This window comes from Trachypithecus francoisi, unplaced genomic scaffold, assembly GCF_009764315.1.
Source record: "Trachypithecus francoisi isolate TF-2019V2 unplaced genomic scaffold, Tfra_2.0 Lachesis_group17, whole genome shotgun sequence".
Lineage (NCBI taxonomy): Eukaryota > Metazoa > Chordata > Mammalia > Primates > Cercopithecidae > Trachypithecus > Trachypithecus francoisi.
Window position 1 is genome coordinate 9,278,801 of NW_022681462.1, and position 72,089 is coordinate 9,350,889.

At 35.6% G+C, this 72,089-nt stretch overlaps 1 long non-coding RNA gene across 1 annotated transcript; it reads left to right on the plus strand.

Annotated features, from left to right (window-relative positions):
- The first annotated feature begins 25,209 nt into the window (after positions 1 to 25,209).
- LOC117062923 lies at positions 25,210 to 52,551 on the plus strand. The gene is made up of 4 exons (XR_004428628.1): positions 25,210 to 25,222; positions 32,008 to 32,023; positions 50,683 to 50,692; positions 52,428 to 52,551. It is a non-coding gene; the product is annotated as an uncharacterized LOC117062923 (long non-coding RNA).
- The last annotated feature ends 19,538 nt before the right edge of the window (positions 52,552 to 72,089 follow it).

Sequence of the window (72,089 nt, forward strand, 5' to 3'; positions counted from 1 at the left end):
TGTTGCTGAACATCTGAGTGTTCACATTTACTTCCCCCTCCCCTCTTAGGGTAGTTTGTGAGAGTGCCCAGTGCCCCAGGTGGTCTGAGGCTGGGCACTCCCTCCTGAGCCCAGCTGATGTTTTCTCGCTTAGCTTGAGAGGACCATACATGGGCCCATGGCAGCTGTGACAGATCCTGGACAGCTATCACAGGCCAGGTTTTCTTGGCCATGGTGTTAGGCATCTGTGTGCTCACCTATGAGGTGAGCAGTGCAATGTCATTGTTCTGCAAAGAGGAATAAGAGCAGTGCAATGTCATTGTTGCTTACAGGTGTTTTTTTTTTTAGCTCCTACAGGCTACCACGAAACCCTTTTCCTAGAAGTACAATTAGTATCTCTTTCCTGCATACTTCATTGTTAAAACTCAGGAGTGTGGAATAGGCCTTTTAAACCATAAGTTAGCCTCAAGATCAACACGCTTTTCTTTAGAATTTGGATCATGACTAGGGACTTCCTCTGTATGTCTTTGGCATGATATTTAACCTCTTTGAGCCACAGTGTCCTCAGTCATAAAACGAGCACAACAGAACCTTCCTAAGACTTTTTTTTTTTTTTCAAATCACAAGTATCAGCTGCTTAAAAATCAAGGGATCCATGAAGTAAACGAGCCATCTCATCTGTGTAGATCTAAAGAATCATAGATTGTTTGGATGCAGAAGGTTTAATCTCAAGACTGTAGGACAGACAGAGTCACTTTGATATCCAGTGGCTCCTTGAATAGCCTTTGTCCTGTTTCTTAGCTCATCTAGATAACCCAAGACTTATACCATTTTTTGTTCTGTGGAAGCTACACAATTAGAATAAAATACGGCTCTTGTCCTCAAAAAGGTTTTAGTTCAGTTGAAGAGAGAGCAGTATAGTTTCTCTTCCATTCTGCTTAGCTGTAGTAAAAAGAGACTCATGTCTGGCAAAGAATGGCCCATTTCTTATAAGATGAGGCCTGGAGATCACTGCTAGCAACTGTCTCTCCTGATAGAATGTTTTGAATAATGGAAGAAAACTAAATTTACCAGTAAAACAAATCCCAAGCTAAGTTGTGAGCCCCCAGGGTATCTATTATAAAAGCTCATTTCTTAGGGCTAAGCTCTCTTGGACTGGCTCAACAGAAGAGTCTCATCATAAAGTCAGGCATCGTTCCTTTTCCAGAAACTAACTCTTTTAAATCTTCCAATTTTTCCCTTTGTGTTTTTCTATGTAAAATCCTGATCTACAAGGCTATGTTGATAAACATTGTTTAAAAATTTCCAATTTTCTTTCCTCGAAAAATTAAGGTAAATAATTTATGAGCCCAGTATCGAGTGTTTCTTTCTATCTTTTGATTCTTTCCTCCTCCAAATAGGAAGACAGGAAACACTTGGATCAAAGGCAGTATCCAGCCCATTGTCCATGCTGGTCTTCCTTTAAAAGAAGGGACTCCAGAATCATACTTAATAGAAACCAATGGCAAATGGTCACGGTGTACGAACTACAGAGTCTTAATTGCTGGGTTATCTGATCTGGGGAGCTCATGCCTAGATTCATAGAAATTTGGAGCATTTATGGAGTTATCAAGATAGTTTAGCAGCTCAGGGAATGAACAAGAGTGGAGGGGGTGGGGTGAATGCATTTTTTCCTTTGGCTGGCTCCATAGCATTTTCTTATCAGAAGATTTAGTGATGTAAAGTTTCAATGGCTCTCTCTTCCTACCACACCATCATTTCCCTTTTCCTTTTTTCTTTCTTTGCAGGTAGCTCCTATCTGTAACGTCAGCAATAATCACTGTGGTATTGTTGCTTAGGCAGTTTTGAAGAGTCAGAAGCTATAATTGAAGAGTTCATTACCAAGATCGGTTGGTTCCCTGATTACAGTGGCAAGGTGAAATATTTATCCTCCCCAAAAAGCTCCTGCACAACTGTTCTCCAAGTCACCCACTTCTCACTCTTTTTTCATTTGAACCCGGATGAGCTTGTCAGCAAAATTAAAGGTATGTCATTCACATCGTGCCTGCATTGCAAAGGACTATAAACCTGCCAACCTCTTTGATGAAATAAAAGGATTTTATTTATGATTCATGTAGGAATATGAGGTTATTTTTATTCCGTCAGTACACTAATAATCAGACGAGGGCTCGGGAAATGAGGAGCCCACTGACAGGGAAGGTTCTGATAAAGGGGAACCCTCTAGGGTGTTTGCCCCTCTTTGTAATATCCTTTCTAGTGTGAGGTTATGAGCGTGGCAGAGTGTGAGCCAGCTATAAGGCTTGGCTGCAGGAACAAAGACAGATGCAATCCAGCAGGACTTGGGATGCCATCCGTTGAAGGGGAAATAAAAAAAGCAGTCCCTTCGACGAAAAAGTTTTTGCTCCGGCCTCAGGTTAGCAATTTGGAGCCTCCCCAGTTTCCTGTGATGTCTCCAGTTCAAAAGACAGCCGATCCTCCAGTCTGCACTCCTACTGGGCATTCTAGCCTAAGTTAAAATAATAATAATAATATGAAAAGATAAGTAAAAGAAAAAGAGAGAAAGAAAAGCCAATTGGCCAGGTTCCTTCCACAATCATTAACCACTTGTTCTTGTCACCCGATGTCCTTGGTTAAGGTGATCTGACTTAAAGGCAAACAAATGTGGCTGAGTATATTTCAAAGGACACCCTTGTCTTGTTATTTCAAATACTCCCATAATTTGGGGCCCCTTTCATCTTTGTTCCTACTCTAGGAAGTGCTTGAAAGTTATTTTAATTCAAGTTGGGGGTAAATTCTCATTCTTACCCATTACTCCCATTGAGATGACCTCAAGCAATTCTGAATAAAAAGTTATCATGGCATGAACTGGGCAGCATTAAGGCCTGTGATTTTTTCAGCAGTGACATCTTGGCAGAGAAACACAAAGACATACAATCTATTGAGAATAAAGTGCAAGAAAGTTCACTGGAGGAAGGAAAATAATACTAATCCTTTATTCAGTAAGCAGTAAGTCAAATGAGGTGCTTTTTTTTTTTAAGGTTTAGTAAGTGAAAAGTACATTTAAAAGGCACTGTCAGCTCAGATGGGGCAGGAGTAGTTATCTGATGGGGTCCTGCCAAGAGATTTGTTTTTATGACAAAGTGTCAATGAATGTTATCCGCATGTATTTATGTATATGCATCCACATATCTGTCTAGAAAAGACACACTGGCAGGAGGACCTGTCTGAAAATCGGGAGTCCTGGCTAGTTTTTCAGAATCAGGGGTTCACTGTTTGCCTTCCTCATTCCATCCAGAAGGGTGCTTTTTTCAACGATGTTATTGCATCTTTGACTGAAACATGCGTTAAATGACACCAGAACATTCTTACAGAATGACCTAATCCCTGGAGGTGTTATCTCCAGAAGTAAAACCTCTGGCTTCACTCCAGAGTAACCAAGGCCTGAGCCATAGATCCTGTGAGAAGGCGCGCACAATGCTTCACCCCAGAATCTGTCTACTTGGGCGCTGACTGGTTCAACTTCACCTGTCACCCTGTACTACCAGAACAAAGTAAGACAAAAAATGTCTTGCTTGGGAACTATATGGTCAAAATAATTCATCCCTTTAGAAAGCCAAAAAGTAATCTTAAAAAAAAAAAGTTTTCAATGCATAGTCTGATAAAGTAACCACTTAGTTTCAGAGAAATGGCATGTTTAGAAGTGCACTTTGCTGGAAGCCTTAAATCTGCATTCTAGTCTGTATTCCACAGCTAAACTTTGATATGGCTTTAGCAAGTGACCTTACATCTGCATGCCTCTGTTTCATCATATCCAAAACATGACTCTCTCAGCCCGTTTCTCAACTGTGTGAGCAGTAAAGGATATATTGGGTGTAAATGTTTGGGAAGAGATAAACCTTGATACAGAATCAAGCTATTTTAACTGTGAAATTCTACATTTGGAAATGGGCTTTGTAGTAGTGTGTACCAACCAGTATCTTAGAGCTGTATTCTAGAAATGGTTTCTACTCTAAGACAGGATCTGTCATTTTCTCTTGCCACTTGGTGGATGGAAAAAGCTGGGGAATGATGGGGCCTAGGGAGGCAATTGTTGGGTTATGCTTGGCACCCACTACAGACTTCCATCAGATAAATCAAGGGCCCAGTGGTCACTGTCAGAACAGGGTGGGATAAATCTTGAGTCCATAAACATCATGGAATGATCTAGTTCATGGGATCCAGAGATCCCAAGGTTTTATTTATGTTTTTGTTATTGAAAGAGCACAAAAATGAGAAGTCCTTTATCTAGTTAGCAGTAGGGAATTGACAATATTATGGAGGAACTATTTGAGAAATTATAGCATCTCTCTAGTCCCATATCATGATCTTTAAATGCAGCCTCTTTCACCATGACAGAGAAAACCCTGAGAGGTAAGGGAGGTGGCCTTATGCCTTTATTTCCCACAGCCACGAAGCTCACCACTCATGCCTACCCTAGTGCCAGAAGGTAGAGCAGGTAACTACTGCATGGCCCTAGATTTCATTCTCATGGAGCAGCGAGGTTCATTATATTCTCTTTATCAGCAGTGAGGTTTACAGCTGAAGCCATAAGAGACATCTGTGTGAAACATGAGCCGAGAGAGAGGCACTGCGTCTCACCATTAATAAGCCCTCTTCTGGGATCCGGCATTAGTGAGATTCAGCGGATCATGGAGCACAGGGGTATCATTTTTACATGATTACTCCAAATTCTTAAACCAGAGGCTTAAGAGAGAGGCTTCTCACAAAGGCAGCCGTGGGAATTGTTGACTGATTGGTACAACACTTGCAGTGGGTTAAACCACTTCAGGTAGCTCCACCTGTGGGGCTTACAGTCAGGTATTTAGCAATCTGTTTTCCAAGGAAGGGGAGAGGGGACTGAGGAAAGGGAGTGATGTCAGGCGATAACAGGTGAGCCTGACTCATTGCTAGCCATGGTGCACTCCTTGTTAGCAGGATCTGCAGCCCCACCGTTCCCTCCTTCCACCCCTGCTGGATTTGCCTGGCTTCTCACCAGTTTGGTAACTGGGATTATCTGCTTTTTGAACACTAATGCTATTACTTGTCTTTGAAAAGGACTGCACCCTCTCCCTGTAAACTCACCCTCTCTCTTCTTTGCAGAAGTGGGAAGCCTGGTTGGAATGACTGGTTCAGACAACTGGGAACCTGCCCTCTCAGCCCAAACATGCTTCCGTTTTCTGAAATAACAATCATTTTCAGGAAAAAAAAATACAGATGCTATTTCCTGTCTCCCTTTGATCCAAAATTCCAGCAACTCCTGTAGTCTCTAGAAGGTCTCTTTGAAGGTAATGTACCTAAATGTGTCTGGATCAAACTCTACTGGGCTTCCCTGTTCATGCATCAAGTAAAGTTTGATTTTATCAGCTCAGAACAGGGTTACCTGCCTCCATTCAGAACAAGCTAACACTCAAACAAAGAAGTTTTCGCAGGAGAAATTTGATGCTACTTTCTGCTTTGCCTCCGAAGGTGGTAAAAACCCAGAAAATGGTCTCAGCACAACTTTAGTGTTTGAACTCTAAAGATGCATTATTATCTGATTAAGTAGGAGCATTTTTTGAAGCCCACAACTTGCCCTTAATGATATTGGGTTGTGTACTATTCTCTTATTGTTTCAGAGGTTGGCCTCACCTCCTCAGCAATGAATGAGAGGCTATGCCATTGAAGAGCAGGGACTATGCTTACATACTACTCTTGAACAAACAGGGCTCCAAGCAGAGCTCTGGGCTGACTTCCATACAAATTGGCTGACTTCAATGGAAATGCAATCTGCATTTTTCAGGCTCCTTTTCCCAAAGTCATTGACACTTATTTGAAATGGTGTTCAGTGTTTAAATCTGTATGAGATCTAGATACCATATTGTTATGGGCTGAATTGTGTCCCTCCAAAATTCGTGGGTTGAAGCCCTAACCCCCACTGTGACTGCATTTGGAGACAGAGCCTTTAAAGAGGCAGTTAACGTTAAATGAGGTCATAGGGTAGGGCTCCAGTTCAGAAGAACTGGTACATGAAAAGGAAGAGACAACAGAGCGCTCGCTCTCTCTCTCTCTCTCTCTCTCTCTCTCTCTCTCTCTCTCTCTCTCCATACACATAGAAGAAAGGCCATTTCCCGGCCAAAGACAGAGGCCTCACCAGGAACCAATTCTGCTGGCACCTTGATCTTGGAATTCCAGAAGACAGAAACGGGAGAAAATAAATTTCTGTTGTTTAAGCCACCCAGTCTGTGGTATTTCGTTATACCAGCTGAAGCCGATGAATGCATACACTCCATTTTACAAAAGCTTGAGAGAGGTGAGTTCGTGGCAGAGCCAGGGTTGAAATACACATGTGTGCTCTCACAGCTCATGCTCATTTCACTCTACCACGTTATAGTTGTGAGGTGCAGAAAACACTGGCAGAGAATGGAAGGGAACCGGAGTATACAAATAAAATATTAATATTAAATCACTATGAGTTCCTTACATTATCTTCTCCTTTCACTTGTCAATTTATCTGAGATGCAACAGCCTTTGGAAACCTACAGATCTGTAGATAGTGAGAAAGAATGGGAAGGGAAGGCTGATGGCTTCCTCCAGAAGTGACATATATTAGGAAGTCCCAAAAATCCACTACAACAGGAAGTTTTCCATGGAGCTAGTGTCAGGGAGCACCCTCCTCAAGAGATGTTTTGCTTCGTTTCATTTCTCCCAGACCATGCATATGTATGTAACTGAGATAGCTGTTTAGAACTTTTCTCTCACAGAAAATGAGATAACTATTCGGACAACAGGCTGACAATATGAAAAATGAAGTTATTCTTCCACATACAAAAAATTTCAGATGAATCTAAGATCTAAATGTAAAAATAAACTACAAAATACTGGAAGAAAATTTGAGTGAATATTTATACAATTTTGAAGCAGGAAAAGTCTTTTCACACATGACATTGAAGATGGAAATTCTAAAAGAAATATTGATACATTTTTGCCTTATAAAAGTCAATCATACTTGTACAACAATAAAAGCAAACCAGTTAAAAATATTATCAACAATTATTTAAAATGTCTGGGAATATTTGCAAATATGTAGCCAATACAGTGTTAATATATTTAATATATTTGCACATATGCAGTGAACAAAGTGTTAACATAAAATGTTAACAAACTGTTAAGTGTTAGTGTAAAGAGTTCTTCCTACTTACTAAAAAGACAAATGTTTCAAAAATATAGTGGACAAAGCATATGAAAAAGCAGCTCATAACATAAGAATCTTAGGTGGCAAACATACAGTAAGAAAGAAAAGAGTCATTCTCTCTCTGAGTCAAATAACTGCACATTAAAACAATAAAAACAATTTTTCTATCAAAGCATATGGGAATAGTTTTTTTTTTTTAAATTATAATATCCAGATTGGCAAGGGGTGTTTCCTCATTTTTATTAAGTGCTGCTGAGAGAGTAAATCAGGAAACGTTTCTTGGGGACATTTGGCAATTTATCAAAACCTTAAAATCTATTATCCTTTCACTTAACAATTCTGCTACTAGGAATTTGTCCTTAGGAAATGATTGAACAAGTAGGCATATGTACAGAAATGTTCATCACAGGTTTGTTTATAAGATAGAACTATTGGGAGAAAATCTAAATATTAAATGCTAGGGCACTGACTGAATACATCTGTTTAATGGAATAACCATTAAAAGTCATGATGAAGATATTATGGATTGGCCAGTATGCAAAGACATTTATGATTTATTAAGTGAACTAAACAACCTATAAAGTATAGACATATACACCAATATGTTATATTATGTGTGTGTGTATAAATGTTTTAAGAATATACACAAAAAAGGCCGGGCGCGGTGGCTCAAGCCTGTAATCCCAGCACTTTGGGAGGCCGAGACAGGCGGATCACGAGGTCAGGAGATCGAGACCATCCTGGCTAACACGGTGAAACCCTGTCTCTACTAAAAAAAAAAAAAAAAAAAATACAAAAAACTAGCCGGGCGAGGTGGTGGGCGCCTATAGTCCCAGCTACTCGGGAGGCTGAGGCAGGAGAATGGCGGGAACCCGGAGGCGGAGCTTGCAGTGAGCTGAGATCCGGCCACTGCACTCCAGCCCGGGCGACAGAGCGAGACTCCGTCTCAAAAAAAAAAAAAAAAAAAACACAAAAAATTAACAGTTCAGCATGACTTATTTCTCTGGATATGAGTTTGATTTAATTTTCATTTTTATTCATCTGTGTTTTCTAATTTTCCAACAATAATCTAATTTTCTTTCAAAGCAGCAATAGTAAAGAGGGTGGGATAAATGAACAGAAGACCTAATTGGAGAAACAATTTTTGGAAATGAAACCTTTTATTCTGCTGCCTTCTCTCGATGTTCCTTAAAGGGTGGTCTGAGCATCGTCTGTATCAGAACCATTCAGAGGCTTTCTTAGAAGTGCGGATTCCAGAGCCCAAATGTGAGGCATAAAATGGATTCCTGGGACAGTGCCCAGGAATCTACCAATCTAACAAGCCAAGCCCCAGGTGCTTTCTATGTATTGGGAGGACTAAGAACTATTGGCTGCAGAAATTACCTGGAACCCTTACATTTCAGTGTTACTGAATGACGGTCAGTCATATTGAGTGATAATTCTGTGCTAAGTAGCTTCTGGTAGCTTCCTTATCAATGCAGTAACTATTGGGTGTCCATTAAGGTGTTAAGTGATGCAGCTCAAGGCATTTTTGATCCAAGGAGAAAAGCCACTTCAGTATGCACTCTTTCCTTTCTCTCCCCAGAGCATCCCCTTTCATGATTTGTGGGCCACAGAAATTATCCCGGTCTCTAAGTCTTTTTGCATGTGAATGCCCCAGGGCACTGTCAATGGACAACAAAGTAGACATTATTCTTAGAAAATGAGCTCCAAGAGTTGGAGAGAAAGAGCCCACTCAGGAACTTGCCAAGGAGGCAACATCGGAGTAGAGTGAATAGAGAGGCGTTCAAAAACTTAAGCTCTCACAAGGCTGAGGTTGAGTTGGAGTGGATTGAGGAAAAGAGGAGAAAGCGTTCTTTTTTAAGCTAGCCAGTTTTCCAGGAGTGTGAGATGCCAAAACTAAGTTTTCCATAAGTTTCAGCACAAGCTTTGCATCTGTCAGCCCTCCAGACTCTGATGATAAAATGATACCCAAAAGTGTGGTTGCTCCCAAATACCACAGTGAGGACGTCAGTCCCTGTCTGGCATTTAATTGCTTTCCTAAATTACCAGCAGGTGGTGCAAGAGTTTCCAAGTCGGTGAACTTCCCCTTCACGTGGCTTCTGCTCTGGGAAGTCTGGCAGGAGCCCACCCCTCCTTCTTGAGTTCCTCTCATAATCCTTACATGGCTCCTCTGTGCTCCAACAATCACAAGGGATTGGGAAGCGCCTTTAAAACGCATTTTGTACCTTTTAAAATGTGTTAAATATAAATGTAGAATCAGAGAAACATGCATTAATTATAGAACTGTGTTAAGGAAAAGAAAAAAAAAAAAATCCCATTACTAGCAAACCCAGCAGAAACACAAGCCTTCCCCTGTTGGCAAAAGAGGAATGGGGAAAATTAGCAGAAACCTTTAGGATGTAATGCCCTTTACCTCCTACTAAGAAGACTATGAATATGGATTTGGGAAAAGGGGTTGTTGGTGGGGAAGGGATTAAATTAGCTTAACTGGAAAAATCGAAAGGAATGAGAGGATATAAAATTGGCCACATCCTGAATGGCATTGGTAGCTTCACTGGTTATATAAGAAGTGAGGAAGAATCTCTAACTGGGAATTCCCAGAATGTTGTTTTGGAATATTTCAGGCCAAGAAGGAGTGGGGAAAGTCTGTTTTAAGAAAACACCAGGCAGTCAGAAGGAAGTTCATCAGGGTTTCCAGACCTAGCTAAGGAAGAGCTGAAAGAAAAGGGGACTAAGGCTTGAGTTTACTTGAAGTGGAATGGAAAACTACATCTCTAGCTCAGAGTGAAACTCTGACAAGGTCTCCAGCCAGGGACTCTATGGGGTTCTAGATTTCAGGCATCTATAGCAAAGTGGTAGCAAATTTGGGACTGTGAGTGTTCACACGTCACATGCAAGAATTCAGATGGAGAGACATACTGCATCATCAAATAGACACGGTATTAATTGCAGTTGTGAGTATTTGTGTATCTCTGATTAAAGCTTGGAAATGACACTACAGTCTTGCACAGATAGAACTCCAAAGGAAAAAGAAGGAAAATGATAGGCTTTGATTCATGAGGCAGAATTTAGTGCAGGCTGAATGGATCTGCTTTTTCTAAAGATCATCCCCTTTTCTAGGGAACTTTTTCACAGACTCTTTTCAGGCCTGCCTTACTGTCTCTAAAATTGCTAACTACTCTAGAGAACCAACCTATAAACACCATGACCAAGACCTTGATCTATTCTGTGACTTTGGGCAACCTATTTAAACACTATGGGCCATTATGTTAAGGCCACAAATGTAGAGCCCCCAACTCACAGTGAAAAGTTTGATGTTACTCTGGAAACGATAATGAAAATATATATACCATATACAAATATGGGGTGGGGAGGAAGGGAGGACATGAAATCAATTCTATTGCACTCAACTACATTTGCTGAAATCATATACATAAATGTGCTCTAAAATGCAGCTGAAACATAGATTGCTGCTTGAGATTAGGGCTTGTTATGACAATTTAGGATACAGTGATTGTCACTAAAAGATGACTGCTGGCACATAATGAAGTAAAATGTGCTGGTTGATAGGTAGGTGCAGGTGACGTATGACAGCTAATGAAACAATATAATATGTAATTGAAAAATGTACTACCTTGGTTACTGTGAATTTTATTGCCATCTATAATAAAGGGACGAAGATTGCACATCAACAATTAATGTTCCAACATGTGTCAATTCCTGCATAAATATAGCAAGAGAGGTAGGAGCCCAGTAAAGTGTTGAAAAACATATGCTAAGACAAGTATTAGGCAAAAGCAGAGTAAAAGGCCACATTCTCTACAAAATGGCTCAATTGTCCTATCCCCTCCCTCCATTTTAGAGCATCTCTCTAGTATCATGTGACATTTTTACCATATTTCTTGGAGAAAGTGGTATTTCTCCTCCTCATAGGGCTGAATATTGAGAATAGTTCTCTTCCATAACACACATCAGCATCTAAGAAATTTTATGCTTTTCTTATTTCATTTTCTGTCTCTTCCTACTCTAATGTAAACTATGAGAGGCAAAGATCTTTACCTTTTGTTTTTTTCCTGCTACTGTGTCTCTAGCGCTGAAAAGAGTGAGGGATACATAGTAGTTACTCAATAAATAATTTCACATCTTCCTATACCTCTCAGGATCCTTAGACTTGCCCTCTTCCTAGAGATAAGCCTAGAAATTTTTGTTATAAAGATAATAATTCTCCAACAAAGCTACTGTTGTAAATTCCTTTTCCTTTTTCTCCTGCCAGAAACCCCAAATAAGTCTGCTCTTGGCCAACATCCTCATCCACACCACCTAAAGCTATGTTTTATCCATTGCCCCTCACTCAAAGACTTTTTCAAATTTTACTTCCAAGTTCAAGGGGTCTTTTTATAGCCGCTGCCCTATGCAACTTATCTGCCACAGTTAGCCTGTTGAGGACTCTCTTCCTCTTGAAGTTTCCTCTCTCTTTTGTTTTCTATGACACTGCATAATCTTGTTTCTGTTCCTGTTTCTTCAAAGGATCTATATCTGTCTGCATAAGATACCTATCATGTAACAAATGACACCAAAATTTAACAGATTAAAACAACAATGTTTATTATCTCATAGTGTCTGTGGCTCAGCAATTGAGGCATGATTTTGCTGGTCCTCTGCGACATGATCTCTACACTCTATAAACAGATTCAAAACCAACACTCTACAAGACTGCAATCAAGATGCTAAAGGATATACAGTAACAGATAGATAGGAAAAATAAGTTCTAGTGTCCTATATCAATGTAGGATGACGATGGTTAACAATGTAGAGTTTCAAAAAGCTAGAGCTTGGATATTGGGCTGGGCACGGTGCCTCATGCCTGTAATCCCAGAACTTTGGGAGACTGAGACAGGCAGATTACTTTAAGTCAGGAGTTCAAGACCAGCCTGGCCAACATGGTGAAAACCCATCTCTACTAAAAATACAAAAATTAGCTGGATGTGATGGCACATGCCTGTAATCCCAGCTACTCAGAAGGCTGAGGTAGGAGAATCACTTGAACCCGGGAGACAAAGGTTGCAGTTAGCCAAGATCACGCCATTGTACTCCAGTCTCTGGGAGAGAGTGAGACTCTGTCTCAAACAAACAAACCAAACAAAACAAAAAAAAAAAAAAAAAAAAAAAGAGGAGGATATTGAACTTTTCCAACACACAAAAAAAGATAAATATTTGAGATAATGGATACACTAATTACCCTGATCTGATCTGATCATATAGAATATATGTATAGAGACATCACTAGGTATACTATGAATATATACAATTATTATTGGTCAATTAAAAATTTTAAAAAAATCTTAACTCAAAGTTTTAAAAAGGATATTGGCCCAGGATCTATGGCATTATCTGAAGGCTTAATTAGGGAAGGATCTGCTTCCAAGCTTACTCATGTGGTTGTTGGGATAATTGAATTCTACAGGACCTGTTGGACAGCTGTCTCAGTTCCTCTCTGGCTGCTGGCTGGAGGCTGCCCTCTTTTCTTTGCCAAGTGTCCCTCTCCATCATGACAATAATGTGAGAAGAGGCAGGGAGAGTGAATACCAGAAAAATGGAAGACACAATCTCTTATGACCTATTCTTGGAAGTGAGATTTTCTCATTTTTGCTGTTTCTATCAACTAGAAACAAGCCACTACTATGTCCTGTCTGCATGCAAAGGGAGGAGATGACAGGAAGGTGTGAAAACCAGGAGACAGGAATTCTTGAGGGCCTTTTAGGACATTGAGTACCACAGTCACGTTCATTGACTTCTTTCCGTGCTTCTACTCCATCAAATGGACAGTCTTCAAGGTTCTGTCCTCACTTCCCTTTATTCTAAAAATACTTCCCTGTTTCTGGCAAATACTCATTAATACCATAAATACCTATGCCATAAAGTTTTATCACTTTTGTGTAACGATTTATATTCCTCCTGTTCAACTCAGATGTCCCATAGTCACCTAAAACTCAGTTTATATAAAGTCACATGTATTAATTGCTTTGACCTTTACTTTTCTTCATGATTATTACAATTATTTTAATCACCTACCTGAAAATCAGTTTTGGTATGTGAATGTATCGTAGTCTTAAAAAAAAACACAACATTTTATTGAGTTTATTGAGATTCCATTGACATGTAAAAAGCTACCTACAATATATATAATTCAGTGTATCAAATACAATGTGTACAATTTGATATGTTTGGGAATAAATGTATATCTGTGAAACCATCATCACCATCAAGTCCATAAACATATCTGGCTGGGATTCTTCACAGCCCTTTTACATTTTTCTGCCTTCATATTATATATCAAATACATCCCCAAACCCTATTGGTTCTTCCTGTCTTACGTTTCTCACATTTGTTACTTATTCTTCATCTTCACCCTCGTTGAGGCTACAATGACTTTACCTCCAGGATCTCATAATAACCATGTGGTGCTTTCCAAATTTCTACCAACAAAATATGCTCTGCACAGCCATCCTAAAACATTGCTCTCATGGTGCTACTGTATTCCTTGAAGCTTTATATTTTAAAACAAATGTAGCTTTTGAAACTTTTTGAAACAATTTTAGACTTACAGAAAACTTGCAAGAATTTTACAAAAAATATCCTATATAACCTTCACCTAGACTTCCTAAACATTAACATGTTGTCAATTTCTTTTATCATTCTATCTATATATATCCACATTTCCTCCCGAATTTTAAATGCTCTTTAATTTAATTCCAAATAAAAGGAAACTTTCCATCTTGGCTTTCAAGGCCTTATGTATCTGGTCCCAGACTTAATACCAAGAAGTACGCTATGCCTAACTGATCTGGTTTCTGTCTCCTTAACAGTCCTTGAACATTCCCATTTTTATTACGCTTTGTGCCACTTGCTTTGCAGGAAATGTCTTACTTATACATATTTCTACCTAGCAAAATCTTTCTCATCTTTTAACATCTGATTCAAAAGGTCACTTATTTATGAAACTCGGAGGCCAGAAGTGATATCTTCCATCTCTGAACTTCTGTAACATTTTATTTTTTAACATACCTTCTTTTCTTGTGATTATTTGTACAAATGTAAAGTATTTTGTAAGCTTGATTTATTTATAGCCCTTATTATATACAGCATCATTATGCTGACATACCCTGGATTTTTCATTCACTTAGACCTGGTTAAAAGAGAAAGATTTTTAAAAGGTTGTTTTCTTGGATTTAAAATATATAATCAACTTACAATGAGGTTATATGAAATCAACCTAAGGGTAACAGATAGCCTCTATGAGTGGACCATACTTTGAAGATACTAGCATATATAAAGGAAAATATGTCACTCAGAATGGAAGCTGTTCTTGTTAGACATAACAGTGTGTGAGAGAGTCTGAAACAATTATTGGCAGTATCTAAACAAGCACTGTCCTGGGTGTGTGGGTGGACCTATGTTCTCAGCAGGGGAGGATACTGTAACAGCTTACTACACACTGTGCACTTGGCTAAGGGCTTTTTAATCCCAGCCTGATTGACTTATCACCCACCACATTAAAAACAACAACAACAACAACAAAAAATATACAATTATTCCCCATCTTAGAAAGTTGTAGCCATTTGCTAAGAATTCTCTTAGGCATGAACATGAACTGGTTTAATTTTCCCAAACACAACTCTGAAAGGTAGCAAGTATTTTCATGATGTATCAATCAGATTCTAAACCTTGCTGGTTAATTTTACTTATTAAAATCGTCCAGTTCAGGCTGAAATAGCAGTTTCATACCAGATTCAGGAATCTCCCCCTCTCTACCATAAACCAAATTGTATGAGTGTAATGATGGGTTATATCTGCATGTTTATTTGTGTACATTTGTGGCGTGGGGTTGAGGGGTGGTTGGTGTTTCCTCCTTTTTTATGTCTTCCACTCTTCATTCTTCTAAGGTCTGTCTCCTTTGTTGTTGGGCACAATGAAGACAGAAGTTTTTTCTAAATTTCTCACTTTTTTTGTTTCATATTTGAAGGGAAATGGCTAGCAGTTGATTGCTCACATGGAGTGCATACTGTTAATTCACTATAGCAGTGGTAGGATTTGTTCCTCACAATTATTTGTACGGTTTGATTAAGAGTGTGAGATCCTGGACTTCTCACTTTTTTAATCTCTAAATAATTCAAGGACAACAAGAAACCACCCTCTCAACATTGTTAAAATGATGTGCTCAAGATCTCACAGTTACTAGGTAAGGGGGCAAGAATTTATCTATACCACTACTAAATATTCAAGTCAATATATTCTTGCACATCTGCATAACTGCACATCTTCTCATTGTGGTGGTTCCTTTTTAGATCTGCCTTTAGGAAAAGGGTGGGTCATTCAAGCCACTAGAAATACTCTGATTCTTGTGACAGCTACTATTCTCATTGAAAACTGATAATTCTGGTTTCTTTATCAGACTGTGAGCTTGGCTGACGCAACCCTGTTCCCAAGAGACGGATTCATTATTTCTGTGTTGATAATGTAAACATTTAAAGCTTATAAGGCTGAACAACAGATTCTAGAACTGTGGTGACCTTTCAAAGTCAGAAGCACATCATGCCGCTTCATGGTGGTACCACTTACAAAGCCAGCAAGCAAACAAATTATCCAGCATCATCAATATCTCAAGCCTTCCACAATTAAGATCAATAATGGTGTAGGTTTACCAGGATATGATTGACAATTAAAATGAAAATAGCCTTTAATTGAAATAAAATGTATTTTACATAACATATGTGTCTGAGAAGGTCAAAGTCTACTTTAGGTTTCTTTTTTCTTAAATTAACTTAATACTTAAAGGAAACCTTTAACAGAATGTTTTCTGTGATGTAAACATTTTTATTAATTTATTTGTAGATTTCTTTTAATTATCAAGACCTATTTATAATAAAAAATACATTCATTCATCCTGCTAGGTGGCAGTCATCTCTAGTCTTTCATTAAGACAGTTATTAAATGTCAGCATACAGACATCATGTTGGAGACAAACTTCTCGATACATGTTATATACATTTTTTTAAGCAATTCATGTCACAAAAAAATCCTGAGACTGTCATTAACTATTTGATAAGTGCAATATATTATTGTAATTTATTAAAACCCAGGTTTACACTTCATGATTCTGGCCGAAATAGAGTAAGCCCATTATACCTATCACTCCCACTGATTTCAACTAAAAACTGGACAATATTTAAAAGGCAACTATCTGAAAACTCGGAAAAGCTAGCAACAGCAGACCAACTAGAGAGACAGCCAGACTTGAAGCATGACCATAATAGAGATCAATACTTTATCTGAACATGAGGCAGTAAAAATTCTAAGGAGAAAAGAACTCCCTGATACTAGAGAGTATTAAGAGAAATCTCAGAAAGAAGAAAGCTGGAGATGACCCCCACTTTATATATGAACTGATGCAAGTCCTGGGCTCACTCCTAAGCTGTGTGTGTGAGTAATAGGCATTAATATGAATCAGCATAGTAAAGGCTTCAGGAATTGAACTGTAATATAAACCACCGCCCAAGTCCCAGAATTACCTCTGAGAGATATAGGTGCAAAACAGCCAAAGCAATATGATAAAGACTTTGAAACTATAGCTGACATTGGAAATACCACACACAGAAGGCAAGAAATAATTTTTTAGTTTTAACCTAACTGGGTTGATGGTTTGATAAATTAAACATTTGACATTCAACAGAAGGTTTTAATGGCACCCAGAATCTCTCAAGGTAATATTTAAAATATCCAGGATATAACCCAAAATTATTAGAAAAATAAATAACTAGGAAAATATGACAAATTCTCAAAAGAAGGATAAATAATAAGACTTAAAGGAATAGAAACAGACAAATTCACAAATATACTTGGAGACCTTAGCACTCTTCTTTGAATTATCAACAAATAAGTAGATAGGAGACCAGCACGGATATACAAGATCTGAACAACACTATCAAATAAGTTGATGTAATTGATATTTGTTGAACGCTATATCTAGCAACAGCTAATACATATTCTTATTAAATCCACATAAATAATAACTTAGATGAGCTATATCATGGCTCTTATAGCAAACTATAACACATTTTAAAAATAGAAATAATACAAAATATCTTATACGATCATAGTGGAAATCAAAACTAAAAAGATATCGGGAAAGTACCAAAATATTTGCAAATTAAATAGCATACTTCTAAATAGACACAGGTTAAAGAAAAAGTCTGCAGTAGATGATAAAATATTTTGAACTGAATGAAATTGATGAGAATGAGGGTACATTTGCGGAATGAAGCTAAAATAGTGCCTAGAGGAAAATTTATAGCATTAAATGCTTATGCTAGAAATATAGAATGGTCTCAAACTAATGATCTAAGTCTTCAGATTAAGAAGCTAGAAAAAGAGAAACAAATTAAAGCCCAAGAAAAAGAAAAGGAACAATAAAAAATAACTGAAATTAATAAAAAGAAAAAGAAATAGAGAAAATAAACAAAACCAAAGGCTGGTTCCTTGAAATGATGAATAGAATTCAAAAATATCTGGATGGACTGACCAAGAAAAAAGTGAGGATATACCAGTTTTCAATATCAAGCATAAAAGGGGGATATCATTTCAGACCCTCAGAAAATAAAATAGAAAGAAATCTGAAATAATAAGAAAATAATAAAAACAGTACTTAAAAAGACGAAACCACAAAATTTATTCAAGAAGAAATAGATAACTTGAATAGCTTTATAAGAGCTAAAGAACATTATTCATAATTAAAACTTTGTAGCAAAAAAATCTAGGACCAAATTGCTTCACTGACGAAGTCTGCCAAAATTTTAAGAAATACATTTTGTCACAAAAAAGCCAGATAAATGTAATATAAGAAACAAGAGATTGAAAATCAATATCCCTCTTCGACATGGACATACAAATATTCAAGAAAATATTAGACAAAAAATACAGCAGTACATGAAACTATATTAATACATCATGACTTAATAGGGTCTATCTCACTAATGAAGGACTGGTTCAACATTCAAAATCAATATAATCCATCATAATAACAGACAAAAATGATTATCTGACATCTGTATATCTTCCTTGGTGAGATATCTCTTCAGATATTTTGTCCATTTCTTTTTTGGGTTATTTTCTTATTGTTAAGAGTTCTTTGTGTATTACGAATACAATCGCTTTATCAAATATTTGTTTTGAAAATATTTTCTCCCAGATTGTGACTTGCCTTTCTGTTCTCTTAACAATCTCATTTCAGAGCAAAAAAATCAAAAGGCATAATTTATCATTTTTTTTTCTTTCATAGATTATGCTTTTGGTGTTGTACCTAAAAACTCCTTGCCAAACCTAAAGTCACATAGATTGCCTCCTACATTTTTTCTAGAGAGTTTACAATATTGTGTCTTATATGTAGGATTATGACTGATTTTGAGCTAACTTTTATGAAAGGTGTGAGGTCTGTGTCTAGATTTTTTCTTTTGCATGTGGGCATACAATTGTTCCAGCAACATTTATTGAAAAGACTATCATCTCTTCATTGAATTGCCAGTTTTTGTTTATCAAAGATATTTGTGTTGGTCTATTTATGAGCTTTCTATTCTGTTCCATTGATTTTGCCTATATTTTGATATCTTAGCCTGTCTTGACTACTGCAATTTTCTAGTAAGTTTCAAGTTAGGTATTGTTACTCATTCAACTGTGTTCTTCTTCAGTATTATGTTGGCTATTTTGATATTTTACCTTTCCATAAAAATTTTAGAGTAACTTTGTTGATATCCTTAAATTATCTTGCTGAGATTTTCATTGGGATTATATTGACTCTACAGAAAGTTGGGAAATTGACATTTTAACAATATTGAGTATTCCAATCCATGAAGATGGAATATTTCTTCATTTATTTAAAATTGTTTTGATTCTTTCCTTAGATTTTTAGAGTTTTCTACATATACATTCTATGTACATTTTGTTGGGTCTATACTAAGTTTTATTTTATTTTATTAAATTCTGGGATACATGTGCAGGACATACAGGTTTGTTACACAGGTAAATGTGTGTCATGGTGGTTTGCTGAGTATTTTTTAAATTATCATTTGAAACCAATAGTATTTAACTTTTATCTTTCTCCTTTCTAAAATAGGTGGCACACTTCCTACCATGAAAATAATTCTCTGCTGTTCCTTCTTCTTGTGGATATTGCATAATAAAAGAAAAAAGTATGAAACAAGATTTGACAATCCTCTGTTTAGAAGAGTACCTTAATGACTCTAAGGCAAAAGCTCAGAATAGGAACTTGGTGACTACAGAGGTCTTTGAAACTAGACAATTAATAAAGGCAGGCCTTCAAAAGCAGATCAGAGGAAAAAAACTAATCCAAAGAGAACTTAGACACAAATACCCAATAGCAAAAGAGGTATAGCTATAATAGCACAAAAGCACCTGAAGTTGATTATTTAGTGACCAGGAATACCTCCCATTCCAATATGTACAACCTTCGGCAATGTGACATTGGCATGCCTCCCATCCAGAGGTAGAATTTATTTTTCTACCCCTTTGATTCTGGGTTGGTCTTGTAACTTGCTATGTCTAACAGAACATGATAGAAACAACTTTGTGTAAGTTGTGGAGGCTTATCCTTAAAAGACCATGCAGCTTCCGTGTTTACCCAGTTGGAGACCTGCCTTCATACCACCATAGAAGGAAATCGGCCTTGTCTACCAGAGAATAAAAGGCCACATGAAGGAGAATCAAAGTACTGTAGAAAACAGCACTAAGAAGTGAGTGAGGTCTTCTTGGAAATTTCAGTCCAGCCAACTCTCCAGCTAAATGCATTCACATGAGTGAATCCAGGCTAAACAAGAAAGGATGCCATCCAGCCAAACCACTGACTGTGAGAAGCAATAAATTGCGGTTATTTCAAGATACTAAAGTTTGAGGCTATTTGTTATGTGGCAAAAGACAGCTGATAGAGTACCACAAAACAGAAAATATTTATGTTTTAAGGTTCACCAAACAATGCAAGAGCCCACTTGTAAGCTCTGAAGCCCTGTTTCCTAAGGTCTGATGGCTTAGAAATTAGATGATAGAACAAAATTTAGATAATTGAATAAAAGAAAGGAAGGTGTTCCAGACAGGTAGAACAACATGAGCACAGGCAAGAGGCAGGACAAAAAGAACAAAAGGAGTCATTCTTTCATGCATTTTTTCTTTACAAAAGAAGTAATTCTGTGTTCCTCTTTACATCTTCCAAGATTTTCCCCTGTTGGGTTATATTTAGTGTATTCATCTAAAATAGTAGAATTAGATTGTAAGGTCTGAAGGAGCAGGGAAACAAAAAGACCAACACTCAGTGAGCATTTACCATGTACGAGGAACTTGACATTGCCTAATCCCATTCAATCATCACAAAATAGTCTTATGCTGCAATTATTTCCCCCCATTTTACAGAAGAGGCAACTAAAGCTCAGGGATTGTAGGTAATTTGCCCAAGTTCACTAAGCTAGTAAATGGTATTGCTTTGCTTCTTCCTCTTTCAAAATACATACCACTTCCATAATCACCTACTGCCTCCCAGACTCTTTATTTATCTCATTATCAGCAATGCTTAATTTATTTCTTCTCACAATGAAGGCACTCAAAATGTGCCTCTGATAGAATTTAGGGGGAAATAAACTTATATGAAACAAAGTTCATTAATCTGACAGAGTATAGAGGAAAACACATGAAATAAATTTCATTAATCTGATAGAACTTAGAGGGAAAAACTTACATAAAATAAATTTTATTAATCTTTGACTCTAGTGACATTAACAGATAAATAGTTTTCTGTGTGGAGTTCACTTACTTTATGTAACCACTAAATTCATAACTCAATCATTCACTGATCCATTTAGCAAATAGGTATTAAGCATCTCATAAGTGCCAGCTTTTTAGGCACTAGGAACACAGTGGTGAGCAGAGGGACATCAAACACATTCACACTCACAGAGTCTCTGACCTCTAGATGGAGATTATTGGTCATATTTGTGTCTTCCCTAAAGATATCCTGGGCATGGGTGTCAACCTTGAGCACGTTGGCTTCTCAGTCATTTGTTTTTATCTCTACATGTCCTCCTAACAAAACAATAAGGGGTAAATAATATACTCAACTCTCTTTGATCCTTACAAGTGAAAAATGATTGAGTACCCCTTCCCAGAAGGAGGAACAGAATTTACTAATGCTTTCTTGTTTATCTTTAAGAGTTACAATGCTTAGAACAACTGTTTGCTCCTTGTAAGAAATTTACATGTTGTCTAGTTAGAATGGTTTAAAATTATATTAAAAAAATTCATTATCCTGTCCAAAGACCCTGGAACTTAAACTTAACTGAAAATGCACATGTAAGTCAGACCACAGTCTCTTGAAGTTTCTATGGCAAGTTTGTCAAAGTTGGAGAGCGTCACTTACTCCCAGCTGTTTCTAAGGTTCACAGCTTCCACACCCACCCCTGCCAATACGTTGTCTGAGATTCTTGGCTGAGAGAGCTGTTTGTTTCTTTATTTAGCAAAATCTAGCACAGCTCTGCTTAGCAGAGGGACAAACTGGAATTTGCAAGTTTCTGCATTATCACCCAGAAATTGCCAACTTGTCACAGGTGTACAGCATGCAAACAATGCGAAGAAGACAGCCGGGGACTGCCATGGACCTGAACGCCGGGGGCTCCATCTGCAATGTCCCACGCACATTACTGCATCTCATAGGGGAATCCACTTTTCGTGGCAGGCAGAGGTGGGGAGTGCAGGTCCTACTCACAGCTTACAAGACATTTTAAGTCAATAATTGTAAGCAGAGCTGTTAACAGAACGCTGCTTGATTATTATGTCATGAAGAAAAGAAAAGAATGGCAAGAGTAACTTGAAAAAATAAATGAAGAGCAGTGAGTTTTCCGAGAAGCAGAGAATGAAACTGAGAGATTCTTGTTATTTTTTAAAGCTGCTGAGTTGGTCTCACTTCTTTGCTAAGTCTCTCAAGTACTTTTTTTTCCCTCAAAACGTTTGAATAAATACCTGCCCTGCACTGAAGGGGAAATGCAGAGGCTCAGCTTACCGACAAGTGGACAGGTGGCGAAACAGGTATGGCCATTTCTGTTTCAGGTCAGCTTTTCATGGGACTTAATTGAATAATATCACCTCTCACTTTTTCCCTTTTTCCCCCTCATTGATCAAACTGCTTTTGAGAAAAGTGATACTTTGCATATCTGGCTAAGTACTGTTAACAGCCTCTGCCTGCGGTTTGTTAAAATTAAAAAAAAAAAAAAAAAAAAAGTGTGATCTTGCCGGAGAAGTAATTTGCTTCTCTCCAACCAATGATGGCTTGTACTTTATGCAAATTGGTATCTAGGGACAACAAATCCCATTTAATACATATGCATAGTTCATAAAAAAAAAACGACGTGAGAGAAAGAGGAAAAAAGATAAAGCAACGAGTCAGCAAAAGAACAGGTTCCGAGGAAATTTATTGTCCCAAATTGGACATTTGTAACAGATGATGTGAACAAGTGTTAACTTTGTTTTCAGCAGCTCTTCACGTACATTCACTAGACATCACACAGATTATGTTTTAAGGATCTGAACTGTAATAAAAAAAGTGTCTATGGGCTTTAGAGTGTTGTGTTCCATATGGTTAGGGAAGTATGAAGTTATTACGACAAGCATCTTGTGAAGCTCATTACGCGCGGTGGTGTTAGATGCGAATTGCCGCGCATAGCTATAGGGTACGTACATGACATCCCACAGTCAGCAGATAGCAACTGGAAATGAAAGATACGAAGGCACAGAGTACAGCTTCAGGGAACATGTTAGACAAAACATCTGCTGGTATCAGAACACTGCATTATCAGATCATTGTGGCCATGAATTTTTTATAGACAGTTTTTTCCCCCAAACCGCAACTTTGAAAGTGACATTTTGTGCAAAAAGTTTTTGATTGAAGTGTGATGTCAGGAGGAAGTCCAGTGCTGTAAGTCATTGTATAGAGAGCTGACACTGGCAGCCCAAGAAAACTCCTTTTTGCAAAGTGGGGCAACCTCACCTAGGAGAATGTGTGCTGCAGTGCGTGCACATGGGAATGCATAAGCGAGAAAGTTTTCTAAGCAAAAAATATGACTGAGATGCTTTGGTCTTTCTATGTCACTCAACATGTGGACAAGTTCATATCCTTCATATCCTAGACATTCACTTAACACTTCCTTTCTTCATGTGGAGAAAGGGTTGGTCAGGAGCTCCAATTAAGTTAGGTAACCTTCAACCTGGTTTTGTCTTGAGAACATTTGCTGTTCCAAGTAAATTTAGCTTTGTTTTTCTTGATCTCTGAGGGTATGGAAAATATAAAGTCTAGGGATCATTCTAAGTGAGAAATATAGATGGAGATATCCCTACATCTAATTCCTCCAAAGACCACATGCTCAGTGTCACATAAAACACAAGTAACACAGTGTCACATAAAACACAAGTGTGTGTGCTGGTGATTGGCTAACCACCAGCACACACACACACAGGAGGCAATATTCCATCAACTTATCTCTTGTACTCTGCTTGTTAATGGCATCATTTCTCTTGTGCCACTTCTGCCTCAGAGTGGCTCTTGTAAGAGGTTCCTTCATTGCAGGAAACTTGCATGGATGAAAAACTAGTTGAGTTCTGATTATTGGGAGTATACATTAGCGGACCCACAGTCCTTGACAGAGGGTGGCAGGAAGGCCTACAGAAAGGGAGGCAGTGGGGAGATGGTTCTCACCTTGAGAAAAGTTAATGGTCCTGATATTTAGGCCCCATTCCAGGATGCCATATACTTCATCTTGGAAGATAATGAAGCTCATCTAAAAGTATTATGACTTATGGAAGAATCCAGCTATCGACAGTCACCTTTCTGTTAGCATGGTTCTGAGAAATGGAAAGATTTCATAGGCCATGGGGTACAGGGATAAACGTATTTCTCTTAAAAGAGCTAATGCAAAAGAAGAGTAGAGGAAAAAGAGCTCAAAGACAAGTGGCAGGTCCTTGAAATGGATTCTGGAGAACTAGAGGAAGTGCTTTTCTCTATAATGCAACCAGTATTCAATTTAACGTTCTTTTCAATAAGCCATTGGATTCCTCTCTTAGCTCATTAGAAAAGTGACACACTGGATAAGATCAGAGTGTGATGCTCAGAAACTCTCAAGAGTCAGACTATATTTACTCATGGCAGCAGATATGAAGGAACATCTGTACAATAATTGGCAATAGTTCCACATATGAAAGAGAAAAGTAAAAGGTACTCATGAATGAGTAAGCACCAACTACAGAGATCTGTACTTCACAGCTCCAAGCTGTTCTCTTATCATTCTACACATTTTTTTCCATTTTCTTTTTGTCTTATTTTAATCTTTCTTTTTTATTTTCTTTCAGCGAAAGCAAAGTGAGGAATAGGGTTTCTTTTCATTTTTCGTAATTCCTTTTTTCTACTGCTTTGTAGAAGAGATATGAATATAGAGAAATACCCTCTGGGTATATATTCTCTATTATTCTCCCTGAAAGTTTTGATGAGCCATCAACTGTACACAGAAAGATGTGAGAATTCATTCACTCAATAAATATTTACTGAGCACCTATTACTGCAAGTGGCCCTTGTGCCAAGAACAACTACAATTTCCAATAACTGTATTTATTTATTTTTAATATTATTTTTGAGAAAAGGTCTTGCTCTGTTGCCCAGGTTGGTGTGCAGTGGCGCAATCATGGCTCACTGCAACGTTGACCTCCAGGCTCAAGTGATCCTCTCACCTCAGCCTCCCAGAGAGCTGGGACCACAGGTGTGCACCAACACACCCAGGTAATTTTTTCATTATTTGTAGAGATGAGGTCTTGCTATGTTGCCCAAGCTAGTCAGGAACTCCCGTACTCAAGCAATCCTACTGCCTCAGCCTCCCAGAGTGTTGGGATTATAGGCATGAGTCAGTGCAACTTTATTTATTTTTGAAAAATATTGTAAATAAAAAAATTAATAAATAATACTCAGAGTCAAACATTAAGTAAAAGGGGGGAAAGAGAGAGTTAGGTAACCTTCAACCTGGTTTTGTCTTGAGAACATTTGCTGTTCCAAGTAAATTTAGCTTTGTTTTTCTTGATCTCTGAGGGTATGGAAAATACAAAGTCTAGGGATCATTCTAAGTGAGAAATATAGATGGAGATATCCCTACATCTAATTCCTCCAAAGACCACATGCTCAGTGTCACATAAAACACAAGTAAGCATGTCCTAGTCATCAGCCAATCACCAGCACACACACACACAGCCAACAACACAATAAGACAAAGACTTCAGAAAACATATTTATCAGGTATAAAAGAAATATGTCTAATGAGTGCTAAGAAGGTGAATAAGGGACAAATCAAAAAAATAGTTAAAGGTTATACAAATGTAAAAGCATATTTACGTAAGAAAAAATAGAGCTTATAGAAAAAACATATAACTCATTGGATGGATTTAACAGTTGAATGAATACAAATAAAGACAGAAATTTTGTGAGCTGGAAGATATGTCTGAAGAGAAGCAAAGAGATGCAAAATGTTTTAAAAGTTAAATTATGATGAGGAAGAAAAAAGTTTTAATATACGCCTAATTAAGTTTCAAAAACAAGAGAAAGGGAGCTGCAGTAGTATTTGGAAGCATAACAGTTTAGAATTTTTTAAAATACCAATTCTCAGACTTATGAAGTCTGAGAATTATAATACCAATTCTTTTCGTATTATATGAATACCAATATTCATATTGGCTGAGGCTGAGGTAGAAGGATCACCTTAATCCAGGAATTCAAGGCTGCAGAAAGTTGAGATCTTGCCACTGCACTCCAGCCTGGGTGACAGAGCAAGACCCTGTCTCAAAAAAAAAAAAAAGTCCACAATTTCTGGAATGTTTAGGTTGAAGGGAAAGATACCAATTTAAATTTGATAAATAACGTTTGCATGCTAAAATAATTAAGGGAACCTTTAAGCTAATACAAATAGGGCATAGCATTTATTAATATTTATTTATTTATTTTATATTTACTTATAACATTTCTTAATTTTCCCTAGCATCCTGGGTAGCTGGGACTACATGCACATGCCACCATACCCAGCTATTTTTTTTTTTTTTTTTTTTTTTTTGTAGAGACAAGGTTTTGTCATGTTGCCCAGTTTGGTCTTGAAGTCCTAGACTCAACCAATCGGCCCACCTTGGGCTCCCAAAGTGCTCAGATTTCAGGCATGAGCCACTATACCCGACCTAGACTATCTTAATAATGGAAAAATGGAAAATATGGAAATAATGATCAACCATTCTAAACAGAAGCAATAAGAGAGAGGAAATGTGAAACAAAATTTGGGGCAAGTAAGAAACAGAAATTAAAATGGAGTATATACATTCATATAAATTACAGTAAATGTAAATGGTCTTCATGGTCTAGTTAAAAGATCAAGATTGCCCACTTGAGAGCGAGAGAGAGGGACAGGGAATGAGAGAGAGGGAGAGAGACAGAACAGAGACAGAAGGAGAGGGAGAGAGAAAGAGGGAAAAACAAGAAGAATAAGGAGGAGCGGAGGAGGCTGGGAAGAAGAGCAGGAGATTAAGAAGAAGAAGAAAAAATAGAGGAAGGGAAAGGTAAAAAACAAGAATAAAAACAAGAAGAAAAAATTTAAAAGATTTTTTAAAAAAAGAGAGAAAAGATAAACCAGGAGATTATTAATTGAAAGAAAGACAGTATATAAGGCAAAATAAATATTATTCTTATGAAAAATAAAGAGGGTCACTATATAATGATAAAATGTTTAATTTTAAACTTGCAGGTACCTAGTAATAGCTTAGAACATGTAGAGTCAAAACTGACCGAACAGTGTAGGAAAACTTGACAAAGCCACTATCATAGCAGCATATTTTAAGGCCCCTCACACAGTTATTGATAGAGCAAGAAAATTAAAAAACATTACAGTTTGAAGTTTTCAAGCAATATAAATAGTACGCATGATATAATAGGCATATGTAGACTAAGGTACTAATAACTGCATACTATTTTTAGATACTCATAAACCATTTATAAAAATTGACTATCCTGAATTATGAAGCATGTATTAATGAATTATCAATCATGTATTAATGAATTTCAAACTTTTAGGTATTATATATTCTTTAACAAAAATACAGTTAAGTCAGAAATAAATAATTTAAATTTTAAGCAGGAAAACTATTTATTTTGGAATTTAAAATCACACTTCTAAATATAAGTGACAAAGTGGAAAAGCATTATGGAAAATAGAAAATGTTTAGATTTGATAGAAATAAAAATACTGCTTTTCAAAAAACTATAGAATACAGCTAAATTGTAGCTTTGGACATTTTATTAGAAAAGAATATATTTTAAAAATTTCACTACAAAATTGATAAATGAGATGATTGATATGTTAATTAGCTTTGTAAATTATTCCACATTGTGTACATATATCTAAACATCACATTGTACCCTATAAATGTATACAATTATAATTTATCAATTAAGAAAGATATTAATAAAAATAAGAGAATAAAGGCTAACAATTAATTAAATACCTATTATGGTTAACATTAGGTGTCAACTTGATTGAACTGAAGGATGCCTAGATAACTGCTAAGTATTGTCTCTGGGTATGTCTGTGAGGGGTTGCCAGAGGAGACCAACATTTGAGTCAGTAGACTAGGAGAGGAAGGCTCACCCTCAGTGTGTGTGGGCACCATCCAGTCTGCGGCCAGCTGGCTAGAACAAAGCAGGCAGAGCAGCTGGGATAAGTTGTCTTGCTGTGTCTTCTGGCTTTCATCTTTCTCCCATGGTGGATGCTCCCTGTCCTTGGACATGAAACTCCAGGTTCTTTGACCTCTGGACTCTTGTTCTTACATCAATGGTTTGCCTGGGGCTCTCGGGCCTTCAATCACAGACTGAACACCTGCACTGTTGGCTTCCCTACTTTTGAGACTTTTGGACTTGGACTGGGCCACCGTACCTACCTCCTCAGCTTACAGATGGCCTATCATGGGACTTCATCTTGTGATGGTGTGAGTCAATTCTCCTTAATAAATTCCCTTTCATATATACATATATCCTATTAGTCTTGTCCCTCTGAAGAACCCTAACTAATGCAATACCCAAATAAACACATTCGAAAAAAAACACCACTCCCTAAATAAATGGCAAAGGGTGAAAATAACAATAAAACAGTAGAAATTAAGAAACTATGTAACAAAAAAATCCAATAGAGCCATTGACAAATCTTTGCTATTGACAAAGATTGTTTTCTGAAAAGTAAAATGTGAAATTCCTGTAGCAAAATTCATCAAAGAAATGAAGAATAAATTAAAAATATTGGAAATAAATGATCCATAATTCTAGATATTAAATATAGTATGAGTAACTTTATGTCAGTACACTTGAAAACATAAAATGGTCAACCTTTCAGAAGAAAAAAAAGTAGAACTTTAAATCCAGAATGAGAAAGAAAAAAAAAATCTGAATAGTTTTATTACCTCTAAAGAAACTGAATTATACTCCGAAAGAAACACCAAACCCAAGGGATGTTAAAATTATGTTCTACCAAACATGCAAGATATAAATAGTCCTAATCTCATATACAGTATCTCAAAGTGTAGATAAAATGGGAGTAATATGCCTCACAATTTGGTGGGCAAGCAAATTCTTAACACTACAACCTGGCAAGGACAACATAAAAAATCAGATTATATCTATAACTTACTCCAGAATAGAGATGTAAAAATTCCAAACAAAATATAAAATAAACCTAGCATTGTAATGATTTTTTAGATCTACTCACAAATATGCTTATATTGTCTTTTCCCGGGCACGTAGTAGGATTTCACTTTTCTACATACTGATGGTTAGATTTTTCCATGTAGTGTTTTGGCCAATAAAATGTAAATAGAAGGGCTGTGTGCCAATTCAAATCAGATGCTTTCAGAGCCAGAATGCAAGGTCTCATGTTATCTCTCTCTCCACAACACACACCCCTGCCACTTCCATATACACCCCAAATGGTGAAGATACCATCAGCCTGAGTTCCTGTCAAAAACTAGATAGAGCAGAGACTCCATATGACTCACAATTGACATTTAACATTATTGAGAAATAAATATTTGTTATTATAAATTACAAAAATGTAGAGGTTGTTTGTTATAGCATTAGATCCCAAACCATTCTGCCTGATGCAAGCATTGTATAAAAAATGAATTTACTTTGTGACCGAAATGAATTTATCACAGAAACATAATTGTTGCTTAACACTGGAAAATCAGCATGTTAAGAGTTCAAGAGAAAAAAGCGTATAATCTTCTCAATAAATGAAGAGAAAGGTTTGATAAAAATAAAAATGATTTATATAAAAGCTCTCACAAGACTATTGATAAAGACAAATCCCTTCTTGAAAGATGTACACCTTTAGAAAGCCTGAAATCTACATCATACTTCATAGTAAATGTTGATAGTATGCTCTTTAAGGTCAATATAAATGGCAAGCATGCTCTTCATGATCATTTCTAATTGGCATTGCATGGAAGACCTTAGAGCACTAAGGCAAGAAAAAGAAAGAAAAAGTGAAGGATTGGAAATAGAGATACAAGGCCCAGCGCGTTGGCTCAAGCCTGTAATCCCAGCACTTCAGGAGGCTGAGGTGGGTGGATCACGAGGTCAGCAGATCGAGATCATCCTGGCTAACACAGTGAATGAAACCCTGTCTCTACTAAAAATACAAGAAATTAGCCGGGCGTAGCGGTGGGCACCTGTAGTCCTAGCTACTCGGGAGGCTGAGGCAGGAGAATGGCGTAAACCCGAGAGGCGGAGCTTGCGGTGAGCTGAGATCGCGCCACTGCATTCCAGACTGGGCGACAGAGCGAAACTCCCACTCAAAAAAAAAAAAAAAGAAATACAAAAATGTATTTACTCACAAATGAAAATCATATAATTACCTTGGTAGAAAATCCAAAACAATCAGTAAGTAAATTATTAGAAATCATAAGATAGCTTAGGAAGACCTCTGAATGTAAAATCAATTCAAAAACTAACTAAAAATCTATTCAACAGAGAAAAAATGTGTAAAACGTGATTTTAAAGGAGATGCCATTTATAAAAACATCAAATAAACCATATATATGGATAAATACAACAATGTAATGAAGAAAATTAAAACATAATTGGAAAGAGTCGAAGAGATCTCAGTAAGTGGAGAGTTATGTTGTATTCAAATATAAATATTTATGTTCAAATATTGGGGAAATAATAATTGCAGATTTAAATTCAGTCCACATTGATTTATGGATTCAATACAACTTATCTAAAATTTAACTGTTTGTCAATGAACAAGCTGGTTCCAAAGTAAGTTGGTACAAAAGTAATTGCAGTTTTTGCTATTACTTTCAATGGCAAAAACCGCAATTACTTTTACACCAACTTCATATAACGAACAAAAAGTCAAAAACAGTCAAGATATTGTCAGCTATAAGGAATTATCATAAAGCTGCCTACATGTATATGCCAATGTGATATGTGATTTATTTTCCATTGCAGTTCAATGGGAAATAATAGATTTTTAAATAAATGGTGCTAAACCAATTGATTTTCCACATTGTAAAAGATGTAATTTAGACCCCAACCTCACACTACACATAGCGAGACCCTGCCTCTAGAAAATAACAATAATTAAATTAAATTAAATTAGTTTGAATTTAAGACTAAAATGGGAAGGACAAGCTTATAAAACATTTTTAGAACAATATAAGGGGTAGCAAAGTCATTACTTCAGGGTAGAGAATAAAAAAGTAGAAAGTGCAAACCTTAATGAAAAAGCTTCATAAATTTAATTATACTGAATTAAGAATTTAGATTAATTATAAAGAAACCAGAGAGTGAAAGAAAAGTCTACAAAAATGAAAAAAAAATACATTTATGACATATGTAATTCAAAAAGGATTATTATATAGAATAGCAACTAGATTAGGAATCAGGCCCCTCCCTGGAATATTCCCTGCCCTGCAGTGATTCCAATCAAGCATACACAAAACACTTCCTAAAGGATAGGGGCTTACCTTGACATTTGGGGTTGGTGTATCTTGGTTTTGGTGGTTGATAAAGAAAAACTGGGGATTCATGGACAGAAACAGAATTCTTCCAAGATCCTCTTTGGGTCAGAGAAGCTGAAATAGTGGGTCTACGTGAAGAATCATGTAAAGGAGTCAATTACACAAGAAGCAATGGGAATCTGGGTAGGGCAGCAGAGGAAGAGACAGCCTTTAGGATATGAAGGTGAAAGCTGACCCTGGCCCATCCTCTTCCACAGGCATCTCCTGCAAGATATGTGCATAGGTCATTAAAGGTCTTGCACATGTCATTAAAGTTTATTCCTATGTATTTATCATGCCTGTTGTTATTGTAAATGGAAATTTTATTTTATATTTCTAATAGATTGTACTTTTTACATATGAAATATATACGTTATTTATTGTACCATTTTACTACTGAATTACCTTTGTTTGGGGTATATTTTCACTTGATTCTTTGGATTTTATTTAGATGTTCAATCATGTTATCTGTAAATTGGAATAGTTTACCTCCTCCTTTTCAATATTATCTAGTTAATTGGCTTTTTTCTTGCCTTTTTCAAGTTTAATGTTAGTAATTGTGATAAAAATAAGAATTCCTTGCTTTTTTTTTTTTTAATTTCAAAGGAGACACCACTTACATTTGGGCAGGGAGAGGTAAGTTTTAATTGTTTTAAAGTCTTATCAATAAATTTCTATTTTAGTAAATTTTTTCAAAAACATTAAATTTTATCAAACATCCTTTGGCAATCATATGAGTTTTATCCTTATGTTTATTTATTTATTTCAAAAAATTTTAGACACAGGGTCCCACTCTGTTGCCCAGACTGGAGTGCAGTGGTGCAATCACAGTTCATTGCAGCCTAGAACTCCTGGGATCCTGGGATCAAGGGATCCTCCCGCTTCAGCCTCCCAAGTAACTAGGACCACAGGCATCTGCACAATGCCAGGCTAATTTCTTTTAATTTTTTTGTAGACATGGGGTCACGCAATGTTGCCTGGTCTTGAACTCCTGGCCTTAAGTGATCCTCCCACCTTGGCCTATGGAAGTTCTGGGATTACAGGTGTGAACCACTGCACTTGCCCTATGTTTATTTATATAATAAATTATATAACTAGATTTATTGGTATTAACTAACCTGCTTTCCTGGCATAAGAGCCACTTATTTAAGAAGTACTATTTTTTAATGTTATTCTGAAATCTGTATGTTGATATTTTATTTAGTATCTTTGTATTAATATTCATGAGTGGCTTTGGTCTGTAGTTTTCTTTCTTTATAAAATCATTTTTAGTTTTGGTGTTAATGTTACACTCAGTACATATGAATACATAAAGAAGAAGAATGTCAACATATTGGAATTTTCCACTCCTTAAAGTTTCTTGTGAACATGTCTGGACCTAGTGCTTTTGGGATATGGGGCATGGACACATGTTGAACAGGAAAAAAGATAGATTTTATTTTTTGTTTTCACTTTTAAACAGCTTTGTTGAGGTAAAATGTACATACCATAAAGTTCACCCACTTAATATGTACAATTCAATGATTTTTAGTGCATTTGCAGAGTTATACAACCATCACCATAATCTAATCATGTAATATTTTTAATATGCCCAAAGGAAAACACAAACTAATCAGCAGTTACTCTAACTCCCCCATTCCCAGTTCTAGGTGACTACTAATCTCTTTTCTATCTCTGTAGATTTTCCTATTGGGACATTTTTAATAAAAGGTTTCATACAACACATGGTGTTTCATGACTAGCTTCTTTCATAGCATAATGTTTTCGTGGTTCATCCACGTTGTAGCATGTATCAGTACTTCATTTTTTTATATTGCCAAATAATATCCATTGTGTGGATACACCATGTTTTATTTATCCATTCATCAGTATATGGGCATTTGGATTGTTTCTACTTGTGGCTATCACGAATAATGCTAATATGAACATTTGAGTACAAGTTTTTCTGTAGACATATGTTTTTATTTTTCTTGGTTATATACCTAGGCAGATGTAGATAATTTGAAGAGCTTGGTGGAAGTTCAATGGGAATTTTAGAAGTTAAGATCCTTTGGGGAGAAATTAAGAGATTTAAAAATATTGAATATCAAAAAAATTTTTGAGGATACACAGAAAGATATCAGGTGGATTACCTGGATTATATGATAACTCTATATTTAACATTTCAGCCACTCGAAAACTGTTCTCCAAAGTAGCTGCACTACCTTATATTTCTTTTAGCAGTGTGTATTTCTTTTAGTAATGTATTTCTTTTAGCAAAGTATATGAGGTATATGTATACCTTATATTTCTTTTAGCAAAGTAGCTGCACTACCTTATATTTCTTTTGGCAAACCTTAGCCAATTTCTCACATCCTCACCCATACTTGTTATTATTGCTTGTCATTTTGATTGGAGGTTTTGAAGTGGTATCTTCTTATGATTTGCTGTCTACCTAGTGACTAATGGTATTGAGCATCATGTTATGTTTATTCACAATTTGTATATCACTATATCATCTCTAACAATGTCTATTTAAATATTTTGCTATTTTTAATTGGATCACTTGTCTTTTTAACAAACACTTTTTAAGTTCAGGGATACAAGTGCAGGTTTGTTACATAGGTAAACTTGTTTCATGGGGTTTGTTTTACAGATTATTTCATTAGCCAGGAATTAAGCCTAGTACCCATTAGTTATTTTTCCTGATCCTCAACCTCCTCCCACCTCTCCCCTCCACAAGGCCCCAGTGTGTGTTGTTTCTCTCTATGTGTCCATGTGTTCTCATCATTTAGCTCCCACTTGTAAGTGAGGATATGTGGTATTTGTTGATTTGTAAGAGTATTTTATATATTCTGGATACAAGTCCCTTCTCAGATATATTATTTGCAAATATTTTCTCAGTACATAGGTTATCTTTTTACTTTCTTTTGAAGTCCTTTAAAGAAAAACATTTTTAATTTTGAGGAAATTCCATTTGTCAATATTCTCTTTTATCACTTGTGCTTTTGGTAGCATATCTAAAAAGTCATTACCAAACCCAACATACAAAGATTTACTCTTATATTGTCTTCTGAGTTTTATAGCTTTAGCTTTTATATGTAGGTCTATGATCTACTTTGAGTCCATTTTTGTGTATGATGTGATGCAGGGGTCCAAATTCATCTTTTGCATATGGATATTCATTTATCTCAGATATAAGTTTTTGTTGAATGTTAATATTTAAACTATGAGAATGTATTCAAAAATATTTGGATAAATGAGCAGGAAAGAGAACCACCCTATTCACAGAAAATGCCGAGAATAAAATCCTTATTCTGTTGATATTTATAAGATAATAGATACAATCTGGTGATCCAGAAGTAGATTTTATTATTTTTTTCAAAATCCCAAAACTATCTATGAAATTAAAGGTTATCTGGTAATATAATTTTTAAAAAGCACTTATAATATGTCTGTACAATGAAAGATTCTATAGCTACTAAGAAAAATAGGTTGTCTCCACATGCATGAATATGGGAAGGTTCCAAAATACATTAGGTAATAAAATTCAGTTACAGAAATGTATTTATATCTTGTAAACATTTGTGTAAATACACACACACACACACACACACACATATAGACTGCAGGCAAATGTATAGAACACTTCTTGAAGGCTATATCTAAAACAATAGTCAAGAAATTGGCAAAATGTTTGCACTAGATGGAATAGTGGGTGGTTGGGTGGTCAAAAGAGAGATGGAAACTTACTTTTCACTCAATGCCATTTTCTACCTTGTAAGTTTTGAGCAATGCATATGTCTTACTTATTTAAAACTCAATAAAACTAATAAAAATGGCTTATTAACTTTACTAAATTTTACTAGAAAATGTCTTTCTCAAGTTGCCTGTAAGATATTGACTGTAGAACTCTAATATATTTCCTGTTAAGTAATATGACTATACAAATGATTCCACAAAAGTTACCAATCCAAATTCCTTGATCATGATAACACTGCAGCCAGAACCCACTCAATATGAAGCAACATTCAGAAATTACCCAGAAAGAACTTATTACATAGTATTTTTCTTAAAGAGAATGTGGCACATTAGCATATACTACATTTGCTTGTTCACAAATCTCAGAACACTCAAACAAAAAATTCTCCTTGAATTTTGAGAAAGGTATAACTACATGATACATATGAAATTTATAGAGGCCAGGGAGTCATAAATCACATTCTTTATCAAGAAGACATTAGATAAAGTTGTTGACTTCAGTGAAGGGATGCTATGGATGTTTGGGAGAGCATTTTCTAACATTATTTTGATGTTAATGCTAGAGAACAAATCATTTACTCACAATACTATGCTTTACGCCCATCACTATCCCTTTAAGCCAATGGATCAAATGGACTCACAGATCTGACTCTACGTGGCATCCTCTGATGTTCTCAAATCAGCTTGGAGATGGTGTCTAAATAGTCCTTTAACCATGGCCATTTTGTGTGATACCTCTGTTACCCTTCTGAAAAAAAGAATCTAAATCTTGATGTGTTTATTACAGTGCCTTAGCTGCCTCAGGAGATTTAATCTGTCTGACTGACTGTACATGGAGAAATATTCTTTGCTAATCTGCATTTTATTTTAAAATTTACAAAACATAAAGATTAAAATGTCAATGTAAATTGAGCATGCTTGGCTGTAAAAGGCCAGTTGTGTCTGTTTCAGACATTCTTATATTTTATTATCAATTTGTTCCAAAGTCCAAAAATGTTCATATATCACAGTAGATACTTAAACAACAAACGGCTAATTTCTTTCCATTGGAAGCCTGACCTCCTCAATGGCAGATTGTGGGAACATAGGCTTCTTAGTTTTAAAGAAGCAAATAAATTTACAAATGAAGTTACCTGTTGGTAAGTTCCATGATGGGAACAAAGAGAGGGCCTCTGTAAATATTATTCACCCCACTGCTGAGTCCGTCCATCTAAAGGCTGTGATTGATGATGTCACCAAAACAAAGGAGTGCATTTAGTCTAATAAGTCAACATGATGAGACATTGAAAGGTTGGAATTATGTATGGCAGAAGATAATTATGCAAGCCAAACGATTCTTCAATTAATAATGAGATCCCTCACAGACTGAAGAGAAAGACTCACAGGATGGAAAGCATTGTGATTTACTCTGTGTGTGTCCATATGTGTCTGCAGTGTATATATTTTGGGATATAAATGATATATGCACAGTGTGGGTGCTGTGGCATCTGAATCTATGTGCTTATTGTCTGAAATCATGACTCATTTGTACACTGGGTAGGTGGATGTCTAGAATGTACTAATTGTTTCTTAAGAGATAAAAGGCTTTGCCTGATTCCTAAAGCCATGTGGTTTAATTAGAAAAACAGTTGAATTTCACTGATGTCATGTACGTCCCCCTATTTTCAGAATATCAGTAGTTGCCTTATGCTATCCCAATTTAATTTTGTTAAACATAAAACTAAACCATAGAAGTACCAAAACATCAATATCAATGTAAATGCATAAATTAACAAAATGCCATTTAGTTCATTTTTAAATATTTCCCAGTGTCCCACACATTTGGCTGTGTCCCATCCCAGTGTTACCTTGAATTGTAGTTCCGATAATCCCCATGTGTCATGGGAGGAACCTGGTAGGAGATAATTGAATCATGAGGGTGATTACTTCTATGTTGTTCTTGTGATAGTCAGTGAGTTCACACAAGATCTCATGGTTTTATAAGGGGCTTTTTCCCTTTTGCTCAGCAATTCTCTCTGCTGGTGTCATGTGAAGAAGGATGTGTTTGATTCCCCTTCATCCACAATTGTAAGTTTCCTGAGGCCTCCCCAGTCATGCGGAACTGTGAGTCAATTAACCCTCTTACCTTTATAAATTACCCAGTCTCAAGTGCGTCCTTATGGCAGTGTAAGAATGGACTAATACATCCGGTCTCTGGATTAACACATTAACACAGCTTGTAACTAAGTAGTGACATTTGTTTTAAAATTTTAGATATTTTGGAACAACATTGGTTTTCGAACTTTGTTATATGGAACACTAAGTACTCAACAGACTTCTCTCCCTCTTCCTCTCTGCCCCCATAGAAATGACAAAGTGTGGGAGGTAAGGGAAACAAAGAGACAGAACTCCAACGCAAAGAGCTGCAGTTTTATTTGGGGACAAGGGGGATTTATTTTATGGTTTTGTGTAAACAAAGATTTCTATGGCTATAAATAGTTTTAAAACCATCATTAAAAATGCATTTGAAACAAAACTAAAGCTAGTTTCTTAATACTATATATGAGAAAATTTCACATAAAACATAAAACTCATACTATGGAAGTATAAGAAAAGATATTTGGAGAATTTTAAAAATAATTTTGAGTTATTAAAACAAAGCCTATACCACCCACCAATATACATACATGACACATACACACACACACATATATATACCTTGCCAGATTACAAAAAAAGTAAACTTTCTATAGAGCACAAAACAACATTAAAAAGTTAAAAGAGAACGTTATAATAAAAATAGCATACTGGAGGAAATATTTGTGGCATTTATAACAGACAACAAATTAGTATCCATAGTAAAGACAGAATTCTTAAACATGTATTCAGAAGTAACTAGATTTAAAACAACAGAGGATATTAATAAGAAATATATTAAAGAATATAAATGGGCAATAAACATAGATGCTAAATTCACCAGTAACCAGGAAAAATACAAATTTTATAAAATGTATTGTTTTTACCCTATTAGACTGTCAAAAATATAAAAACAAGCCTGCTTATGTCAAATGTTCATGAAAGTGTAGAAAAACAAGCAATATCTAAGGTCTTTGTGGAGTTTTAACAGACTTTTTGAAGGACAATATGGCAATACCTTTCAACTTTTGAAATATGCATAGGCAGTTATTCACCAATTCTATTTCTAGTAATATATCTAAGAAATACTTCATGTCTTTTACTTATTTGTTTACTTGCTTATTTTTTTGGTGGTGGTGGTTTTAAAACATTTCAGCAAATTATTTGACACTCCTTCATTTAAAAGGGAAGTGTAATTCACTTCTCCTTGAATGTTGGCCAGACTTTTTTTATTGACATATCATAGGTGTGCATATTTCCAGGGTACATAGGATAATCTGATACATTCATATAGTCAAATCAGGGTAATTGGGACAACCATCACCTTAAATATGTATGTTTTCCTTATGATAAGTACATTTGAATTATTCTCTTCTAGTTAGTTTGAAAGGTACAATAGAGTCATGTTAACTCTAGTCACTCTATTAATTCCCCTCCCCTTGAATGTTGGATAGAGTTTGTGACTTGCTTTAACCTAGAAAATGTGATGGTAGTGATGTGGGTGACTTCCAAGGCTAAGTCACAGAAAGTATAGCTTCTACCTGGCTCTTGCTTTCTTGAATTGCTCATGTTGAGGAAGCCAGCTGCCATGTCATAAGGACACTCAAGCAGCCCATGTTGGAAAGAACCTGAGGCTCTATGGAGAGGTGTATGCTAAAAAGAACTGAGGTCTCCCACTAACATCTTGCATCAAACTATCACCATGTTAGTGAACCACCTTAGGTCCTCCAGCCCTAGTCCAGTCTTCAAATGACTGTAACATCTGGAATGCACCCTAATGAGAGATTCCAATGCTAAGCCAGCCAGCTATGCTGCTTCAAGATCTCTGACCAGGAGGAACTATGAGCTAATAAAGATTTCTCATTAGTTGAGGCCACTAACTTTTAACATAATTTGTTATGCCCGAAGTGTATGATTGAATTAATTGTGGTTAACCCATATCATGAAACATGCAACTGTTAAATTCATACAGTATCTCTATGTATTCTAAAATAAAAATATCTTCAGGAAATATAAATTATTCAAACAATATAAATTTTATTAATTTTTCTTATTAAGATATATTTGGATATATATAGTTTACATACACACCTCTATACAGATGTCTGTAACTTCTTATGCAAATGCTTTCAGAAACCCATGGAATAGAGGATTGGACTAAGAAAGATAGCAAGGGAACTTCCACCTTATGAATTTCTGTGTATTTGAAATTTTTAAATTACAGACATGTTTTATGCATTCATATTTACTTTTATAATTTTATTTTTTAAATTTTAACTCATGAAAAATGAATGAAGTAGCATACTCTTCTTTGAAGGGCTTTCATTGTTAATATTAGTGAATTACCAGGTAGTAGAAGACAAGAAAATAGGATGAGTTAAAATACATAATTTATTTTAATAGCTTTGTGGCTGAGAGGAAGCAAGTAAAATGATTGTTATAGTTTTGATTCAAGGCCAAGTGGCTTTATGTAGTTCTATGGCCACAGCCTACCTGTTTGTCAAATGGGACAGTGAGTGTGGAGAGGTAAGCTGGGGAGGCAATGAGGATGACTTAGTCTAAATACACCCCTACCAGTGGACAAAGTCCAGAACCCACACCAGATGCCAGATGAATTGTAGGTTGATAGCGACATCTTCATGCACAAAGGACAGTACATTAAAGAGGGGAATGAAATAGATATCTACCTGTGGGAGCTATTGATTGGATTTAATGCTAGGGCTTTTATCCCATTATGCTGCATGTAATATGCTGAGGATTTCAGAAAAAAATAATACATGGGCTGTCCCAAGAACTATAGGTCAAAAGGGAGTGGATAATAGAATTTGAATAAAAAGGAAAAATTGATTAGCTGATAGTGATTATTAGGCAAGATTATAGAAGGAGATATTACAACTAGCAGAGCATCACTAAATGATGCCTGTACCATAATACAAAGCCATCTGAATCAACCTGAAGTACAAAAGATGAAGACTCAAGTGACCAAGGAAAATTTTAATTGGAATTACAAATATTGCTTGGCAAAACGTGGCAAATAAAAGCCTCCTTGAGAGTATTTATGTAAAATCTTATGTCTTTCTTTCAAAGATGTCTTAAGAGAAGTTCCAGAAAATATCTTTAATTCCAGTTTATAGGTTTTCCTTATTTTAATGTTTGCATCTCTAGTGTAGGCATATTATAAATGGAATTAACTATATTACTAATGCTTTTAATCTGATTTTACTGGTGCGCCTAGGGCTGATGACTAGGAATCAGCATGTGTGTCATTAAAAATATATATAAAGTTATATAGAAACTAAATTACACGTCCAAATAAACACATTTATCTGTATGCTTTATTTATTATCCCAAGTAGCCAAAGCACAGAGTCCTGACTGCCTGTCTTCAAAAATAAAGTAGCTACAAAACAGTTAGTCTGGCTGCTGGAATCAAAAACTCTCACTTGATGAAAGAACTGGCACGAATAGCCCACTACATTCTGATGTATTCCTTCGTTTATAACTCCAGGATCTCAGGCCTGGAACTAGACATTTGTGGGGCACTGCATGCATTTTTGTAAGACTATTTATATGCAGGAAATAATTGGTAGTATTTTAGTCACTCAAATCGATTGCCGAGCAATCCATTGGCTTGCTACTCAGTCGATCTAAGTTGGCTCTTCAGACAAGTGAAGCTTCAGCACTTACTGGTCACTGTTAATTGAAAGTCCTCTCCATGAGCCTATGATTTGGACCTGATGGAAGATACGGACAGAAATGCTAGAATATGTGGGCTGAGAATTTTGTATGAAATAAGCAAAAGGGAAGTGAGGCACTGTCCAAAATGTCAAAACCGATTCCTGAAATCCCAGGGGACTTTTTTCTCAAGTTGCATTTGATTATATTTACTTTGGAATGTTTTTAGATTCTGTGCTATGTCAATCATAAATCAATGCATGGCTGCCCCTTCTGCTCGTTGTCTACCAAATCTACTGCAAAGACTTCCCAGTGACCTTGCCACCTGCTAAAAACCCGCCCTGACCACCTCTGGCTGAGAGGCCCTGGTTGTCTTCTGCCCTCTGATTACAATTACTTTCTGAGCAATTTAATGGGAAGCACCTCCCTTTTTTTAGTCATTGTTTCTGATGTTATTTTGGATTATTATTTAAAGAGGTGTGCTGTCATTTGACTTTGTACATTGTTTATAACTCAGCTACCTAAGAAGCTTTCAGAATGCAAATGATTGCATTCTATCTTGCTTTTTTTGCCTTCCTCACTCTTCCCTCCCCTAAACAACCACCTGTGCCTTCCAGGTCTATCATCGTGCCGTACACTTAGGAAATTCTTGTACACATTTGTTGTTTTGCAATTTGAAATTCATGATACATTCTGCCCTCAGAAACTTCAGATCTTAGTTGTGTCAGGACAACATGTACACTCCAAAAAAATCTTTATTACCAATTATAGAGACAAAGGAACGGGAAATATATTTAAGAACAGGAATGTTTTCACAATACAATTTACTCTTCCCAATATCTGCACAATGAGGTGAGTATTATTGTCATTTTTACTTTACAGATAAACCAGGCTGATAGATCTTAAGCAATTTGCCTAGCCGAACTGATTTTAAGAGGCAGAGTTGATTCAAACCCAGATCAGCTGGGTTCTATCCTCTGGACCAGTTCGACAATAAACAACATTAAAGAGGCTGCACTAACATCCCTACAAAGCAGGGTAACCACTGAGGGAATGTGGAGTGAGGGAAGCATGTGGAAATGGGTCATGAATTCGGAGAGGCTTCCTGGGTGAGGGAACATTGAAAGGAGCGAGAGAGAGGGAATATGGCTCTGAAAAATAGAGGATGGGATAAGTGGAGTAAGGTAATAACGAAAAGAAAAAGCCTTTGCCATTAAGGCTGTAGAAATATTTACAGTTGGTTTCCAATTTCCTCATATTTTTCTATCTAGCCAAACAGCAATAAAGGTATGTGGAAAAAACATATATATTAAATGACTAGGTGTCAGATTTCTGATTTGATAACACTTGGTGTAAAAATAACAGTTATTATTACTCTTCATTTATCTAGCTCTGAGAGTGTACACAGCACAGTATAATAAGTAGAATTTATCAGAAGAGGGACAGGATTGGTGCCCTGAGGGCTTTTCCACTTGAGTATAGGCTCAAGTGGAAACTGTGACACCCAAGAATCAGGGCACTGCCCTCATAGAGATGTGGACTCTCCTGCTCTCACCGGCTGCAGCTGAAGATACATGGTCTTATTGTGGGTGGCATTTTCCTTTTGTGGGAAAATATGGAAAGAGATTTTAATGTCTGTCTTCTAGACAGAAGATGTTAATTGAAATCTTTTTCTAACATTATATGTCTAACATTACTACATGTGAAAAAAAAAAGAGATGCATTTTTTTTTTTTTCTCTAAGAGCCTGCTTTGTGTATTCTGAGCAGTGGGCAAGGTTCAGTCATGATCCAGTGAGACCGAACACCTGGGAGCAATGGTAGATGGACAGCTGTCTTCCTCAGGGTGCCCAGGAATAAAAATTTAGACTCATAACAATTCAGTGTTCTAATTACAGAGGATGCACCTGTACTAGTAAATATGTACACAAAAATATCTTGCTTCTGCACTGTCGCCCAGACATCCAGAAGATAATCAAGACATAATGATTAAGCAAAACAAAGATAAGAAACCTAAAGTTTCTTCACTCAAATTTGAGCACAGAGTCTCAATCTTAGCTTGTTAACTTTTACTCTGGACACGAATTTAATAACTGTTGTTTATAGTTGTCTAGCTCCTACTCAGTGCTTGAGCAGCAGCAAATGAGAAGTATGGGGGACGTGACAGAGAGCTGGACGACAAAGGAGGAGACAGAAATGCTGAAAACGTACAGCCAAAACTGGGGAGAGCTGGGGAGGCCACAGCATAGAGCACACAACCCTAGAACTTCAGTGGCTTCTGAGGGCGTCAGCACTTTTGCAAAGGGTTGTAACTCAGAATTCAGTTTGTTAGTTCCAAATGCTATCTATTACATATTATCTGTAATAAAATAATTATATTTTAATTGAATAAAAGAATTGTGATATTCTGCAAAAACATACATGAAACCAACTACACCATTTGAAAGAGAAAACTAAAATAATTGAAATATACACATGAGAATATAGAAGTCATGGTGTAAAATAGAAGTGACAAGTAAAATTTGGATTTAAGTTTAAATAGTTGTTGTTAATTGTTATGAAGATTTAAGGTAAATGTTATTAAAAATTTCTTAAATTAGCTTGCAAATGCAAAATTCGAATGACCAATTGGCATAAAATTCAGGTTATTCCAAAGACATTATGAGGTAAGAGATGTCAGAAACTAAAATCATATTAAAGTTTATTTAACATTGAAAAAATATTTATTGAATCCTACTTTGTGTCAGAAGCTATACCAGGTGCTAGGATCTTAGTACAAAACAGTAGAAATTTATAAGCATAAGCATGACATTCCACATGTGAACTGGACAATAAACAAATAAACAAATATGTAAATATATAATTTCTGCTTGTGATACATGTAATGAAGAATAAACCAGGGTAAGAGTGTCAAGGGACAGGCAAGTGGAGGGACTGCTACTATGTTAAATATGGTATTCTCAGAAATCCTCTCTTTGAAGGTCACATTTGGACAGAGCCTGTGAATACAATATGGCCATCCAGAGGAAGATAATTCCAGGAAAAGTGCTAGGTGAGTGCAAAGGCCCTGAGGCAGAGTTGAGTTTGATGTATTTCGCAAGCAGTAAGAAGCAGAACAAGACAGGGCAAGGAAGTAGAGGACTTTGACAGCACAGATGGTATTCCAGAGGAACAGGACCTATCATTGAATTAGATGTGGGACATAATGAAAGGGGAGAGGAATAAAGGAGAGAATTACATATTCTCCCTACTCTCACCATCCCCATCACCCTGATCCCAGATACTGAGTAAATAGTGAAACCAATTGCTGTACTGAAGAAAAGTAGAAAAGAAGCACATACGTGAGGAAGTTGAGGTGTTTGGACTAGAGGGTGATTCCGTTGGGGATCTGGAAAGAGGTTGGAGATCTGGAAGATGGATGCCTGGGATCCATCAGAGACAGAGGATACATAAAGCTAGCAGGCTGGATATGAGGACTCAGGCAGAGGGCATAGATACGAAGACAAAAGATCTAAAGACTGGCTCACAACCCATGCATTTAGAAATCAGCAGAGAAGGAGTGTGCAAAGAAGTAAGAAGAAGTTCAAGCATCCATGAAAAGATAGAGACTTAGTCCTAAAAGTGGAAAATGAAAGTATTTAAGAAAGGGTGAGTGATCAGCTGGGGTATCACCTGAGAAGTTGAGGAAGTCGGATGTGCACTGAGAACCCAAAGCTTGTCAGATTGGGCAATCTAAGGCCATTGGCAACCTAGAGGTGGGGCTGGGAGATAGATTTATAACTCATACATAGTTTAAATGCTCAAAAATGATAGAGGAATGTTGTACAAAGTTTAAAGATAAAACAAACTTCTAAAATAATAAATAAACCTTAGAGGGATGACTTCTAACCCACCCTTCCCTGGTGACCCCCTATTCCTGATAAGAAAATGTCACATTCTTGTATGTAACAGGGCACAGAATTTAGGGCAGAATCATCTCTTTTTGTTACAGTGGGTCATCAATGGGAGCTAAAACCACCCATAAATCAGAGGAGAGCTAATTCAAACAATTTAAAGAAATAGAAACATTGAGAACCTCATATTGGATTACTGAGTCAAATGCAAAGGCATAGCTGGGGGATTGGGGGGAATCCTCAGTAGTCCACCCATGACTTGCCTGAAAGAAAACCAATTCTAAAAAATAATGGATTTGATTTTATTGCTTTTGATTTATGCATTTTACTTTTTTCTTCATCAAGTGAAATAAAATAACAGAGAAGCTACACTGCCTGTTTGGAATTTTGTAGGAAAACAGAGGAAAGAGATGTGGGTGCTTGTGGGACAAGGAGTGGTGTGGGGCCGCTCCTTTACAGGGAATAATATTTCCCCTGCAATTGTCAAAATTTGATATAATTGCTCATTGGGAGAAAATCTAACCATCATCACCATGCTTTTTCTTTAGAGCCACCTATGTCTTATTGTATGTAGTTGTGGAATTGATGTATGGTAACATTCCTTTTTCTTTTTTAAGTACACCATGAAGGAAAAAGAAAAGAAAAGAAAAAAAAAAAGAATTCCATTGTGATAGTGAGGCAGCCAAGATTTAAAGGTTGTGCTGGACTTACAATTGAAATGCAAATCACTCCTTGCAAACAGCCTCCTGCTGAGGCCCAAATTTTTACAGATCAGGTTCTGCTGTCCTGACGAGGAATCATTGAACAGCATTTCCCAGGATTCACAAATTAGTTGCCATCTAAGGTATCATTTTCTACGTTATAATTGTAACTTACCAGAGGAAACTTTGTCACAAAAGACAGTACCCTGTGCTTCCATTATTTTTCCAGCTGCACCGCCACTAAGGATTCTTTCACACACAATAAAAATACACACATCACGACCTCCCTCTCTGAAATATACACTCCTTGAATATAAACATTTTGAGAATATTGGTGTGCTTTTCTTCCTCTTCTTTTTTAGATGTGCAGGTGGTAAAATACTGGTTGCCATGAACTGCAGACAATAAATAAAAATTGCCAGCTTCTTATGGCTGCCTGATAGAAATGTGCCAGCCTGGAAAAGCCTGATTCTCCAGGCACAATCATTCTCTGGACAAAACATCTGTCACTAATAAGGCCCATTTGTTGGGTGCTCTTGAATGTGCAGGTAAGGGTGGTCCAGTGCAGACGTGCTTAGTGGCCCCCAGAAATAGGAGACCCTTAAAACCCTGAAATGTTACCTTTCCTCTCCACATTAAAAAATGCTAATAATACTCTAAGAGGGGGCAGAATTATACACAGGACAGGGAAAACCAACACACACACAAAAGTTGAGAGTTTAAAAGCCGAAGGTGAGAGATGAAAACAATTCCAAGAAGTAGAGCTGTACTGTGGGAGAATCAGTAGCTAGTACTCTTACACTTGGTCTTGTCATTGACCCTTGTTAGCTGAGTTATCTTGGCAAATCCCAGAAACATCTGTGGACATCACTGTCACATACAAATGTTCTGGATCAGAATTGCTCAAGGAGAGGTCTGAGAATCACCTGTCCCAGGAGTACACAGAGAATTTGCTCTGAAAAAAACATTCAAGGGATTCATCTCCAGAGATTCTGATTTATTATATCTGGGATAGGCTCCAGGAATTTATAATTTTAACAAGTTCCCCAGATAATTTTTAATAGATTTTATTTTTTAGAGCATTTTTAGGTTCACAGCAAATTTGAACAGAAGGCACAGAAGTTTTCCATATACTCCCTGCCCCTACACATGCATGGCCTCTGCTATTATCAACATCCCCCCTAGAGTGATACGTTTGTTCCAATTGATGAACCTACATAAACACATTATCCCCCAAGTCCATAGTTTATATTAGAGTACACTCTATTTTCTATGGATTTGGACAAATTTATAATGATGTGCATCCACTATTGTAGTATCACACAGAATAGTTTCACTGCACCAAAGATGCTCTGTCCCCCTCCTATTCTCCCTTCCTCTCCGCTAGCCCCTGAAAACTATGGATCTTTTTACTACCTTCCATAATTTTGCCTTTTCAGAATGTCACATAGTTAGAATCACACGGTGTAGACTTTTCAGACTGGCTTCTTTCACTTGTTAGTATGCATTTAAGTGTCCTCCAAACCTTTTCATGGTTTGCGAGCTCATTTCATTTTAGCCATGAATAATAGTCCGTTGTCTGGATGTACCACAGTTTATTTATCCAGCTCCAGAAGACAGTAATGCACACTAACTTTGAGAAGAACTGCAGTAGATGAACTCTGAAATTCCTTCCAGTATTCAGGCTTGATAAAGTCATAGGTTAGTCGAGCATACGCACCATGAAGACTGAACCCCTTAATCAGAAATCTATGTGTCTGTCTGTATGTCTGTCTATCTATCTATCTCTCTATCTATCCACCCATTCATCCATCTGTCCATCCGTCTATCTATCAATCTATCTAAAGAGAAATAGAAGGCAAAAAGCTTGCTCCAGAAGAGGTTACTAGCTACATCTAGAGAGAAACTACTAGAGGTCCCTTCAGTCAAGTATGTGCTAAGAACATGATCAAATCCCAGAGATCACTTTCCACATCCTACTGGTAGATGAAAAGAGATGATTCTTACAGCAGCAGTCTTCCTCCTGCCAGAGCAGGAGAGACTCCTGAGGAAGAAAGAGGGGCCCGGGGAGAAATACAGTCCTACCTCCAGTGCCTGCGGTTTGGAGAGGAGGAGAAAAACTGAGGAATGAGGTTCCTACTCTTCTCCCAATATATGTTTTTGCCTCCAGTTTCATTACGGAAACTGGGAGAAGAGTAGGGACTAAAGATCGAAGAAAAGGGGTTTTGGGGTTATTATTGAAGGCAGTGTATGTGAAATCTGTGCGAAGTGAAGAAAAAGTAGTGGTGAGTTGCTTGAGTCCCAACTGTGGTGATAGCATGCTATGGTCTTAATGACCCCCCAGTTCATAGGTTGAGACCTAATCGCCAATGCAATTATATTAAGAGGCGGGACCTTTCGGGAGTGACTAGATCACCAACATGAAGCCCTCATGAATGGAATGAGTGTTCTGATAAAAAAGGTGTGAGGAAGCTTGTTTGACCCTTCTACCATGTGAGAGAAAAGAACCATCTGTGAAGAATTGGCCCTTATCAGGCACCAAATTTACTAGCACCTTGATCTTGGGCTTCCCAGCCTCCAGAACTGCAAGAAATAAATTTCTGTTATTTGTCAGTAATTTTGTTTAGCAACAAACTAAAACAGAACCTTTGGAATTTCATTAATGCTAATCAGCTGAATTGTGAGATTGTTTATATCAACATTACATTCTATGAAAACTAGGGAAACTGGATATTTCTTCACATCTTCATTGATTACATATCATTTTTATGCATGATGAATTGTTGATTAATGTACTTAGTTTATATGTTTTCTTATATTTTCTTCTTTAATTTCTTTGAGCATTTCATGTGCTGAATAAAGTAACCCTTCATTTTATGTGCTGCAAATAGTTTATTTTATTGTGTTTATTTTTAAAATGTGCATGTTTCATTTGTATTTACCCAAATCACTGAACTTCCTTTTTATATTTCCTTCCATTTCTATCAACCTTATTGAAGAAAGTCAAATATTTCTAGGATTTTTTATTTTTTTGCCTTAATTTTCATCTGGTAGTTTTCTTTTGTGGGGCCAATCTTTATCTTTTTTTCCTCCAAATGGCTAAGGAATTGTACAGTCAACTCTCAATTATTCACAAGTTAGGGAGATTGGCATAACATGCATGGTTATAATACTATTAATTCCCCCAATGAGTACAGAAAATTCTCTGTTTTCCTTCTGTAAAGCTTTCACTTCAATAAACTCTTGACCCAAACCATCAGCTTGCAATAATAACACTTATCTTCTTTGCAAAAAGATAAAACTGGTTTCATTGGTTGACTGTGCTTTACTGGGTCTTAGTCTTTCCACCCATGATATAAGACATGTTTTAGGGGATTCTCAAAGACTATCTCAACTTTGAAATTGTGTTATTCTTATGAGCACAGTTGACATCCATCACTGTATTAACTAGAAACATAAACCAAACTGCCTTCCTGAGAGCAGGGGTCAACACTGCAGCCCTCGGGCCATATCTGACCAGTAGCCAGTTTTATAAGGCCCTTGAGCTAGTTTTTACATTTTTAAAGAGTTGCTACAACAGCAACAATAATATTTCATAGAGATTCAGAGATCATATGGGGCCCTTTAGAGAATCATCTTATTGACCCCTGCTTTAGGGTCAGCAGTTATGTCTTTTGTTATCACCAGGACTTCCTCAAAAGTATCATTGGCAGAGAAGGGTATATGCGCCATGCTTCCTTTTCTTCCTGGTCACAGAAGTAGAACTTATTTCCCAGCATTACTTGCAATTAGGACAGGCAACTGGCTGAACCTTGCAGAATGGGATGTGGGCTGATGTGAGGAATGCCACCTCTAGACCTCTACTAAACCTATGCCCTTCTGGAGATGCATCACACTCCCTCTTTTTCCTGCAAGCCTGTTGTATACAGAAAATTCAGCAGAAGAAACTAGTATTTTAGAAGATGATGGAGACATAAGGTAGAGGGAATGTGAGTCCCTGACTGACTTCATGGTAGGTTATACACTGACAAAGAACATCCCATCTGACTCAAATATAAGCTCATGTTGGTAGAGACACTGAAATGTGGCCATTAATTACAACAGCTGCTAGTATTTATCCCAGATAATCTTCCCACCATAGCTCAGCTACTGTGTTACTTCTGTCTGCTTTCAGCTTGGAAACCAGAACACCAATACTGTTAAAAACAAAATTGTGACACTAAGGACTAGTCAGCATCTGAGTGAACGAGTCTATTACATTAATTAAGAACAGAGATTTGGGGAGATGAAAGATCTTTGTCGATTTCCAGCTAGTTTGAGACCATTTTTTTCTGAGAGATAATTTTGATTAAAGAGTGATCTTCAAACAAGTAGAGTGTCAGGCTGTCATCATTATCTGTATTGAGTCTCCCTTCTTCCTACCTTAGGGCTGGTGCTAATCACAGGTGAATGGCTTAAAGTGAGTATAAAGTGAGTGTAAGTACATTGTAACTAACCACTCACAAGGTTTAGTTCTAAAGCGATATGAAGAAAAACTCTCTTTGAAGATATTCATATTGTCTGGGAAGGTCACACAAATCATTCTAGTAAGTTTCTAAAACAGAGTGCCTCCATTACAGTATGGGAAATACTATACCCCGAATATTTGTACATCACAACAACAACAAATAGGTGTTGACTAGTAAAGCGAAATTGTCCTATTTGGATGAATTAAAGAGAATGAAGGAAGTTAGCCATTCTAGTTTTGAATTCTTGCTGCCCCCTTTAGTAACTGTGTGCTTTTTTATGCACACAATCTCTCTGTTCCTCTGTTTCCTCACTTGTAAATAGAGAAAAAGTATAATAATGATATCTACCACATAGGGTTGCAGTAAAGATTAAATATATTATTATCTTTAGTTTAAAACAGTGCAGGCACATGTAAATGTTCATTTGTCCTTATTATTGTATGGATGCAAAATAAAGGAATTAGTTCTATGTGTGAGATCTAATGTCACACTTTGAAAATCTCCATGTCCTTTCAGTCATGCATTTCTGTGAACACCTCCCTAGTATTTCACTTTTGTCTAAATTATCCAGTAATTTTTTCCAAGCCAAATTTTGAGATTAGGCTTGAGTTATAGTTATAGTTGTAATAAGCAGACAGGAAGTGAAGGATATTCCACTTAGATGTAATAACAGGGGAAAGACATAGAAGTCGGAAAGTGGGGTGTGCTTGGTTAGATTAGTTTTGGTGGCTATCATTATAGTACAGCATATTTTTCTGGTGGTCCTATGTTCTAAAAATGAGATTTAGAGACCAAAAATACAAACAAAAATCCAATTATTTTTGTCTTATCTGAAGAAAAGAAGAAAGTAGTCTTTCTTTCAAAATGCCGTAAACTCTAGATCCCTTTAAGACTTCTTTACATTTTCAATTGGAAGAAAGGAAGGAAATTCATGATCAAAAGAAAAAAGTCTAGTTTGAAGAAAACCTTTAAGTTGCTACTGGATATACATTATTTAATTGCTTGCAAATGAACAACATTTGGCAGTTTGGATTATCTTGAGAATCTGGGTCTTTGCACATTTTTAAAAAATAAGGGTATCTGTTTTTCCTTTGCTAAAATTTATAGTTGCTCGGAGAGCAGTATGAGGAACTCTATTCTTATTCAGTGCATTTTGAAGGACTTGCTTCGTTTTCCTCAAGGAGAGGGAGATACTTTTTTTTTTTTTTTTTGTCAGAAGGCTTGAAGTCATCTTGTTTTCAGTCTCTTAAACAAGTGATAGTTTATCATGAAGAAAAATATATTCAGATACCATATGCAATATGAACACACTAGTTCCTACTATTAATTCATTATTCTTAGTCCATGCTGCATGCTTCATAGCCTAACATAGTGAAATGAAAGAAATTTTATATATTTTAGTTCTGTCCCTCTACTGGCAGTGGGAGTAAATCCCAAAGTATTTCAGCAGATGCTATTAATATGCAAATAACAGAGAATACACTATTTCTAATAGACCTCCCAACTGCATGGGAGGCATCACTGTTGCAGCAAATTAGCTTTCTGTAATTTGCATGCTTTTCACAACCTCCTGGGATTATATTTTAGATCAGAGACAATAAAGGCATATGCAGTTAGCTTAAAATGTAACTAATTTTAGACTTTGAAACAATTTTAACCTAACTTCTTTGTGGTGTTAAACAGCTATTTGCAAAGAAACTTTATAACAGTCTATAATTTTCATAGCGTTGATTTGCCATGAATGGCCCCATTTCTCTAGCGTAAAAACAAATGTGGGAACAGACCAGGTGTATGCATTTCCCAATTGACTGAAAAGACACTAGAGAGTGGTGAACTAGAAGCCTGAAGTATGGATTGTTTGGGCAATTCCAGATGACAGTATTAAGAGAGAATATGAAATTGGCCCAAATTGAGTAATCAGCCATAATAGTTTACAGCCAGAGGAATAAGCCATAATGATGAAGCCTATTTAGCCCACCCATGAACCTCACACTGTCTATATGTCTAAATACATTAATCAAAATCTCAATAAACCAATAAATATTAAATTAACTGATTTTAGTGATGCCAACCTGTATCTTACAAATAATGTATTACTGGAAATTTTAACCCATGTTCCAACACCCCTTCGTGCTAAAAACTCTCAACGAACTAGGTATTGAATGTATCTCAAAATAATAAGAGTTATTTATGACATACCCACAGCCAATATCATACTAAATGGACAAAAGCTGGAAGCATTCCCTTTGAAAACTGTCAGAAGACAAGGATGCCCTCTCTCACCACTCCTATTCAACATAGTATTGGAAGTTCTGGCCAGGGCAATCAGGCAAGATAAAGAAATAAAGGGTATCCAGACAGGAAGAGAGGAAGTCAAATTGTCTCTGTTTGCAGATGACATGTTTTTATATTTAGAAAACCCCATCGTCAGCCGGGCACAGTGGCTCACGCCTGTAATCCCAGCACTTTGGGAAGCCAAGGTGGGCGCATCATGAGGTCCAGAGATTGACACCATCCAGGGCAAAATGGTGAAACCCTGTCTCTACTAAAAATACAAAAATTAGTTGGGCATGGTGGCATGCACGTGTAGTCCCAGCTACTGGGGAGGCTGAGAAAGGAGAGTCGCTTGAACCCGGAAGGCGGAGGTTGCAGTGAGCTGAGATCGTGCCACAGCACTCCAGCCTGGTGACAGAGTGAAACTCTGTCTCAAAAATAAAAAAAGAAAACCCCATTGTCTCAGTCCAAAATCTCTTTAAGCTGATAAGCAATTTCAGCAAAGTCTTAGGACACAAAATCAATGTGCAAAAATCACAAGCATCCCTATACACCAATAATAGACAGAGAGCCAAATCACAAGTGAACTCCCATTCACAATTGCTACAAAGAGAATAAAATACCTAGGTATACAACTTGCAAAGTATGTGAAGGATCTGTTCAAGGAGAACTACAAATCACTGCTCAAGGAAATAAGAGAGAATACAAACAAAAGGAAAACATCCCATGGTCATGGATAGGAAGAATCAATATCATGAAAATGGTCATACTACCCAAAGTAATTTGAATATTTAATGCTATCCCCATTAAGCTACCAATGACTTTCTTCACAGAATTAGAAAAAACTACTTTAAATTTCATATGGAATCATAAAAGAGACCATATAGCCAAGACAATCTTAAGCAAAAAGAACAAAGCTGGAGGCATCATGCTACCTATCTTCAAACTACACTACAAGGCTACAATAACCAAAACAGCATGGTACTGGTACCAAAACAGATATATAGATCAATGGAACAGAACAGAGCCCTCAGAAATAACACCACACACCTACAACCATCTGGTCTTTGACAATCCTGACAACAAGCAATGGGGAAAGGATTCCTTATTTAATAAATGATGTTGGAGAAACTGACTAGCCATATGCATAAAACTGAAACTGGATGCCTTCTTTACACCATATACAAAATTAACTCAAGATGGATTAAAGACTTAAATGTAAGACCTAAAACCATAAAAACACTAGAAGAAAAACTAGCCAATACCTCAGGACATAGGCACGGGCAAAAATCATGACTAAAACACCAAAAGCAACGGCAACAAAAGCCAAAATTGACAAATGTAATCTAATTAAACTAAAGAGCTTCTGCACAGCAAAAGAAACTATCATCAGAGTGAACAGGCAACCTACAGAATGAGAGAAAATTTTTGCAAGCTACCCATCTGACAAAGGGCTAATATCCAGAATCTACAAAGAACTTAAACAAATTTATAAGAAAAAAACAACCCTATCAAAAAGTGGGTGAAGGATATGAGCAGGCACTTCTCAAAGAAAGACATTTATGCAGCCAACGAACGTATAAAAAAAAGTTCATCATCACTGGTCATTAGAGAAATGCAAATCAAAACCACAAGGAGATACCATCTCACACCAGTTAGAATGGCGATCATTAAAAAGCCAGGAAACAACAGATGCTGGAGAGGATGTGGAGAAATAGGAACGCTTTTACATTGTTGGTGGGAGTGTAAATTAGTTCAACCATTGTGGAAGACAGTGTGGCAATTCCTCAAGGATCTAGAACCAGAAATACCATTTGACCCAGCAATTCCATTACTGGGTATATACCCAAACGATTATAAATCATTCGACTGTAAGTACACATTCACATGTATGTTTATTGCAGCACTGTTCACTATAGCAAAGACTTGGGAGCCAACCCAAATTCCCATCAATGATAGTCTGGATAAAGAAAATATGGCACATATACACCATGGAATACTATGCAGCCATTAAAAAGGATGAGTTCATGTCCTTTGCACGGCCATGGATGAAGCTGGAAACCATCATTCTTGGCAAACTAACACAGGAACAGAAAACCAAACACCACATGTTCTTACTTATAAGTGGGAGTTGAACAATGAGAACTCATGGACACAGGAAGGGGAACATCACACACTAGGGCCTGTTGGGGGGTGAGGGGCTAGGGAAAAGATAGCATTAGGAGAAATACCTAATGTAGATGACGGGTTGATGGGTACAGCAAACCACCATGGCATATGTATACCTATGTAATAAACCCGCCTGTTCTACACAAGTATCTCAGAACTTAAAGTATAATTTAAAAAAAAAATAGAAAAGATTTTTGAAAAATACTCAGCCAGTCAGGGGGCATCCCAAGTCATTGGGAATTTAGCATAATTTGTCAGGACCACATTTTTCCATTACTCTCCTTAGTGAGAAGATGAAAATTGTACCAACTAATGCATATTTCACTGAGAAAATAAGTTATTTTGATCCCTCCTTGAGCTCAATAATCCTGTTTTTTAAAATAAAAGTATTTAATGATTTTTTAGCTTTTTTGCTGTCTTAAATCCACATATGAAAATTAAATTGAAGAAATAAAATAATTAGATGTTTAAAGCTTAAATGTCACCTTTGAGTATGTGATTTTGATTTGGAGCACAAATTATCTAATGACTATATTATTCTGCATTTCATTTTATTTCTATAGACACCACTATATCAATTTAAAATATATTCATATGAGAATATCTCATAAATAGGAATTACTTATGAACATGTACTGTCTAAATATGTTCCTACCCATCAGTCCAGTAATGAGTAACTTATGACAAGTAAAATCACGTAGAGAAAAAGAAGAAAAATAAAAGATAACTTTCCTATGAGGAAAGAATATAATGGCCATTCCAATATTTCTGGTTACATTGTGGACTAATGCAATTCAAGTTATTTCTGTGCATTAATTTTGCAGATATGTGTGAATCAACTTGCAATAAATAATTCAACCATTCAACATACTCTGAATCTGCAAAGTAAAAAACTATTAAATATGTCAACTTCAGCCAAATCATTAATTCCACATATGTATATATATTTACATGTGACTATATTATTTTTATCTATGAATTAAAGCTTTAAATATGTTATTTTGTACTTGATTACATTTTGAAAAATTATTCTTCCATGTCAAATAGAAAGATAATTCATTTATGGGATACACAAGAAAAGTAACACATTATGAAAAGAAGTTATTTGCAAAAAGACACTAAGAATAATAATTTTGCAATAAAACTAAAATCTTATAATATCAAACAATTATAAAAGGTATAATTATATACGCATAATTTTACATCTATTATTTGTATAATTACTCCCAAATACGGCACAGGTTATGTTTGATATCATGCATCTTCTTCAACTTCTGTCCCTCCAAATCAACCCTCTTAAAGCTGTGCCCTGGCCCATCATTTTTATCTTCCTTGTCTAATCATATTACCCAGTGAATGGCTCTCTTTTTACCTTTCTATTGATAATACAGTTATTATGATTTCAGTTTTTCTCTTAATCTGAAGATTTGAATTCAGTCTATGCATTAATGAAAGTCTAACTCAGATATGGACTCCACCAATGAAGTTTCAACATTGCTGCTGACTCAAACCCCTCTCTCATTCTCCGGAGTCCCAGGAAGATTTTGACTATGGGGTCCTCAATTCATCCTATTCTTAACATATGTCATGTCCTCCATTTTTAAATTGTATTACAAATGTCTTATTTCATTTGACTAAACTGTATGCATCCTGACAGCAAGGTGTGTTATCGTGTGCTAAGACCAATTTCTTAAATATAGCATGAACTCCAGAAATACTTGTTAAATAATATGCAAAATCTTTATCGACATCAATGTATCCTCTTACCCACTGTATTAGATATGGGGAGAGTTTTATATTTTCTATCTCCCTCCTCCTCACTTCTTTCCACAGGTATTTACTCTTCCCATGGAGAGTGATTAACTATGTAAGCTGAGAACACATTTTGAGACTCAACTGAGTTTGTATTGCTTAAGTGACCTTAGGTACATCATTTACCTCTATTTGTGAAATATTAAAGGTTTAATCTATCAACTCCTCTGAGTTGCTGTGAGGATTATCTAATGCAATTTGCTTTGCACAAACATGTTCTGAAGAAAGGTTTTTATAAACAGACACTGGCAGTTCTTGGTATTCCAGTCAGGCCAGCAATGCCTGAAGTTGCTGAGGGGCCTGGCTGCCTCTCCACCGGGACAACATCGGAATGTCCTTACTTTTAGTTATTTGGCTAGCACCTTCATGAAAAGAAGTCTTTATGGTCTCTGCTTTTCTCACAGAGTGATTGTTTGGACATGATCTCCTTACCGGCTGACTTCAAGTCACGGAGAACTTTTTTGGCAGCTGATGTGAAACATTCTGGTCAGACATGTTTGGGGCCTCAAGTCACAGACCTGTGTTTATTTTTATTGAAAAAGAGCAGACCAGGGAGACTTGGCCCCATGGCCTTTATTTTAGTAGCACACAACAGCAGAGCTCTGAGTCCAATGATAGAAAAATGTTTCCAGTTTTTTCACCAAAGAACACAAGAAGATTATTAGGTTTTAGTTCAAGCAAAAGATTGCTCTTCTAGGTACATTACACAGATACAAGCCAATGAAGAGATTTCTTTTTTGAAAAAGGTCACCCTTGTTACTCTTAAAAATATCCTAAACACATCTTAGCTTAAATAGTCTGAGAAGTTTTGCCTTCTCCTAGAAAAAACTGACTCTTTCCCCCATCGCCAGCCCATGCCTTACCCTTTACAAACACCAGAACTTCTCTTTTTTAATGATATTTTGAAAGATGATAGTGTGGAATATAGTTTTCTTTAGTGAATTTTGCATATTTTTTCATGTATATTCATGGACTATATTTGACACCTCTGATTAATACTGGCGACTCCCTTCTTTGTGACAGGAAATGAGTCTTCTTACACATCCTTTCTTAGGCCTTGCTCATGCACTGATCATTTTTATTGTCATGAAGAGATGGGCCACAGGTTGCACATACTGACCACTTTCTGTGAGCTCTTCACTATGCCAGGAGCTTTACATCACCTCCTTTCATCTTCACAACTACCCTCAAAGGCAGATAGCATTGTACTGATTTTAAAGATGAGAAGATTGATTATCTGAGAGGCCTAAAGAAAAACTGCTAAATAACAATGAAGCCAACATTTGTATTTAAAGCAGGCTGATTGTAGTTTTCACATTCTTTCCATTATACAACAAGAATGAATAAATACCCATAAATAACACACAAACACACATATGTATTTCTACACACAGAACACTTGTTGAGGCTTCACGGCACATAAAATAATCTGATATTAGACAAAAACCAATTTGTCATTTCAGTGATTAGCAGATGATGTAAGTACTACTGAAACAAAATATTTGTCATATTATCACTGGCTGTTTTAGAAAGTCATAGGCACAGATTCATATACAGAAACATTTCCATGGCTCATATATACAAAGGAAGACCTGTGGAAAAACTATTTCCCCAGTCTGCTGATTTAATCTCTTTTCTTTCATATCTCCAGGTGGCTCTAATCCAGCAGACTATGGCACTAGAAGGACAGGCTGGCAGATGCTCAATGGGCACAAGTGTTCAGGCTGAAAGATGTTGAGCAAGCATTTGGAATGGAGATGGGGTAAGATGTAGTTACTATCTTTGAAGGAAGAAGATGAAGTCCCAGATTCTGGATGGAGAGGCTCGGTCCCAAGCAGAACTAGCAGCCATCCTGACCAGGAGCTCAACCACTGATGGACTGGAACAGGGTGACTGATTATCCCTGACCAGAGATTGTTTGCACAGTCTACAGCAAAGTTGAGCCTGTAGATAATTAAATGTTCACAGCTTCAAAGATTAGAGAGCTAAAGGGGGCAGGAGTAATTCAGGGAACACCAATCCTGCTCTTTCCTATCTGTATTTTAGCCTTGATGTTTAAGCCTTCCAGAGCATGATTATTCTTCAGCAGACCATGGTAATATGTGCTTGGAAAAAACAAAATTAAACTAGTGTTTCAGGAATTCTTTCATAATGTAATCTGAACCAGTCCTTATTAATGAGCGCAAAGTATTTCCCATCCAACTGAAGTCCTGCAATTATTTAAATGTGTAAGTGAAACCATTCTTTATACCTTCATTCACCGTCCATTTAAGTCAGAAACTGAGTTTACTTGGTTTACTAACTGGGCATTAGGCACCATTTGAGCAGTTTAAGAGCTATCAACAATTGCGATGGCCCATAATAAATATATATACAATTATATCTATATAGACTGTCCTTCCTAGTTAAAAATGATGTTGCTGATTCAGTTACTATTCACATGCCTCACTATAACTGTACAGACAGAATTTAGTGTATATAAGCACGAGGATTTGCCATTTATAGAGCATTACATTATCTCATTTATTACTCAACATAACCCAGGTAATTTGGTGGTGTTATTATTATTACTACTATTTTACCATGAAGGAAACATGATTCAGAGATACATACTGATAATTGTGGGTTATTTGAACTCAGATAATGTGAGATCATATAATCAGGAAGCAGGAGACCAAAGTGCTTTATATATACTGTATGTATGTGTACCATAAACAAGCATGATTATTTCTTTCATAATTACTCTCCAGAATTCCGTGTTAGCTATCATACTTGAGTATCGGTCATTTATATGAAATACAACACCTATTTTAAGAATGGTTATTTTATGTCATTAAATCTGTATGTAGATGAATTATTCTTTTATCAATTCCTTCATTGGATTATTTAAGTTATTTATTGAGGCATTTAGTTATAACTTGTGAATATAATAGAATTTTGCAGCAAAGGATATAAAAATAACATTCTTCAAGAGTCTAATGTGATTCACATTTTATTTTAAATTTAATCATATGCTTAATTTAAAAATATACTATACAGTACATGTATATCAACAGAGTTTTCTTCAATTCACAGTATATTAAAAGTAGGCATTTTAATTTAAGTATATTCTTAGAGGTTGAAAAATACTGGAAAACTTTAATATTGTAATTTCATACCTTGATGCCTAGTATTCAAAGCCTTGTAGATTTTCACTGTTATAAAAGAGAGCTCATGAAAATTATTTGATTATGTCATTTTGGACAGAGAAGAAGAAAGGTTTTTATTGACTTCATTTCTTTCAAATCACTTTGCCTTGGAAATATTTCTGAAAGATTGCTCAGAGTAATTAATATGAGGGAAGAGTAGACCATAGTACAGCAGAATTGACTAGAAATTCCTAATGCAGCCTCTCCCCAAATCCCAATAAAGATCCATAAAAGCCTAAAAAAGGTAAAAAGTCACAAAACTTTAATAACTGAAAGTTAAACTATTGCCAAAAGTTGGGAGAATATTATAGTATCCACAAAATCTATGTAGTTGTATGAAACAGCACAATTTGCCATTATGCATATGGTGCTAAAACAAGGATCCTATAGGCCTGATAAAAAAGAGAAACATAATTTCTCCCTCTATCATTGCTTGTGTTAGAAGCAGAGAGCCCTGCCCTAAGAAGGCTTTGCTCCATAGGTAACTTATTTTGACACAAATTACTGTTTCTAATTTTTCATCTTTAAATATTCCCTACAATTCAGAAAGTAAATCCCCAGAAAATAAAAAGGCAAGAAATAGGGAGATGCTGATGGATATCTATTTTATCTTTGTGTTATAACTACAATAAATTTAGCACTGTAGATGGGAGCAGTGACGGGGGATGTTTGTTGGTGGGAAATACTGATAATTGTAGGTTATTTGAACTTAACTGGTTTCATGTCAGTGAATCACGTAATGAATGCTGGAGACAAACCTAACTCAATTCAGCAGAGACATGCTTAAAATCTGTTCTACAGGCGTAGATTGGGAATGGGATTTTAGTGATATTTAAATCTAAGTGGTACTTAAGAAAGTTGTGTATCTCAACTGTTAGAAAAATACTGAGTGTGATTCTATCACTTACAATTTCAGAACCCGCAGAAAATGTTAGGCTACTGTTTGGTATTGAAACAATAGGCAAGAGTATGTGATTTATGTCAATCAAGAGAACAGAGAGTCATATAAGAATCATACTGAGTTGTAAAGAAAGTAAGATAAGGTAAAACATGAGATCAATAACATAAGAAAAGAGAATAGGTAAACTAAAATTAACAATAGTCAAATTAAAATCTAGACTGTGAATATTAAAGCAGAAAACTGGCTTACTATGTAGGAAGCAAACTTTAAAAGTTTTTTTGGGGGAATAAGAGAGAAATTAAAAATTATTACAGAAGTTGATGGGAAAAAGATGACACAAACTTGGAAACTAATATTTTAGAGAGAGAGAGAGAGAGAAAGACCAGGAAAAACACATATCAGAAGCAATAATCAAAATGTTTTTAAAAAGAAAAAAACGGTTTTTCAGACTGGAAGCACTTCATGCTTAGAAGCATTATTACAGCTAAAGTTTAAATTAGAGTTTATAAACATCTCCAAACATCCAAGCTAAAAAAAAATAGGTTACCTACAGATAAACAAAATTAAGTCTTGCCTGAGAGTTCTCCTTCACATTATTGAACAACATGAGGCCCTGCACTTTAATAGCCTACAGCAATCTTTGGGGAAATATTTGTGATTAAAATTTGAATAACATTTCAAGTTTATATTAATGGGTAAAAACAATTCATTCTCAGATATTTGGGGAGGATAAATTTAGCATCCATTTTACTTCTTGGGAAAAAATTATTTAAAGATTTATAGGAGACCTATTTCAGGCAATTGAGCGATGAATCAAGATTACAAAGTCAAGAAAGGGAGATAGGATATTGGATTTTTCTTAAATGTTACGATTCTGAATACCGAAATCAGTATTGCAATGATTATGAGTCAAAAAGTAATTCATGCTACTATAACTAAACACAAAATATAATGCAGGAGTCAGAAATGTTTTTGAAAGAAAAAACATAATGTAAAATATAATAATTGATATTATTCTGTTTAAAAGTATAAACAACAAATTCTAAAAAGGAATTGAGAGTAAAATTTTACTAATTTCCCTAAGTTATTAGCAGAGTTCAAAAATACTGTTTTTGTCTTTTAAAATCATTTCTTAATTACTAAAATACATATTAATTTGGGAAAATAAACAACATAAATAGTGTATAATTAAAGTAGCAGATTCCCCACTTATACTGCCTGTCATGTAAGTTATGTAACCACAAAAAACTAGTTTGGTTTGCATTTTCAAGAACTATAAAGAGTTAGGTAGAATATAGGAGAATGTGTGTGTGTGTGTGTGTATAAAATATATACATAATGAGTATCTATAGAAATATCTGTATCTTTTGATATAGTACCTTATATTACATATGAAATTCATAATTATTGTTTTTATAAATATTTTCTACCAAATTATATAATAGACATACTATTTTACAATTTGTTTTCTGCCCCCCAAAAGCTATAATAGACATTCTTGTTCACTAGATACACCTAAGTTTAAGAACATGTACATATTTACATATTATATAATCTTGATAATTTAACCGTTTTTAATAATAAATTATAGATTGTCTCTAGATATATGTTATTAAATTAATGATGCAGTATACACTCTTGAACATACATCATTGTATACCTATAGTATTTTTGGAAGATATGCTTCCAGAAGCACAATATTTGTTTTAGTGAATATGTATACTTTTTATTTCAAACAACACCATTTGGCCCTTTCTCAAGTAATTCAGCCTTTAACCTAAGCAAAAGCTCTAGGACTGGCTCTCAGAACAACAAGAGTATCCCATCTGGTAATTTGCTCATGCTTCCTGAGCAAGGGACTACAAAAGCCACAAGGCAGGCATGCAGATGCATCCTTCCCCATATGTATATCATGTCTTGGGAGCTGTTAATAAAATTTTGTATTTACTAATCTTAGACAGTAAATATTTAGTTTTATTGAGGAAGCCACTGCAATGGATAGTAGTGATCACTTTAGATCCTTATTACAAATATCCACAAAATAGATGAGTAAGAACAACTATAATTTGGAGAAAATGTTTTAAAAATTATAAAACAAACAAAAGAATTAAGAGTAATCAGGCTGAACCATGAGAGAAAATATATCCTAAGAAAACAGACGTAATGTAGGAAATAAAATAATTAAATTTCTGTCCCTAGAAAGATTCAGTGATTCATTATAAACATAAAGCAAATGTATGCTGATATGAACCTCAAGCGCACAAGAAAAACAAAATATAAAACAACACAGTCATGAAACAAAATAAATAGGGGTGCTGAAAAGTTGAACTAATACTACTTGATATTACTTAAAACTGAAATAATAATGTAGATTCACACTGCAAGGGACAATAATAGCCAGATATCAATCAATACAAGTTATAATTAACTCTAAAGAATATTTAATGTCTGATATGATTTGACTCTGTGTCCCCACCCAAATCTCATCTCCAGTTGTAATCCCCATGTGTCAGGGAGGGACCAGGTGGGAGGTGATTGGCTCATGGGAGCGGTTTGCCCCATGCTGTTCGCATGATAGTGAGTGAGTTCTCACAAGACCTGATGGTTTTATAAGTGGCAGTTTTCCCTGCTCTCCTCTCTCCTGCCACTTTGTGAAGAAGGCGCCTGCTTTTCCTTCTTCCATGATTGTAAGTTTTCTGAGGCTTCCCCAGCCATGAGGAACTGTGAGTGAATTAAACCTCTTTCCTTTGTAAATTACTCAGTCTCAGGGAAGTTCTTCATAGCAGTATTAAAATGAACTAATACAATGTCACAATTATTACTTGTCAGTTTTAAATAAGGACAGGCATAACATGAAATAAGTTTTACTATCTAGGAAAGAATTTCCAAATTGTTTCCATAAAGCTGACCAATGAAGAAAGTTAAAAAATGGGGGATGGGGATGCAAATAGTACTGTCTTCATTGAGGAAGAAATTATAGATACTGATTAACTTCTTTTAGTCAATTTTATTGAGGTATAATTAACATACAATAAAGTGTTCCCTTTTAAGTGTACTTTTTGAGAATTGATAAACACCTGTGCAACCACCACCACAATAAAGATGTAGAACATTTCTTTTACAAAATACGTTCATTTTGTCCCTTTTGAACCTCCACTCATACATCTAAACCACTGACCTATTTTCTGCTACTGGAGATTTGATACCTTTTCTACAGTTCCCCATAAATTGAATCATACAGTGTGTGTACTCTTTTGTGTCTGGCTTCTTTTGACCAGCATATGTTTTTGCAATTCATCCATGTTTTTGCATCTATCAGTAATGTGTTTATATTTATTTCTGAATAATAATCCATTGTATAGATATACTACAAATTGTTCATTCCCCTCTTGATGGGCATTTGAGTTGATGCCTATCTTAGGGCTATTAATAATATTCAAAGCTTCTATGTAAAGGTGTGAAAACATGTGGTCATTTTCAGAAGAGGAGGACACAGTTTTACCAATGGGTACAAGTGGTGGATTATAGGCATCCTATTTATTTAGCTGTTTTAGAACATACCAAACTTTCTTCCAAACTAGTTTCAACTTTTTTATTATTATCAGAAATATATGGGAGTCCTGGTTGCTCCACATTTTCATCAACACTTAGTATCATTAGTATTTTTAAATATAGCCATTCTGATAAGGATTTAGGATCTACATATCTGTTACAGTATGACCATAAACATCTGTTATAGTATGGCTTATTGGCCATACATATATCATATCATCTTTGGTGAAGTGTTTAATCCAATGCTTTGCTCAGTTTAATTGGACAGTTTGGTATTTTTAAGAATGAAAGAGTATTTTTATGCATTTTTAATTGAATTCCTTTGTCAACTAAATTAATTATAAATATGTTCATTTTCTTAAGGGCTTCTTTTGTAAAGCAGAACCTTTTTAGTTTAGTGAGATCTAAATATTTTTTTCTTTCATGATTCACGATTTTTCTATTTTAAGAAATTTTTGTCTACTCCAACTTTGAAAGATTTTCTTTTTTTTGAGAAGTGTTTTGTAACCTTCATCATTATATTTTGTTTAAGATTACATTGTAAGTTTTGTAGAGGTATGAAGGAATAGTCAAAGTTTATTTTTCTTCAGTATGGGTATCCAATTTGTCAAAAAAACTATGTATCCTATTGAATTGGTTGAGCAGATTTGTTGGTAATTGATTGACCATATTTGCATGGGTTACAAATATATTGTCTTTCAATTTATGAATATGGTATATCTTTTCATTTAATTAGGTCTTTTTTGATTTCTCTCTGTAGAATTCTGTAGTTTTCATTGAATAAAACTTATTTACATTTATCTCTATGCATTTCAAGCCTTTGGATAGTATTTAAAATGATTACATTATTTAAATTTCCAGTTGTTTGGTGTAACTATATAAAATTAAAATTGAGTTTTGCATATTAGTCTAATGTCCTGAGATCTTACTAAACTCACTTATTAGTTCTAATAACAGATTTTTTATAGTTTCTTTAGGATTTTCTATGTATACCATTAAGTTATCTATGAATAAAGACAGCAATACTTATTCTCCAATTTCATATTCTTTATTTTTTACTTATCTTGTTGCACTAGCTAAGACCTCCAACTGAATGTTGAATAGAAGTGGTAAGCGTGGACCTTCTTGGCTTGTTCTTAATCTTAAGGAGAAAGCATCTCATCTGTCCCTGCGAAGTATGATAGCATAGTTTTGTTTTGTTTTTCAATAGATGCTCTTTCAGGCTAAGGAAGTGGCTTTCTATATCTAGTTTCTAAAAGGTCTTATAATAAATGAGAGTTGAATTTTGTCCAATGCTATTTCTGTATCTATTGAGATAAATTTTTTGTCTATTTTATTCTATGAGTATGATAAATTACATTCACTGATATTTGAATGGCAATTCAAAATCACATTTTTGGGTTAAAATTTAGCTTGATTTGATTTGCTAATAATTTCTTAAAGATTTCTAGGTATATGTTTATGAGAAATATTGACATGTTTTGTAATATAATTGTGAATTTAAAATATAATGGTGAGTGTAACCTCAAAAAATAATGCTAGATTTTTTGAAAATCTAAATTATTTGAAAATTTTTTCCTATATATATTTGAAAGCTATCACCCAGGAATCAGATATCAGCCCTAATGTCCTCAGTTTTCCATAGAGTAAATACTTCTGTCGTGGCAGATTTTAAGCTTCTAAGCGAAATCCCTGAAGGCAGAGCTGCAAAAATACGTGCAGTAGCATATACCATTACATAGTGTTTTCATCATATACAGAAAACAGCTATAAATAATGTTAAGAGGATTAATAACAGAAAAAATATGTTAAGGTAATTAAAAGATAATAACACTTTTTGTATTTCTTTCCTTTGGCTTCAATATAATCTATTTAAATGTAGTTTATATAACTTAATTATTAAAGATGGTTATATTTAAACAATCAGCTTGCACAATTTTTGAAAATTTTCCATTATCTGTCCTGAGTTGCAATGCTGAGTATAGAGTAGCTATATTAGTTACCTATTGCTGCTGTTATAAATTACCAAAGTTTGGTGACCTAGAAGACACGGTACTTATTTTCTTCCACAGGTTGAAACTCTGAAATGGGTTTTAATAGGTTAAAATCAAAGTGTGAACATGTCTGTGTTCCTTTTGGAAACTCCAGGGGAAAATCTGTTCTCTTACCTTTTCTGACTTCTAGAGGCCATCTTCTTTCTTAGCTTGTGGCCATTTTCAAAGACAGCAGCATTGAATCTTTCAATTTGTTTTGTTTGTTTGTTTTCTGATTGAACTGTATTGCCTCCTCTTTCACTTAAAGAAGGCTTGTGGACCAGGCATGGTGGTTCATGCCTGTAATCCCAGCACTATGGGAAGCCAGGGTGGACAAGTCACCTCAGCTTGGGAGTTTGATACCAGCCTGGCCAACATGGTGAAACCCTGTCTCTACTAAAGATACAAAAATTAGCCGAGTGTGGTGGCAGGTGCCTGTAATCCCAGCTACTTAGGAGGCTTAGGCAGGAAAATTGCTTGAACCTGGAAGGTGGAGATATTAGTGAGCCAAAATCGCACCACTGCACTCCAGACTGGGGGACAAGAGGGACCCTCTGGAAAAAAAAAAAAAAAAGGAACTATGGTGATTGCATTGAGCCTATGTGTCTAATCCAAGGTGATCTCCCCATCTCAGAATCTTTAACTTAATCTTACCCACAAAGTTTCTGTTTACCTTGTAAAGTAACATAGTCACAGATTCTAGAAACTAAGACATGGGCATTTCTGGAGGCCAGTGTTCTACCTGCCACAGCAGCCTTTGTTATTACTATGTTTAATTCACTGATATCTCCATTCTGGCAAAGGAAAATTTGAATAATTCTCAGCCCTGTGTGAGTTTTTACAATATTTCTGCTTATAGTTCTCTTGTAATATTCTTCTTCCACAAGTTAATTTTTGTCTGGCCTCATGGAGTTTTATGGTATGCATGTACAGATTAGTATTCAGCCAAGGATTCAAAGGAATACCAAGCAGCTTTTGGAATCTCTTTATTTTTATAGTCAGCTTCTTTCTAGGACTTTTCCTCTCAAATTGTAGCCACCTCCATATTCCTGAATACTAATCTGTCTCCTCAACTCCATGAAGTCTCTGGGTACCATTTGAGATTCCCCTTCCTTGTGGCGCATTTTGGAAACTGACTTCAGACAGAAAGCTGAGGCAATGATAGGACTAACCTCATTTGTTTGCCTTCTCTTTGAAATCATAGTCCAACTCCGCTTATAAACCAATGTCTAAAAACAGTTACTTCATAGATTTTGTCTAGCTTTTTGTTTACTATAGGATGTTAAGTTTGGATTATGTTACTCTCTTAAGCGAGGAAACGAAAGTTGATATAAATTTTTAGTTGAACATTTAGTTCGTTTTATTTATACATTTAGAGAAAACTATTAGAAAATAAATTTAAACTATTATTTACAAACACTAGGAGAAATGAAATAGAAAAAAGAAAATTCAAAATACAATATATTTAAAAAGTCAGAAAATGCAAACAAAATAAATAGACGATAAATGTGAAGTGAACAGATTGAATTATCTGAGAAAAGTCAGTCATGCTTAGATTGGATTTAAAAATAAAACCACATGTTCTTTAAAAGATATAATGGATATAATCAAAATAGTAATCAAATGGTTTGAAAGTAAATGGTGAAATAATCTCATTGTTAATTTTGCTACATAGAAATATAGTCTTGTGTTATTTAAAAGTTAACAGTAAATTGAACAAAAGTCATGTTAAAACAGAAATAATATTATTGGATAAGATTAAAACTAAGTTACATTTCTCATAATACAATATACAAGACCCTTATCTGTAAAAAATAAAAGAAAAAACATTAAAAAATATTAAGAATTATAAAAATATAGCAAACATACCAATTATTACAATAAATGTAAATGGATAAAGCTCAAAACATCTGTGTTTGACATTAATAAAAGGCCATGCATATGCTACCCACTTCTAAAAGATGCCACAGTAACTAGAGGTGTATAAAAAGAATATTGGGTAAAAATATACCAATCAAACACAAAATTTTAAATGGCAATATTAATATCAATAAATAGAACTCTAGAGAAATCAGAACAATACATAATAAGTCAGTAAATTGCATGTAATTTCAAAAATAACAAAGACAGTGCTATTGCATTAAAAATATTAAAACTAAAAATGTATGATGCTTTCTTTTTTGAACATTTATTTTAGGTTCAGGGTATATATGCAGTTTGTCATATAGGTAAACTCATGTCACAGGGTTTTGTTGTACAGAATAGTTCATTACCCAGGTACTAAGCCTAATACCCAATAGTTATTTTTTCTGATCCTCTATCTTCTCCCACTCTTAACCCTCAAATTGGGCCCCGTATCTGTTGTTCCCCTCTATGTGTCCATGTGTTCTCATCATTTAGCTCCCACTTATAAGAGAGAACAATTCAAGATGCTTTCTAATTCAAAATATAACCTTACTGAAGGCCAAGGGAAGGCAGAAATAATACACTGCAAAAATTAATAAATATCTAATTTCTATACTGTAAATTTATACAGTACTAACAAATGAGGAAGTTACTATTTTTGAAGAGAATAAGACATAGCAAATCAAAACACATAAGAATGAGTTCCAGCAATTATGAGGATTTTGAGAAATAGTTAATAATAGCTAACATATTTTGAGTGCTTACCTAATTTCATACAGTGTTCTAACCCTTTAAATGAATTTGAATTAAACTATTTAATTCTCAGGTAAAACATTATAAGAAAGGAAGATTTGACATAAGGAAACTGAGGCAGTGAGCTGTTAAGTAATTTTTTTCAAGGTTAAACAGATGGTAAATGGCAGAACTGCAATTAGAAGAAAAATCTGGCTCTAGAGTCTCTGTCCTAACCATCACACTGCACTACTTCTCATTTAGAAGATTTTATGTGAAATTAAAAAGTAGGAGAAAAGCCAATTGCATAGAAAAATATGTGAAAACTTTATGTGCTAACTCCAAGAAAGATTTGAAGATCAGACAAATCTTACAAATAATTATTTTCCCAAACTTGCAAGGCTCTACTGTCATGTGATCAGGAATTAAACAAGCACCCAGAGAAAAACAATGCTATATTGGAAGAAAGGATCAAGGAAAGAGGGAGGGGGAGAGAAGAAGGAAGAAGGGAGGAAGGGCGGAAGGGAGGAAAGAAGGGAGGGAGAGAGAGAAGGAGGGAGGGAGGGAGGGAGAGAAAAGAAAGAGAAGAAGAAAGAAGGAGGAAGAAAAGGATAAATAGGGGAAGGCAGAGAGGTAGGAAGATAAGAAGTGTACCCACAATAGCTAAATTTTAGTGTCAGTACATTTTGTTGTTGAAACAGTGAGGAGGAAAAATAATAAAGATGAGGAAATGTATAAGAAATACATTCATGAAGTGATAGGAAATTAAATTGATTTTACAGGAACAAAAGTCAGATGTAAGTAATGTCAGGATTTTCTTCATAATGCTCATATATTATAAGTCTGCATTCATATTTATGTGATTATTATTAATCCTCCAGTGTAAAAAACATTAATTTAAATCTGAAAAATGTTTAACCAGTAAGTACTGCTTTTTAATTGAAATAAATGTTTAAGTAATCGAATCTATAAAATCGTAAGATTTCTTAGGAAGGCAACTGTGGTATTATGCAGAACAGAATGTGTATGTCTTTACCATAAATAATCAACTATACCTAAAACTGACAGCAAACATAATACTTAAAAATAAATACCCAATAAGGTCATCAAAAAGTTTATTGAGGAAAAAAACCCAACCATTGCCATCATTATTTCTGAACACTTTCTGAATGAGCTATGCAAAATGATTAGAAACCAGAATTAAAAGCGTAATCAATGATAAAGCACAATTGTGTTTATTATTTATAAATGTCATCTTTACAATACAGAAAAATCAGTAGAAACAAATGAAAATTTATTATTAGATGAGAAAATGGCCAGATAAAAGATAAACACGCATATAAATATTTACTTTCACAATGCCAATAACGAATTGGAAAGCAAGATACAGTTTTCTCCACAAAAAAAATGTTTGTTATGTTTGTGTCTGTGTAGGTATAAATGTCTGTGTATTTACACATGCATGTGTGTGTATGCATCTAGAAATAATACTTAAACAAAATCCCTTTCCCCATAATCACTTGTTGGTCACTTACTGTGTTTTTTCTTATAGCACCTAACATGTCATATAATTATTTAAAAAGTTATAATCTTTCTCCCCCAGAAAAACAAAAGCTCCAAGAGAAGATGGTGTTTTTTCATTGCTGTGCTTAGTGACTGCCACACAGTGCACATTCAGTAAATAATTGTGATGCTGGTTATTGTAGGAGGAAAAAAGAAAACCTTACAGATTTGTTCATCACTACCCTAGTTGAATAATCTAAATATTGCAAAGATGCCAATCTAATATATTTAAAAATAGTTCTTTGGTGTCTCAATGGATACTTTATTTTTCAAACTGATAAAAAATATTCAGTATTACAACTAGAAAAAGAAACAGAAAGAAACCACTAAGAATAGGCTGGAAAAGAAGAGAGTTCAGACTTTCTCTAGTAGATTTTGAGGAAATGTTTTCATTTGTGTCAAAATTAGCAGATGCATCAATGGTGTCCAATAAATAGCTCTAAAATTAATTCTAATCAAAATAAGAATTTAGCTAATGAAAAAGGAAAGATCACAGAATAATAAATGAGTAATTGCTTATTCCATACCTAGAATCAGGAAAAAATTGAAGAAAAAATATTAAAGTAAATCCTAAATATACTGAAAAATTAAACATAAAATGAATATCATATAACGTAAGGAGAAAACACAGATGAATATGTAACTACTGGAGAATAGGAAAATGCATTCTACACATTCAAAAAGCCAGAAACTTTGTATCAAAAATACCATAAATATTAAATATCAAAGAGAAAACTGAGAAAAATTTATTCCCATCAAATATTCAGAAAAGTTACCATTCTTAATATCAAATGAGCTCTTAAAATTAATATATTATCACAAATTAATACAGTAAGCATTATAGTGAGTAGAAATGTGAAACAACAGTAGAAACAAATAATTTGTGCATACAAAAAATTGAGATATTCAATAAATACATAAAAATTACTCAGCTGAGAAACAAGAAATGGGGAAAGGATTCCCTATTTGATAAATGGTGCTGGGAAAATTGGCTAGCCATAAGTAGAAAGCTGAAACTGGATCCTTTCCTTACTCCTTATACGAAAATTAATTCAAGGTGGATTAGAGACTTAAATGTTAGACCTAATACCATAAAAACACTAGAAGAAAACCTAGGTAGTACCATTCAGGACATAGGCATGGGCAAGGACTTCATGTCTAAAACACCAAAAGCAACGGCAGCAAAAGCCAAAATTGACAAATGGGATCTGATTAAACTAAAGAGCTTCTGCACAGCAAAAGAAACTACCATCAGAGTGAACGGGCAACCTACAGAATGGGAGAAAAGTTTTGCAATCTACTCATCTGACAAAGGGCTAATATCCAGAATCTACAAAGAACACAAACAAATTTACAAGAAAAAAACAAACAACCCCATCAAAAAGTGGGCAAAGGATATGAACAGACATTTCTCAATAGAAGACATTCATACAGCCAACAGACACATGAAAAAATGCTCATCATCACTGGCCATCAGAGAAATGCAAATCAAAACCACAATGAGATACCATCTCACACCAGTTAGAATGGCAATCATGAAAAAGTCAGGCAACAACAGGTGCTGGAGAGGATGTGGAGAAATAGGAACACTTTTACACTGTTGGTGGGATTGTAAACTAGTTCAACCATTATGGAAAACAGTATGGCGATTCCTCAAGGATCTAGAACTAGATGTACCATATGACCCAGCCATCCCACTACTGGGTATATACCCAAAGGATTATAAATCATGCTGCTATAAAGACACATGCACACATATGCTTATTGTGGCACTATTCACAATAGCAAAGACTTGGAATCAACCCAAATGTCCATCTGTGACAGACTGGATTAAGAAAACGGGGCACATATACACCATGGAATATTATGCAGCCATAAAAAAGGATGAATTTGCATCCTTTGTAGGGACATGGATGCAGCTGGAAACCATCATTCTTAGCAAACTATCACAAGAACAGAAAACC